General features: G+C 41.2%; 2 protein-coding genes across 8 annotated transcripts; one reads left to right on the top strand and one right to left on the bottom strand.

Annotated features, from left to right (window-relative positions):
* Positions 1 to 938: 938 nt before the first annotated feature.
* Positions 939 to 30,320, bottom strand: DCTN5 (dynactin subunit 5). Of its 3 annotated transcripts, none has more exons than XM_059897752.1 (6): positions 30,182 to 30,320; positions 29,336 to 29,404; positions 21,781 to 21,899; positions 18,446 to 18,557; positions 14,553 to 14,655; positions 939 to 2,374 (listed from the first exon to the last, which is right to left on the bottom strand). In XM_059897752.1, the coding sequence occupies exons 1-6, from the start codon at positions 30,227 to 30,229 to the stop codon at positions 2,352 to 2,354; spliced, it is 474 nt and encodes a 157-aa protein (XP_059753735.1). In that variant the 5' UTR covers positions 30,230 to 30,320; the 3' UTR covers positions 939 to 2,351. The 3 variants fall into 3 exon arrangements, with proteins under 3 accessions (XP_059753735.1, XP_059753734.1, XP_059753733.1); XM_059897751.1 differs by having other exon boundaries at positions 939 to 2,124; XM_059897750.1 differs by lacking the exon at positions 939 to 2,374 and adding an exon at positions 10,283 to 11,010.
* Positions 30,321 to 30,433: 113 nt separating this feature from the next.
* PALB2 (partner and localizer of BRCA2) lies at positions 30,434 to 54,158 on the top strand. 5 transcript variants are annotated; one of them, XM_059897745.1, is made up of 13 exons: positions 30,434 to 30,660; positions 32,458 to 32,517; positions 32,655 to 32,757; positions 35,252 to 35,452; positions 38,768 to 39,444; positions 39,805 to 39,876; positions 41,600 to 41,761; positions 42,893 to 42,978; positions 43,235 to 43,396; positions 44,823 to 44,939; positions 48,990 to 49,077; positions 51,293 to 51,441; positions 53,654 to 54,158. In XM_059897745.1, exons 1-13 carry the CDS (start codon positions 30,586 to 30,588, stop codon positions 53,862 to 53,864), a joined length of 2,163 nt encoding a protein of 720 aa, XP_059753728.1. In that variant the 5' UTR covers positions 30,434 to 30,585; the 3' UTR covers positions 53,865 to 54,158. The 5 variants fall into 5 exon arrangements, with proteins under 5 accessions (XP_059753728.1, XP_059753725.1, XP_059753724.1 ...); XM_059897742.1 differs by having other exon boundaries at positions 35,252 to 36,721; XM_059897741.1 differs by having other exon boundaries at positions 35,252 to 36,721; positions 38,621 to 39,444.
* Positions 54,159 to 55,029: the final 871 nt, after the last annotated feature.

The raw sequence follows: 55,029 nt of genomic DNA, 5'->3' as shown, positions 1-55,029 counted from the left end.
CGTGAAGTCTTAACCACTGGACCACCAGGAAAGTCCCTATACATATCTTAATGGGACAGCTCAGTGAATTTTCACAAACTGAACACACCCCATGTAAACAGCACCCAGATTGAGAAAGAGAACACGACCAACACCCCAGAAGTCCCCCTTGTGCCCTGTGTTGGGGTACCCCAAGACTACCCACCCCCAGTTCGATGATTCACTAGAAGACCCACAGGACTCAGCATATAGTCCTACTCACAGATGGCTATGATTTATTACAGTGAAAGGCTATGAAGCAAAATCAGCAAAGGGAAAATGTGTATAGGGCAAGATCCAGGGGAAACCAGGCACAAGCTTCCCAAAGTCTTTTCCCAGTGGAGTCACACAGGACACACTTAATTCCTCCAGCAATGACTGTGACAACATGTGTGAAACGTTATCTACCAGGGAAGCTCATTAGAGACTCAACGCCCAGGGCTTTTCTAGGGGCTGGTCACATAGGCACCCCCTGCCTAGCACACACCAAAATTCCATTCCTGGAAGGAAAGCAGGTATGCAGCATCAACCACATTGTTTGCACAGTTCAGGCCCTGTGAGCAACTCTTATCATTTAGGGAATGGTGAGAACCCTCCTGAAATCCAAGAACCCAGATGCCAGCCAGGGCCGACCTTGCAAGCAGGCCTTTCTAAGGAGGGCAGTCTCAGGCCTGCTTGATTAGCTCTCTTCTGCACAGTCCACCTCCTTGGCCCTTAAGGACCAAGTCCACTTTAGAGCAAAATTATTATCAGCAGGACCGCATACAAAAGGGTGAGACCAAGCTGCAGTATTGGAACTCAGTTATGCCTTTCGTTCATGGAAAGGCAGCACTGGGAGCTTTCCTTTTCCTTTGTTTCTGAGAAACAAAGATCATAAATGCCCCCCCCCGCCCCGCCCACACCTTCCCCAAAGCTCCCTAGCTGCCAGGTTTCTGTTTTTTCTCATTGTTACAAAATCAGCATGCCCCACAGATCAGCAATCCTAACTTTACATTTTTTCAATCATCTCTTATTCTCATCCAGGCCTTTCATCCAGAGGGCTGTAGGCAAGAGGTACAGAATATTTTTGCAGATAAATATTTTAATACAATTTAACCAGAAAGATATTCAGGAATTGATCAGGATATGTTATGGGCTGAATTGTGTTTTCCCCAAATTTATATATTGAAACCCTAACGTCCAGTATAGAATGTGACTGTATTTGGAGATATGGCCTTTAAAGAGGTGATTAAAGTAAAATGAGGTCATCTGGGTGGGCCCTAATCCAATATGACTGGTGTTCTTATAAGAGATTAAGACACAGACACTCACAGAGGGGCAGCCGTGTGAAGATACAGTGAAAAGGCTGCCAGCTGCAAGCCAAGGAGAGAGGCCTCAGGAGAAACGTGCCAACTCCTGCTCTTGGACGTCTAGCCTCTAGAACTCGGAGAAAATACATTTCTATTGTTTAAGCCAACCAGTCTGTGCTACTTTGTTATGGCAGCCCTAGCAAACTAATAGAGGATGAAATCCTGAAGTTAAAAAATTTCAAAGTGGGTTTCTGTAACCTCCCACCCCTTTTATCCAGAGACAGCCTAGAAAAGATCAATCCCTTTCTAGAGACAGCTACATCTGAATAATCAATCTACCTTACTAAGGTGTGTGTACAGAGGGAAACGTGAGGACGTGGAGTAAGGCTATCAGCCCATTGTAGTAAGTTGCAGCTAATCCAGAACGCCGAACACACAAATCAACAGCAGTGAGCAGCCCCCCAGAGAAGGCCCAGAGTCTGATCTGTCAAAAGCAGGCAGAGGGGTCGAAGTCCCTGTGACGTGCCCTCCTCCAACTTGCAGGTTTTGGTAGGGATCACAAGTTAGGATGCAATTAGCCTCTGCATGAGACGTAAAGAGCTGATCAGCAGCTTGATTTTAGATGGTCCCATCAGAGAACAGGCCCTTTCCTATGGGCATTTGTATGTGACCCAGTTGGTGCAGCCAGCATCCACGATGTATATTTTCATCGTTTACAGCTCCACAGAAGGGGTCCTAAATCTCCAGTGGTCCCAGGGTCTGAGTCCTGTTCACGGAGCCTGGGTCTGCTTTCAGTTCAGCACACCTCCTGCTGCGGCTGAAACAGTGCATGACAGCCAGGGTCAGGTTTCAGCTTAGAGTCAGGTCCAAGCAATTAGGATCAGTGAATTTGGGATTCCAATCAAGCCAGGTGCTTTTCTTCAGGAGCAGCAAAGGCGTGCTGCAGTGCCGAACAGCCACGGTCCAAGTCCAAGTGACAAGCAAGGCTTCCTTTTTATCTTGTCAGTCTCAGAGTCCAAACTGACCCACTCAAAAACATGCACATCAAACTGGACAGCCATCAGGCTCTAAGGGTCAGATATTTGATTTCAACAGGGCTTATTAGCAATTTAACTGCTTTTTCAAAATCCAAATGTGTATTTCCATCCAGAGACTGCCTCTCTTTTCATGTTGTCACCCTCTTTCCAGAGGCTCCAACAGACACAAATCATAGCAAAAATCATCAGTTACAGAGACTTGTTCTAGTTCTAATACCCAAAGAATTTAAATTCCAGCCCACCCCTTGATGGTAAAAGCAAGGAAGCTGTACCCCACCACTACCTTCTTCATTTTTGCATGTTTGAGATGGTTCCTCTAGCATTTATGAAATTACAAGCATGTAACATTTTAAATCAATTTTATCATATATCCAGATACAAGAACCACAAAATACAAAGCCATTTTTAAAAAACTTCCCTTTTTCTCTCATTGCAAATTTACACAAACCCCTAGTAGGAAATTCAGCATTTATAGGGTTATCATTACAGGCCTGCACTGTTAACTCTTTTCTGCACAGGCCCCCTTTCAATTACAACCCCTCAAGGGTATCCACTATCATAAGGTATGATTTTTAAGGAGTGGATTCAACCAATTAAAAAAAAGTTAGGGAATTCCCTGGTGGTCCAGTGGTTGGGAAAGCACTTTCACTGCTGAGGATGCGGGTTCGCTCCCTGGTCGGGGAACTAGGGTCCCGCAAGCCATGCAGCGCAGCCGAACAAAATTAAAAAAATTTTTAAAGTTAGAGTGTTTTTCATTCATACATTCAAAGGTCTGTTGAGTACCCACTGCATGCATGTTTTATTTATTCCATTTAGGAACATTTACTAAAAAAATGATGAAGCACTGAAGAAACTTTAATTCCCTTTCATCCTTTAACAGCTGTTTTCATATTCCCTTCTAGTCCTTGTCAACATGGACTTTCAATTTTATATAGTTGCAAGTGTGCCATGTTAATACAATCTATTTGCATGGTACCAGTAATAATAATACTAACAGTGAGCCCTATGGACTTACTATAGCCAGGCACGGGGGTAAGAGCTTTACAGAGATGATCTCATTTAAGCCATACAAAGACCCTAGAAGAAAAGGATTACTACTCCCATTTGAAGATGAGGAAATGAGCACTTCTACATTAGGTTACTTGCCCAAGGTCATGTAGCCAGGAGATAGCAGAGCTTGAATTACAACCCAACTCTGCTGACTCCAAAGCACACCTGTCTGCACACTGCCTCTCAGGGCCTTGTTGTTCTGGCAAGAACCAAATCCCAGACTCATTTGGTTCACTCGCTCACTTGCTCACTCACTCCTACCAAAAAGCAAATACAATGTGTTGGTTAAACTCATGAACTAAAGAAACCCTGGGTTCAAACGCTGTGTGACTTCAGGCAAGTGACTTAACCTCTCTGTGCCTCAATTTCCAGGTCTATAAAATGGGGATAATTACTGTGCCCATCTCCTAGGATTCCAACTAGGAGATGACATGCCTATCTCCTAGGGTTTTTGTGAAGAGATTCTATGAGGACAGTACTTCAAACAGTACCAAGCACATGGCTGTTGTTGTTGTTGTTGTTATTATTATTATTATTACTACTGAAATAAAAAGAACCTGTACCTATTCTCAGGGAGCTCAAGAGTGTTCAACAGGACTTTTCAGTTCCTGGGTCTCTCATATTTCCTTGTTCTCCCCTCTCCTCTGGCCATACTGCTACCTCAGACTTTTGCTACTTCCATCAAAAACCAGGAAGTGCACCCAGCAGACACCAAAGGCTGAGATGAATGCAGCTGAAGAGACAAGTTGGCAGGGCCAAGAAAACCCACGGGCTTCGACCTAAGGTTTGAAAGCCAGAGGTGTGGACTCCATTCCTGTGTATCTTTCTTGAATGATTTTCATATGCACGAACCATGTGCCTGATGCCCAATGGCCTTGGAGATACAGAACAAGCTATTTAGTCTCCTCGGGGAAGCAGGATGTCCTGTGCTACCTCTTCTCACTTCAGGGTCCAAGTCAGAATGCATAACGAAAGCAGGTGCGGCCAACCCGCCAGCAAAAACTTCAGGAAAGCAAAGGACTAACACCGACAGAGCAGAAAGTGCAGTCCTCAGGGCCAAGTGCTTTGCTGCATAAAACATGGACTTTGCAGTCAGATAAGACTTGGCTTTGATTCCAGCTCAGCCATTTATTAGCTGTGTGACACTGGGCAAATTTTCTTAACCTCTCTGAAGATCCGCTCCCTCGTCTGTATAATGGGTTGTAAAAGTCCCTACTTTTTTGACAGTTGGGAGGAGTAAATGTTTTCTAATAAGTGCCTGGCACCCCATAGATGCAAAGCAAGGAAGGGTCAATTCTTTTCCCCAACTCCTCTTTGTGGTGAACTGATTATAAAGGGAAAGATGGTCTAAATTTCACTTTTAATTTAAAAAAAAAAATATATATATATATAGGAATGCTGCACCTTATACAACAGTTTCACTTTCTAATAATATCAATAGTATAAGGTATACCTAATAGTATAGTACACCAGTATACTATAAGGTGTATCATTCTTAATAATAGTAGTTGTAACTACCATTTACTGAGTGATTACCCTGAGCCCGTACTCATGCGTCACATGTACGAATGTATTTAAGCATCATAATGACCCCTACACATCTTCCCCATTTTAAGGATGAGAAATCTGAGGTTCCACAAGGTGAGATAACTTGCCCAAAGTTACAGGGCTAGAAAACAGCAGGGTGGGATTTGATCTGCTGCCCCCAGCACCCACACTCTTCACCACTATGGTGACCCTCAAGAAGGGCCCCTCAGGCCTCCATCAGAGAACTGTTTCGTTTCCTGGGCTAAGCTGTAAGATCCCTATGGGCAGGGACTGGCTCTGTCTTATTTTCCAGTAGGGCAGTGCCTGGCACTCAGTAGTGGCTCAGTAAGTATTTGTTAAATGAATAAATGAGTGATGTAGCCTGTGGTCAGGGCGCCCCCCTCCTAGCCCCAAGGTGCAGCAAGTACACATTCTACAAAAACACAGCCCCATCACTGGGGCTCTAGAAGTGTTTCAGTGATCATGGACTTATGGGAACTGGTCCAAGCTGGCAGGACATTTTGCTGACACCTGTTCTGAAATAACCAGGCCTCTGAACACATTGTTCCAACATTGCCAATGCCATTTCAGGGGTCTTGCAGCTCCACAGCAGCTACCTCTAGGATATCAGCCAGCTAGATGTGACCACCCAGTTTTGTTAGATGCAATCTGTCCTGGCAAATGGCTGAGGGTGAGTAAGAACGTGGCTGGAGCTCCATGTTCTGGACACACTGTGGGCTTGCACCAGCCAGACCAAGACACCAAGGGAGGGTTCCCTAGCCACCAAGATCGCTGCTTTATAGCTGAGAAACTTCCAAGGATGTGTTAATAGGAGCAATGTTTGTCTGATTTATTTCAAGTCTGTCATCACCCAGATGGGCCAGAGTCACTAAGAAAGGCACTGTGGCCTTGGCTCTAAGTGAACTGGCTCATGCAGAAGTGACTAATTCAGAAGCCACCACAGATCCCAACCAACCACAAGGGCCCTGTGCAGCCACGTGAAACAGAATCGGTCAACAGGAGGCTCACAAGTCAATTGTTCAACCTGTCCCCTGCACCCAGGATCCTGCAATGTGAGACTTATCTGGGGTAGGGTGGGGACCAGGGGTAGGGGGACTCACATCCAGGTAATCAGCCCATGAAGTATGTGCCGGATACACACAGGCTCACGCCTGCCTCCTCAGGAGCTCACAGATAGCATGGGCTCAGACAAGAGCACAGGCACGTTAACTAGAATTCTACCGAGACCTTGACAAGGGCCCTTCCACAAGGTGCTGGGGGGCCCACGAGGAAGCAGTTCCAGGCAGAGGAGCATCCTCCAAACGGCTCTTGATAGAACACTCCACTTTGGCTAAGTAACATCCTCTCTGTGCCCCCAATCCAGGCCCAGGTACCCCTCAGGAGGTACTCCCCAAGACCAAGAGTAGTGACAGATTGGGCAGAGGATAAGGCTGGGCAAAGAAGACATCTGGAGAAGGGGAAAAGGTCTGAACTAGACACCTGATGATTTTTCCTGCCTGGCACCCATGCATCTCCTCTTCTGGTAAAATCACCCCCACCACAGCCACCAGGCACCAACTCTCAGTCCATGTGGGTATGTGCCCCAGGCCCAGTCAATCAGTGTATTCCATCTTCCTGGCCACAGTGGTTACTTGAGGCTGGATACCTCCAATCTGGACCAGTGAGAGCCAGGTCCAGGGGTTCTGTCAGAGAAGGGGAGCTCTTTCTACCAATAACTGGAGCTGCAGCATCACATTGTGAAGGCTTGAGAATGAAGCCAACTCAGAGGAAAGCAGAGTCAAGAGCTGAAGAGAGACAGGTCCCTGATGATGCTATTGTGAGTGCTGGGATCCAGGGCAAAGGCAGCTCTAGACTTGGCCTTATCAGCTACATGAGCCAATAATCCCCTCTCTGCCCTAAGCCAACTGGAAAGAGTCCCAACCAAGGCCTCTTCCATCCCCACTCTTCTGGGAGTACTCTGAGGACAAAGTGACTCTCTTCTCTGGGGTTATAATTGTCTGGTGACAGACTGTCCCTGGGGTGAGAGCCACCATGGAGACAGAGTCCAGCTGGCTTTTCCTAGGATACACACGACTGTCAACACACTTTCAAACAGTATCAGTCCATAATTATAGACTCCTTGGCTATTCGTAGTAGCCATTGTTTTTGTCTGCCCAGCACCTTGTTTTGGAAATGGGCTCTGCTGTTTTTCTACAATGCGGGGATGGAGGAAAGGTCATGACCCAGATCAGGTTAATCATAGGGCCACACACTCTTGGCCACAGTGGGCTCACGACAAATCAGTAAGAACCTTTCTCTGGAATTTTCCAAATTAGAACTGGAGGGAAGAAACCTTTCTTTCAGGGTCACCAAGCTGGGAGGATGCAAACCTGGAGCTGTCAGCTGCCACGTGCCCCGATGCATGGAGAAAGCCCACTTGCAGCAGCAGAAAAGGAAGCCAACACACAGGCCTGGGGGAGTCAGCTTGCTGTCTCCCCATGTCCACTCTCTCCCTCTCCTTCTACTACCAGAACCTCCTTCCGCAGAGTTTTGGCTGCTCAGCTAGACACTAAATTTACAGCCTCTCTTGCAGCTAAATGTGGCCACATGACAAGACAGTAGAAACTTGGGTGCCTGAGGACATTGCGGAGCCCAGCCTCCTACCTTCCCTGGACCACCTGCCTATTGCTGCACTGTTAGGTGAGTGACAAATAACCTTCTCTTTCGTATTCAAATACTCTTCTGTATTTTGATGGTTCGCAGCCCAGTCTATACCTCTACTAATGTGAAGCTGAAAAAGATATAAAAGCAAAGAGCCCTGATGGGGTTTAAATCTCTGGATATAGTTGTCCCTGCAATGATAAGTTATCACTTATGGGGTGCTTCTAAGTGCCAGGAACTGCCCACAATGTTTACATGTAGTACCTCATTTAATCCATTCCAACTCTATGGGGTGCTACTGTCATTCCTACTGTACAGCTTACAGTGGGAGGGCACAGACAGATTAAGTAACCTGCCCAGGGTTCACATTACATTGCTTCTCAAGCTAGTCTTTTCCGTGATTTGTTGTGTAAGCCAATAAAGCCCCTTTTTTTGCTTAAATTGGTTCAAGCTGGATTTCTGCCACTTGCAACAAGCGTTCTAATTGGATTTTTGTCTAATCTAGTTTCTGTGTTCCTTTATAGAGTGCCAACCATGTGGTACAGAACTGTATGATGCAATTTAATGGCTGCAAGCAGGATAATTCTCCCAAGAAACTGGCTCCCATTTAACTAGTCAGATCACAATTGTAGCTGCAAGACAACAGGGCCCATAGCAAGGAGACAGTCTTCTCAGAGGGAGCACTGGGTTTCCTGCCTGTGGCAGACATTGCCGGATGGGTCAGCAATACCCATTCCCAACCCCCTTTTCCTTGCCTGCCTGAAAATGCTTTCTGTACAGCAAGGGCTAGCCAAATGATCCAATCTGGGCAATGAAAGGTATTAGAACACGGAGGGATTCCTGCATAATGATTAAAAGTATGGGCTCTAGGGCCAGAATGCCTGGATTCACCATCACCTTAGCTGTAGAAGTGTGGGCAATTTACTTTACCTCTGTTCCTTGGGGAGGAAAACTGGACCTACCTCACGGTTATTGTGAGGATTAAAGGAACTAACAAAGGTAAAGAACTCAGAAGAGTACCTGGTACATGGTAAACACCATAAATGTTAACAATTGTTATTTTTATCACCTGTCTGTGTCAAAATGGAACAATCTCTAAGGTACTGTTAAGTAAAAGCAGCAAGGTGCAGGACAGCACATCTAGCATGTGCTCGCATCTGTATGAATACAGAGGTTGGTGTGTATGTGTGTATCTGCTCGTGCCAAGCGCAGACTAACCACTGGTAGGACAGATCGAAAACTGTTTTGAATAGTTGCCCCTGGGAAGTAGAACATGGGACTGGATTCTGGGTTGGGAAAATCTACTTCATTGTAGCTCCCTTCTTTACTAACTGGATTGGGTTTTTGGAATCATGTACTCAAATTACTTAAAGATTTTTAAAAGACTCAGAAAAAAAACACCCCACTTTCTCTTAATTTTGGTTGTTCACCAACAAAATGGACAGTCAAAAGCTTATATGTCAGTTATATCTCAATAAATAAATAAATTTAAAAAGAAAACAAACAGTTAGTCGTATAAAGTGGCAAGCTTCCTTTTGCAGGTATTCAAACACAGGCTGGAAGGGAATCTGTCAGACACGCCCTGGAAGATTTCTCTAGGAAGCAAAAGGCTAGCCTAGGGCACATCTAAGCTCTGCCAACTACACGATCCACCTTTTTGGTGGCACAAAAGAGGAAGGGAGCTCGGGGATATGGCTCCCCAAAAAGCTGCAACCATCACAGACTGCTGGTATCAGACAGGACACAGCAGACTGTCCCCTCGTACCAGGGCAGACCTGAAGAGCGTGGGCTGCAGAGCCAGGCAGACATGCACACGTGCATGTGACTGCTGGGTCAGCCACTTCTTCACCACGAAGATTGGAACAAGTTATCTCATATCTCTGAATTTTTTCCTCATCAGTAAAGTGGGGATAACGTCCAGCTTACAGGGCTGGTGTGAGCCCTAGGTAGGCAGCTGAACATAAAGCCCGCAGAAGGGCACCAGGCACACAGTGAAGTGCCCAAGAGAGGCTGCCATCGCTGGAGGTAGACAGGGATCACCTTCAAATGACTTGCTTCACGTGTCAATCTTTTAAGGTACAAACATAAAAAATGACAGACCAGAAAGCAGTTTTACATTGAACTCGCAGAGATGACTACATACAGCTCTTTTTGCAAACCCCATAACCAGATATTAAGTCAAGACAGCTGCTGCTAGATCTTAACCTTCAAGGCTAAACTGTCCTACCCCATTCACAGCAGCATCAGAGCTTCAAGCAAGGCCAGCCTTCTCAGGCCTTCACTCCTGTATCTTCCTACTAAACCAAGAGGCCAGAGCAGAACAGGAAGGGTTGTGCTATTACCCAGAAGATAAGAATGGCCCTGGCAACTTCGTTTACTCCTTGGGGCTCTGTGCCCCCAGAATGATTTTAAGTGGCCCCCATGTACATATGAGATTGGGCCCAAGTACAGATATTTTGGTCTGAACTGTGAGGTTTATGGCAAAGAAAGGGTGGGTTGAATGGTTTTAGGTCAGGGGGCAAGTGTCACAAATGCTACATCTCCAGTGAAATGAGGCATATACTGCTGTCCCCAAACACCATGAGGCAAGGAGTGGCTGCCAGACTAGTCCTCCCACGTGGGAGTCTCAAACCTGGGACCTGCAAAAATAAAATCTGGATGCTAAGGGCCCCCCTTTTAGTGAAAGCCAAGGCCCTAGAATAGATGCTAGAAAGTCTTTTATTAGTCACCCTGAATTAAAATGACAGTTCAGGTCACTCTGGAAAGAAGAGAAATACTAACCACCCTCCCTTCAAGTTTTAGTAGCCAACAGGAATCTGGGCTCTGAAAAGTCGCAAAACACTTTTTTTTCCAGATTATGAGCAGCTGTGGCAACTGGTCAAATGTGTGAGCAGCAGGGAAGCTGAGAGTGATCCCTGTGAGCAGAGCTCACTGTGGTAGCTCATGGCCATGGGCAGCACAAGAGCGTCACAACCTCCCCACTACGACAGAATGCCCTGCTCCATCCAGCCACCCACAGGACCAAGGGGTGGGAGTGCTGGAAACAGGTGAGTCCGTGTTCCACACATAATGGTATGGAGTGACTGTTAATAGATACGGTTTAAGCACAGCATTTGGAGACAACTCCTCCAGACGTTCTGTTATTAAAGTCTTAAGAGCTTAGAGCCTGGGAGGATGGAGAAACTCTAAAGAATTAAACCAAAAAAAAAAAGAAAGAAAGAGGGTGGGAGGTGTCAAAGACACAAGAGCTCTTTGTAGATGCTGACTGGCTCACTTTGTCCCCAAGTTCATCTTAGAGCTCAAGCGAATTCGGGACACAAGGCAGAGACATTAGACCTGTGTCAAGGGCAAAAACTTCTGGTAGTAGCTCTTGGTGACGTCAATCATCAGCTCCTGGGTACATTCTGGGAGCTCCCCTGAGAAGAGTCCTGAGGAAAGAAAGACCCGGTCAACCACGAGGAGCCAGAGGAGGCCCACATGCAGCTCTGACTTGTGTTGAAACCTCTAGAAGTCTCCTTTCTTCAGTCATGAATGTCTAAATACTAGGTTTTCCATCTTTGGTGCTAACAGACTATTTCCACTGACCATATCTTCAAGATGATGTGAATTTGTGTGTGTGAGAGAAACAAATAATACTTTCCCAAAATGCAGAAATATATCCCAGGGACTTCCCTGGTGGCACAGTGGTTAAGAATCCGCCTGCCAATGCAGGGACACGGGTTCAAGCTCTGGTCTGGGAAGATCCCACATGCCATGGAGCAACTAAGCCCGTGTGCCACAACTGCTGAGCCTGTGCTCTAGAGCCCGCGAGCCACAACTACTGAACCTACGAGCCACAACTGCTGAAACCCACATGCCTAGAGCCTGTGCTCCACAAGAGAAGCCACCGCAATGAGAAGCCTGTGCACCGCAATGAAGAGTGGCCACCACTCGCCGCAGCTAGAGAAAGCCCGCACACAGCCACGAAGACCCAATGCAGCCAAAAATAAAAGAGTAAAAAAAATAAATAAATTAAAAAAAAAGAGAAATATATTCCAGGTAAAAGAGGTTAGTACATCATGGCATAACCTGAAGAGTTAAGGCAAATCTGACTACATCAGACGTTGTTCCAGGCAAGGATTCGTCCATCTCCTGGATTCTGGGGTGACGCCTGCTGGGCAAGCCAAGGTGAGAGCTCTTGAGGGAAGAAACTGCCCTGCTATTCATACAATGAAACTGAATCCAAGGCCCGAACATGCTAGATATATTCAAATCACAGATGGAAGCAGAACAGACACACCCTATAGAAAGACAAAAGATGGGGGAATCCTATTTAAGAATTTCTAGGAAAGAGGCATTCTCACACCCTCTGGGCGGACGTGTAAACTCATACAGCCATTTGAAGAGCAATTTAGGAATATCTAGCAAAACTTTTAAAAGTTCATACCCTGTGACCTGATAATCCAACTTTTAAGAATTTATTCCACAGATAATCTCGCCCAATTGAACAATATATATACAAAAGCATCAATGCAGCAAAGTTTCTAATCATGAAAAACCAGGTGCAACTTCTTTTGATCCATTATGCCAGAGGATGATTAGTTATACTGTGGGACATTTATGCAATGAAAACCATGAAACCACTAAAAGGCATGAGGTGAATCTCACCATACTGACAAGAAAAGATGCCCAAGATATACTGCTAAGGAAGCAAGTTTCCTAACAGAACAGAGTATGATTCTGTTTATAAATATAAAAACAGTTTCATATTATATACACAAATATATGTATAAACACACATACCTATACACTCATACGCATATAAACACACACACATATGCTCTTGTATATATACAAAGAGAAACTAGGATAGAAAAAATGGTCTTAAAAGATACACAATTCTCACAGGCACCTTTTACAAACTAGCAGCCCATGTTAGATTTCCAAATATATGTTTAGTCTGTACAGTATTTAATCTCCTAAAAAAAAATTAGTACTCAACAATTAAAAATTCAGAAATACCATACAAAAATTCAGATTTTGAGCTCCTCATGAAACACCAGAAGTTCTCATGATATCATGCCTGTATTCTTAAACAGCTATGATAGGCTATTGCTTCAATCATTTACATGATCTGCCGGGCTCCTGTGGACATCTGAGTCTTTGGTCCCTAACCCAGATCCTTTCTGTACAGTTTGCCTTTCATTTTGACTCAGTTTCATGCTGTGGAGCCTTCCAAAAATATGCTAGTTTTCCTGCAACCCTATGCCTCTTCATTAAAGGGGGAGATTGCCAACAGCAGTATCTAGATGGTTAGCATTTGTTTGTGAAATCACATAAAATAAACATGGGAAGTACCCTATCAGTGCAAAAAGTACTGGACTCTAAATAAGGAGTTCTGGGAGTTCCCTGGTGGTCTAGTGGTTAGGATTCAGTGCTTTCACTGCCATGGCCCGGGTTCAATCCCTGGCTGGGGAACTGAGATCCCAAAAGCCGAGGGGCCAAAAAAAAAAATTTTTTTTTAATAAATAAATAAATAAAGAGTCTTTAGTGCTTGTCAAAGCTTTCCCCCCAACTAGCTCCAATACGTCATACAACTCAACCTCTCTAGGCCTCAGTTTCCTCACCTATACAATGATCTCTAAGGTCCCAGGCAGAACCTCCACACACAGTGTTTATCTGGATTTCAAATACCTAGCAGTGCTTCCCTGCCATCCGCCATCAGTGCTCAAAGACCATAAATTGGTTCTAAGGGCCTTGAATAAGTTAAAAGAGATTAAGATATTTCGTCAGCAATACACTTCTCATCTCAGCTCAGATGCTTGTCTCACAACTCCTAAAACAATCGCCAAGACCGTGTTGATCTAGCACTTGCTAAGAACTATTAAACTTTCTCACAGTGGGAACTCATTATGGGGAGAATTACTAAATAAAAGTCTCTTCCTCCTCTGCAAACAGAGGTGCATGAAAGAGCAGAATGGCCCATTTCCTCCCCAAAGAATCCTAGTGGATGATTTTGTACATCTTTGAAATTTGTATTCAGTGATCTGAGTAATGAGATTTTTAAAAATTGGAATAACAAATAAACCACCCAGTGGTTAGATGTCATATATTGTCAAATCTCTCTCTTCATATCTTCCATCTGTGAATCTATGATGTGTCTTTGCATGCGCTATGTGATTTCCACTGCGTAAAACAACATGTAGAAGAAAAGAGACTGTCTTGAGGTGGGGGTTGGGGAATGTGAGGTTTTCTTCTTCTTGCTTTTCGGTGTTTTCCAAACTCTCTAGGATGAGCATGGATTGCTTTTGTCTCCTCACATGCTTGTAATTTGGAACTCTGAGCTCATGAGGGCTTTGCCTATGGGCAAAGGTCAAGAGATAATGTATTTGCTTCTCTCAGGTGTCCTAGAGCTCTCACTGGTCTTAGAGCATGTTTTATGGTAACTTTTCAGTTAGGGCATTCCTGGGCAGGGCGGGAAGTACAAGTTCAAACCCCAACCAATGTGAAGGTAAGGCCACAGAATTCTTTGGACACACTTTTTCTTTTTCCACCCAGAGCCCAGGCCAAGAGAGACATGCTTCCTCATACTTTTCCTGTGCTGGTGACAGATTTGTCCTACATCAATTTTTTACTGAGGGATAACCCTTCGAGAGGATCTCTCTGCCATGTGTGGATCCCAGGCTTTATCTCTCATCCCCACAAGAGCATCAAATCCTAAACCACACTACTATGAAGACGGCATCAACTGAAGCAGGCTTAAAAGTGTGGATTTAGTTTCCTCTTTGCTTCTGATCCTTAATAATTTCCTTGTGAATCCAATTAAGCATGTAAAAGGACACTAGTTATATTTTAGATAGTATTTCTGAGTACTCTACCAGGAGAATGTTTAAGTTAGCTAGATCAACATACTGTTAGAGATAGAAATCGCATGCATTACTTTTGTGAAAGAAAATAAACTTGAGTTTTAATAATCAACACCCAAGGTTACCTGGGCAGCCTGAGAAGACGGTGAATGGTGGGACCACAGTTTCTGGGGGTAATACTGTGTTGTCGAGAATTTTGCAACAGTCTTTCAACACACACCGGCGCCCCTGAAATTAAAATCTTGTTAATAGGAAATAGACCAGGAAATGGGAGTAAAAGTTGTCTTGTCTGCTGTGTGGAATGTATTTATATTTTCTCCATTCATGATATCATACAATAGTCATGGACAGTGACGAGAGGCTTGGCTACGATTCCCTCCTGCAGGTGGTACATGACAAGCAGGAGGTAAAAATGTGAGTGTGGATGTGTGTGTGTAAATTTGAGGTGGGGGTCATACACTAGGGACAGTTCAAGTTATCTTAGGCATTTCATACTACATGAAATTCAATCTTCAAGAATTCTGTTTACTTTTCTTTCTTCCTTTTTTTTATAATTTAGTGGATATCTGTTGTTTTGCTTGTCCAACATCCATTTCCCTTTCTTCTGGTAACAGAACATATATTTTCCTTGGATACCGCCCCATCCCCATCTCAGTCCATGTGCTTCACCTCCCATCCCAAACTATGAACCCCAAGCCTGGCCACAGCCACTGATTTAGGGAATCGGCGTATGAGCCGATGATGAATCTCAACGTCAGGGTTTCTGCTGGGACTACTGGGAAAAGAAGCTCTTTCCAATGGGGATTCTAGAGGACAGGACAGAATCCTGGACCAGCCACTGGTTTCCACGAGGAAAGGACCTGCCTGAGAGCCTCCCAGAGGAAAACAAAAAAGGGAAGGGGATTAATTCTCATGACATCAACTGAACCCCTGGAGCCACTTATGTATGAAATTAGGATCTACTTCTGTACCCTTGGTTCATATTAGCCAGTACATTCGTTTTGCACCTACCAATTTAAGGTCTGTTTGTTCTTTTGCCAATTCCAACTGGACAAGTCTGGGCAAATTCTTCTGGATATGAAGTTATTAGTTCCTTTGTTCTCCCATGGGTAAGTGGTAGTTATTAGAATGTTTAGGCTGGACATTATGCTTGACTTTATCCACTGTCATCGCTTTTCAATTCTGCCATCACCCATGGCATTTTGGGGGCAAGAAATAAGGTCTGGGAGCTTCATCTCTTTCATGGCTTAAGGGAAAGGAGAGGCTTCTGTATACAGTTAAAGTTATGTCTCAGACAACTTGCTGAGTAAATGAAAGATTGCATTTACATCACCTGGGTCTGTAAGTTTACTTGTGTTCTGGTCAGATGATCTGATAAAACATCCCCAGGTGGCTGAGGATGCGGAACACCTAACAAATACCAGGATAATGCTAACCCATCTAGATCTTAGATTTTACCAAAGAATATGAAGGATACTTTGATTTGGTTGTGTTCAAATTTTCCCCCATTATTAAATACCTAACTCTTATGTACGTCCAGGAACTCCTGGGTAGATTGCCAAATGAATTTTTTAAAAAGCTTATACCTCTAAGGTCTGAATTTCTTCAGTGGCTAACTAAGTTGTCTCCAGTTGGGTGGATAACAGCCAAGTTGGGCAACATCTTTAGGTCAGAAGCAAGTTATGACTGCAGCTCTTCATTTCTCCTTGGAAAGTTTTCTTCCATGAATTACCTATTATTGGCAACATCAAAAATCGGGCAGATGGCCAGCTCCCCTGGTGACTCCCAAATTAACTCAAAGATGTCCTATGACACCTAAGCTCCTAATAACTCAGACTAAGCACATGGGGCACTGAGTAAAAGGAGACAATGTGCTGCGTATGGCAGGACACATTCACAGATAGGGACCTGCAGACACAGGGCCCTGGAAGAGAGGGACAGTGGAAATGAACCTTCTCACCGTATACTACCAGCCACCACACAGCCTGAGGGCACCTGCTTTCTAGAGTTGGCCATTCTGCCCACTCAGAGAAATGTGCTCAATTGGGTTTCAGAGAATTCTGGGTAAACTGATCAATTACATGGCAGCAGAATAAAAAATGCAGGTACTTCTTAGGTATGAATGGCTTGGCAATAGCTGAGGAGATAAAAAGCTGAAACTACTTCTTTATTCTCTCCTGGAGAACTTTCCAAGAAGGAGTTAAGAACTACATGTTGCTAGTATTACAGCTACCCATATCTCCTTATGCAAGTTATTTAGCAAGTTACTTAAATCCTGTGAAACAGGATATAAAACCAAGCCCGTAGGGATGCTGTCAAGACTAGAGACAAAAGTAAAACTCATGGCATGGTAACAGTGCCTATTAATATTGCCTGTTGGCTTTTCCTGCAGACATTTGGGCAATTCTGATTAACACCCACACCTTCACCTATCCAAGCATAAGTTAGACTACCACATGGGATGCTACAGGAAGGATCCATGTGTCATGAGGACAGTTGGACTCTAAATGAGTTCCTGCTAGCTCTGAGATTCTCAAAGGATCTTTCTCCTGAGATTACTTGCGAATTTTTAAAGGCTCAGCAAATAAGTACTGTCAATACCGAACAATGACAATACCATGAATTGATGTATTGAAAAGTGATACAAAAAGCAGAGCACCTAACAATAGGACTAGAATTCCCTAAGCTGTGGGAATAGCATTTGCATTTTAACCGTTCAGACATTTGGCTCTGGGGCTAAAGGACTAGGCTACTATGGTGATGTCTTCCCATCGCCAAGGAAAATATCAGAAAAACCCAGCTGTGGCTTGGAAAGCCAGCTTTGGTCAAACAGTCAGAGTGAGGGGAGAGGATGGATTTCTTCTCCCTTTTCTCAACGTCAGCCTGAACCACAGACATTCTGTCTCTAATATATACTAAGGAACTCCCCTGGAGAAGAGTATTTGGCAAAACAACTACTCCCCTTAATTCTGAGTAACAAGTCAGACTGGAAGGTTTTTCTCAGCAGCGGGGCTCTCCATTGCACTGTCCACCTTTGCTGTGCTCTCATGGCTCCTGGAATGTGACGGCATGGCTTCTGCAGGTTTTCTGATACTCTAGGGTCCTAGTCTTACCCAGAGCAGAGAACTGACCCTAAATTAAGGGGAGTGGCCATTTAAATGCATGAAAGGGGTCTTGGCTTTTCCCAGAATCTGAGGGACAACCATAAAATGTAGGAAACATTTTCCCTGAAAATTTAGGCAGTTTGGCTCTGATCATTAACATTCTTACTCAGGATGGTCTCAGAAATCCTAACTGAAATCAACCTCTTCATCTATAAAATACCAAGAAATTCAGCCTTGGAAAGCCTTGGTTGGGTTAAACAAACCGATATCGAGGCACCTGTGGACCAGGGTCCTACAGGTTCTGCTGAGGGAGGGGTCGCCTCGCACCTGGCACACCCAGCACCCTGAACTTCGTGCAGCTCCCTAAATGTCATGCCCGTTGGTGACTCTGACCCTTACACATGCCAATCTCTTCCCTGAAACACTCATTCTCCTCTTGTCTAGGAGCCAATTTTGATGCACCCTTCAAGATCCCCTCACTCCCACCAGACTGTAAGATTCTTGAGGTGAAGCAACAGGTAGGCCACATAGCGACATGGCTATTCATACCACTAGGGTTCAAATCCCAGCACCACCATTTACTAGCCTTGTCAAATCCCCTAATATCGAAGGTCTTCAGTCTCCTCACCTGAAAACAGGGATAATAACAGTACCTAGTACCCTTGGATGGTTGTGAGGATTAAATGAAATAATCAAAGGTAAGAGTTTAACATCATATGGAAGAGGTTCCATAAAGGTTAGCCATGATTATTAATGCCTAGGAAAAACTCCAAATTCAGTAATAATTCTGATAGACCAGTAGACCAGAAAGGACTTCTACCCTGCTTGATGACAGAAGCAGAAGCCCACTGATGTGGGGGACGCGAGCTAGAGAGGGAGTGAGGCTGCTCAGCCAGCCAAGTCACCATACTCACAATCACACAGTTCTTGCCAACGTGAACATAAGAGCCAATCTGAGCTGCGTTGACCACACAATCTTCCTCAATAAAGACATGGTCCCCAATATGTAAAGGAAAAAATGCAACGCTATAGAAGAAAAAGAAGATGAACAAAGAAAGGTCAAGGTGATGTACTTTAGGTCAAGGTTTATAGAACTAAAGATCGTAATCTCAACTCCATCGTCTTGTCTTAATAAGACTGTTCTTAGCAAGGAAAGAATCCTCAGGCTTAAGGAATTCTATAATGTTGAAGAAGATGCATGTGACTACTAAATCGAAATCAGAAATATTAGACCAAGGAAATGTGAAAGGAAATAGCAAAACATTAAGAGCAAAACCTTCAAAGCTAAAAAATCTGGCACCAAATAAAAACGAATGAATGTTTTGCTCATTACTGCCTCCTTTGAAAATGCCCACAGATCACATTTTCATTAATCTGCTCTATAATCCTTCAGGGGACTGATGTGAGGTTCATGGGATATAATTCCCAACACGCTAAAAATTTATATATTGACTGGCTTTATTGAGAGTCTACTATATGCCAGACTCTATGCTAGGAACTGGGGAATACAATGGTGAGCAAAAGGGATGCAATCATGCCCATGGAGCTTACAAACAAGAGAGGAAAAGAGAGATTAAATAAATGATTAAATAAGTAATTAGTTACAACTGTGATAAGTGCTACAGAGGAAAAATAACACATTATGAGAGCATATAACAAAGAGAATTTACTCAGACTGGAGGTTAAGTAAAAGCTTAATTGAAAGTGACATTTAAGCCAAGACTTAAGGAGTCAGTCGGCTTTCTCCAGACCTGTGACATCATTCCCATTCTCCAGGACTCCTCAAATGTCATTGACAGTGGTCTGTGATCATATTTACAAGAAATTTCGGTGCCTTGGGATGTAAAATGTTTGGACTAGAACTAATATAAAGCAGCTGGATGCTCACTGGCTCTTTCCAGTCCTGTGTTCTATTTTGTCAGGAATATTTTGTCAGAGATGATACCTGTCCTCCACAGACCTATACTTTATTTAAATCTTCCTTAATTCATTTGCATTTTTGGTCTGGACCCCTTGTGTGGCAATGGATTCCTTGATCTTATCATAGTCTACAACAGTGGTGTCAACTCCTTAATTTTAAATTAAAAACTCCAAACTTTATACTATTATCTGGTCCTGGTATTGAGATATACAGGGGAGGAAATCGACATTCACCTTCTATTCATGTGTTGCTATTTACACTTTCATATTTCTATATTTCTCATGTGGACTATTCTAATTTACACTTCCCTCCATTCACCAATAAGCTTCTTATTCATTCTCAGTCCTCTTCCTGGACCATACCCAGCCCAATAATGCTTTTATCAGGAGGTGGAGTCAACAACTCTAGCAGAGCATCAGTCACTGTATGAAACCATGAAAGGGCGTCACAGGGTTTTCTGATTTCCACTCAATAGTCCTTTTTTTTTCTAAATTTTAAAAAATATTTATTAATTTTTTGGCTGCACCGGGTCTTAGTTACAGCACATGGGATCTTTAGTTGTGGCATGTGGACTTCTTAGTTGCAGCATGCATGCAGGATCTAGTTCCCTGACCAGGGATCGAACCCGGGCCCCCTTCATTGGGAGCACAGAATCTTAACCCACTGGACCACCAGGGAAGTCCCCTCCCCTCAACAGTCTTCTGAGGGACTTCCCTGGTGGTCCAGTGGGTTAAGATTCTGTGCTCCCAATGAAGGGGGCCCAGGTTCGATCCCTGGTCAGGGAATTAAGATCCCATATGCCACGCAGCACGGCCAAAAAAAAAAAAAAATAGCCTTCTGAGCTAATGAGCAAATGCTTTCATTTAAATTTCATATGATTTACAATGACTCCCTGCTCCAATTCCTGAACGTAATGAAAGCCTGGAGCGCAACATCACTATGGGAAATGCAGGACGATTCCTGCATGATATACACCCAGGTATGACAGTCTGAGTTAGCTGCCCTCTTCTCTGTTCCTTCCTAACCATGTTCATGCCCCAGTGACAGGAGTATCCCATTCTATAGTGGCTATCATGTTATAGCATCACATTCTATAGTAGCTATCTGTTTATGTAATTATTTCTATCACTAGGTTGTTGTTGTTTTTTTAACTGAGGTATAGTTGATTTTCAATATATAAGTTTCAGGTGTACAACACAGTGATTCACAATTTTTAAAGGTTATACTCCACTTATAGTTATTATAAAATATTAGCTACTATTCCCTGTGCTGTAAAACATATCCTTGTAGTTTATTTATTTTATATGTAGTAGTTTGTACACCTCTTAATCCCCTACCCGTCTTGCCCCTCCTCCTTCCCACTGGTAACCACTAGTTCAGTATATCTGTGAGTCTCTTTCTTTTTTGTTACATTCACTAGTTTGTTTTACTTCCAACACTAGGTTTTGAGACTCTATTTGATCCATCTTTATATGCCCAGCTTATAACCTAGTGACTGGCATAAGGAAAGCACTCAATCAATGCTTGTTGAATCCTTGGATGAAAAGCAGATGGTGCCATAGGTAGGAACCAGGAGGGCAAAGGGAGAGAGAGGCAAAGAGAATACCATCACATCAAGCATAGCGGTCGGTTTTCCTGCCCTGTCCATGCCCTTTCTTAGACAATCCTTATTCCCACTGAGAGATCAGTGGGCCTGACTTGACCCTGCTCTCTGGGTCAAAGCTGTTTAGACTAGGGGTGGCACTTAACTCATACTGAGCTAATTAGATTCCCTCTCCCAACATTTTGTTGATAGGACCTAAAATCTCTGGTTGGTATCCATTGGAAGCCTAAATGGAGAAGTGATGTAAAAAAAGGGCTGAGGCAGCAAGGTTGGCTCCATGAGAAAAGCCGGAAGATACAGCTGAAAGAAAAAAGAGGGAAGCAGAAGGGCAGAGAGGAGGACAGTTAAGAAACAGTATAACCTTGGTAACAGAGCGGTAGCCAGACAGAAGAGTGGTCTTGATTCTGGCTAGCTGTCCAGTTCCAGGTTCTAGTCCCTTGTGAAGCCTGACCCCTTTTTCTACCCTTAAATTCCATCAAATATGCCTGTGGCTGTTTAATCAGAACCCCCTTTGCTTTTGCCAGCTTAAGTGGATTGTTTCTGGCAACTAACCACCAACTAGACTAAGACAACCAACACCAGAGTTGTGTTCATTATGGTGAATTCTTACTTAGTGTCCCAAACAATAGCGTAGACCTGCTCCTTCCCCCACAACTCAACACATGGATAGTACCACCAGTAGCAGCATCTTGCCCAAGACTGAAACACGTCATTAAATTACATACCCTTTGCTGAATTTCTTGAATGGTGGCCTTATGACACTCCGACTTTTCACGACACAATGACGTCCAACTCTTACATTTGCCAGATCCCCTCGAATAATACAGTCATTCATCACAATGGTCTATAAAACAAAGCATATTTAAAAAGCTACCAACATAGCCTAAAACATAATGAAAAAGAGTAGGAAACAAGACAGTTTGAGAGTTATGCTATACTCTACTAAATCACCTGTTCTGTCAAAAGGGATAACTTTTAAGGTAAAGAGAATTGCCCTCATAATACTGATTGCAGTTCAAGATGTTCCCAGTACATCACAAGCTTTGCCCTTATTATGAATAGGACCCTCTCCCATGAATAGGACTCAATGGATGGACAAACATTTATTGAGAATACCTGTGGCAGACCTGGTCTGTGCATCTCCTCAGATGCACTTGGTTCCACCTGACCCCAAGCCTTGGCTGCTTGCTCAGTGAGAGTCCTGGCTGTTCCCACCTTTGTCTAATCTCCTAACACTACTATCTCCAACTTCATGCTCCAGAGGTGGACCCACTGAGGTTCTGCTTCCTCTCCCAATTTCTGGACCCAGATTATGTGCTACACTGCAAGGTGTGATATCTGGCTTCCCCAGAGGTTGCCAGGAGGGGTTGAATAACACAACCCAGAAACTGGGCGGAACTAATGCCCCATACTTGGTAAAGAGTAGGCATTCTTGAAATGTCTGCTGAATAAATGAGGTTTAAAAAAAAAAAAAGTGCACGTGGCTGGGGTTGCGGCTGGGAAAGTAAGTAAGGGACCAGATCATGAGGAATTACCTGTGCTGAGTACAGAAGTTCAGATGTTTTTCCCTAGCGGGTATAAGGAATCAATGAAAGATTCTAAGCAGAGGATTAACACAAGCAAAGCTTCATTTTAGAAATATTACTCTGGAAGCAGTCTGGAGCCTGAATGGAGGCAGACAAGACTGGAGGGGAAGTGACCCTTCAGATAGATCAAGGTGAAACGAGATGGTGGGCCTTACCTAAGGCAAAAGCTGTGCATCAGGAAAAGAGAAATAAATCAGAGGCAGAGGAATCTGAGCAAGCCTTTAGATCCAGCTACCAGCTCAGAGGAAGGAGAGGGGAACAGAGATCACATTAAGCAACACTGTGTAAACAGAATCAGCCAAATTCAGAAATTTGAAAATACTGCAGGACAGTGAGCCAGTTTCCTCAACATATAAATGGCATGCGGAGAAAAACGAGGCAGGGAAAGAGAACTGTTACAGATTCAAAGAGACTTAAGAGACACATCAACCAAACAGTAATGTGTATCTGACCTTGTTTGGATCCCGATTTGAACAAGCCAACTGTAAAAAGACATCTTAAGATAACGGAGGGACTTCCCTTGTGACGCAGTGGTTAAGAATCCGGCTGCCAATGCAGAGGACATGGTTCAATCCCTGGTCCGGGAACATTCCACATGCCGCGGAGCAACTAAGCCCGGCCGTCACAACGACTGAGCCTGCGCTCTAGAGCCTGCGTGCCACAACTACTGAGCCCACGCACCGCAACTACTTAAGCCCGCGTGCCCTAGAGCCTGCGCGCCGCAACTATTGAAGCCCGCGCGCTCTACGGCTCGTGTGCTGCGACTACTGAGCCTGCGTGCTGCAACCACTGAAGCCCACACGCCTGGAGACTGTGCTCCACAACAAGAGAAGCCACCGCGATGAGAAGCCCGTGCAGCACAAAGAAGAGTGGCCCCCACTCGCCGCAACTTGAGAAAGCCCGCGCACAGCAATGAAGACCCAACGCAGCCAAAAAAACAAAAAGATAATGGAAAGACTGAACACGGAATGAGGATTAGATTAGATGATATTAGGGAATGACTGGTTTTTTAAAAAATATATTGTAATAACGGTTCTCTATACATTTTTTAAAGCCTTTAAATATTAGTGATATACATTGAAATATTTATGGGTGAAATAATATTATGCTTGCAATTTGCTTTAAAATATTCCACTCCAAAATTGGTTTGAACTTGGCAGGTGAGTATAGAGATGAAGCAAGAATGCCAGAATATTGTTAATTGTAGAAGCTGGTGAATGAGTATATAGGGACTCAATATATGTTCTCTCTACTCTTATATGTGTCCTAAAAGTTCCATAATAATACTGCTCATCTATAAAAAGTAATGAACTACTAATCCATGAATATATCCAACAACATGGATAAATCTCAAAAACATTATGCTGAGGGAAAGAAGCTGATCCAAAAAAAAAAAAAGTACATGATTCCAATTACAGGAAACTTGAGAAAATGCAAAACTAACCTCTATTAGTTTTACACAGGTTACCTGGGCAAAGCTAGAAGAAGGCTTGACTGAAGAGGGACACAGGGAAACTAGGGTGATGGAAATATTTTATATCTTGACTGTGGTACTAGTTGCATAGATGTCCACATCAGCCAAAACTTTTCAAACTGCATATTTAAAATGGGTACACTTTATTGTATGTAATATACCTAAATAAAAATGATTTTTTTAATGTTCCATTATAAAATATTTAAAAAGAAAAAAAAGAAGAGACTTTATACGACTCGGTCATTGTTTAGATGTTGGGTAAGAGAAAAAGAATCTAGGACAGGGTGAGCAATTCTGGGGATTAGATGATAAATTCAATTTTGAAATGCTGAGTTTGTGGAATCTGTGGGATGACCAACAGGCAGTTGTAAATAAAGGTCTGGGGCCCAAGACAGAAGGTCAGGCTAGAGAAGTAGATGGGAATACCTCAAATATAGGTGAATTTAGATAAATCACTAGCCAGAACATGAGGCTCTGAGAAGATACTAAAAAAGAAATGGGCTCACACCTGGAAGAGTTTACCAATCTGACCCACATATGTTCAGTCTATAAAACCTCTATCGGTAAAAAGAAATGTTCACATCTGCTACTGATTGTAAAGTATTACAGGTCCTCTTGGGTTTTTTTTGTTTTGTTTTGTTTTGTTTTTGGCTGTGCCATGCAGCTTGCGGGATCTTAGCTCCCTGACCAGGGACCGAACCCAGGCCCCGGCAGTGAAAGTGCCGAGTCCTAACTACTGGACTGCCAGGGAATTCCTCTCTTGGTTTTTAAAAGCTATCTTCTTCAAGCTTAGAGAGATGCCTATTTCTAGTACATAATTCTTTCATCTGAGATCCTTAATTTACTTCAATCATTGTTTTTCAGCTTGTGTTTCCATCTACAATCAGAGAAAATGACTTATTTTTCTTTTGGAAGAAAACAGAATACCAAGAGTTCTGAGTATTTGGTAATGGCTGTGATTGTTTTATTGTGTTTTAAGTAAAGATAACAATCTTAATCTAGAAATAAAGACAATCCATATAAGTCCCTCAGTCAGCCTAAATTACATTCCCAATGAGGAAGCAAACACACAAAAAACATAAGAAGGAAACGATATCACAGATGGTCAAAGAAATTTAGTAAGCGGTATTCAAACCCTGGTTTCCTATCTCATAAAGAATGGAGCTAAAGAAGAGAAGTCAGATTAAAAATAGAGGCAACAGGGTGTTAAAATGGAAGGAGGTGCCTAAAAAGAGCTTTCAGGGAGAAAAACATTATTAAAGCAGACTTCACTGAACTCAACAAGGACAAGGCAGAGGTGGCAAGTTGGGGGTCTGAGGGCTGCACCTAGAAATGGTTTTCTCTGGCCTCTGCAGCCACTTTTATCATTTAAATTAGATGCTATTATGTGAATAGTAGGACATTTTACATTTTAAAAAATCCAGATTTCCAGTTTCTTTTGAGAAAATCAGAAGCTCTGGAAGTATAGGTCTGCATCCCCACATGGCAACAATCAGCTCGAGCTTAGCTAGGTCCTGTATTCTCCAATTCACTAGGCTCCACCATTCCAGTTTACACCCAGTCCTCTTTGCTCATCTGATCCCTATCTCTTCCTGCAGGCACTGTGACACCCGATAGAAGGGCTCAGGAAAACAGAAATGTCAAAGTTCTGAAAGGGACAGGGGCTGGAAACAAAAATGGATTGTTCATAATAACAAAAAGCTGGAAACAAAATAACTATCCACCCATAAGAGAGGGGATAAACCGAATTGTACACAGCAGTGAAAATGCATAAACCACAATGAATCTTAGAAACTCAGCTGAGAACGATGTTACTTACTAAATGTAATATATGTTTTCTACTGTTATTATTACAATAACTGAGGGTAAAAATAGTAAGTCACAGAAAACCAAGTAAAGCTAAACAATATATATTATTTAGAAATACACACGTATGTGGTAAAAAATTTTTTTTGAAAAATAAAGAATTTATAAGACAAAAAGTTCAGAATAGTGGTATCCTCTTGGAAGGAGGTAGAAGAAAGAAATGGGAGAAGAACTTCAGGCTGTACTGTATTATTATGCACTGATTATGTTCCAGTTCTTCAGCTGGGTGGTGGGTTCATGGTGTTGATTTAATTTTTATGCTTCAAAACATATATATCGCGTATCAGTCTTCTGTGTGCACCAAATATTGCCAAATAAAACACCTTTCAAAAAAGAAACAGAGGGCCCCGAATAACCAAAACAATCTTGAAAAAGAACAAGTTGGAAGACTCATATTTCCTGATTATAAAATTTACTACAAGTCTACAGTAACCAAAATAGTGTAGAACTAGCATAAGGACAGATATATCAACTATGGAATAGAATTGAGAGTCCAGAAAGTAACCCATACATCTGTGGCCAGATGATTTTCTATAAGGATGACAAGACCATTCAACGGGGAAAGAACAATCTCTTCAACAAATGGCGCTGGGACAAGTAGATTTCCACACCCCCAAAAATTAATTAATTAGGACCCCAACCTCACATCATATGCAAAAATTAACTCAAAATGGATCAACGACCATTTAATAAATACAAGTGCTAAAACCATAAAACTCTTAGAAGAAAACATAGGAGTACATCTTCATGATCTTGGGTTTGGCAAGGATTCTTAGATATACGACACCAAAAACTTAAGCAACAAAAGAAAAAATAGATAAACTGGACTTCATCAAAATTAAAAACTCTTGTGCATCAAAGAACATTATCAAGAAAGTAAAAAGACAATCTACAGAATGGTAGAAAATATTTGCAGTCATAAATCTGATAAGGATTTAATACCCAGAATATATAGAACTCCTACAATTCAACAACAAAGAGACAACAAGATTTTAAAATGGTCAAAGGACTGAATAGATATTTCTCCAAAGATATGCAAATGGCCAATAAGATAAAAGATGTTCCTCATCATCAGACATTAGGGAAATGCAAATCACACTACTATATATAAAAGATAACTAATAAGAACCTACTGTATAGCACAGGGAACTCTATTCAGTGCTCTGTAATGACCTATATGGGAATGGAGTCTAGCAGAGAGTGGATATATGTATATGGATGGCTGATTCACTTTGCTGTACAGCAGAAACTAACACAACATTGTGAATCAACGATACTCCAATAAAACATTAATTAAAAAAAAGAAAACACAATGAGGGGCTTTCCTGGTGGCGCAGTGGTTAAGAATCCGCCTGCCGGGCTTCCCTGGTGGCGCAGTGGTTAAGAATCTGCCTGCCAATGCAGGGGACACGGGTTCGAGCCCTGGTCCAGGAAGATCCCACATGCCGCGGAGCAACTAAGCCCGTATGCCACAACTACTGAGCCTGTGCTCTAGAGCCTGCGAGCCGCAACTACTGAAGCCCGTACACCTAGAGCCTGTGCTCCGCAACAAGAGAAGCCACTGCAATGGGAAGCCCACGCACCGCAATGAAGAGTAGCCCCCACTCGCCGCAACTAGAGAAAGCCCGCGTGCAGCAACAAAGACCCAACACAGCCAAAAATAAAATAAAGTAACTAATTAAGAAAAAAACACACAATGAAATACTGAATACCTTTCATATACACATCCAAAAAAAAAAAAACCAGAAAATAACAAGTGTTCATGAGGATATGGAGAAATTGGTACTCTCTTGCATTGCGGTGGGAACGTAAAATGGTGCAATTTGGCAGTTCTTTGCAAAGCTAAAAAATAGAACTGCCATATGACCCAGACACCCCACCCCTAGGTATGTAATAAATAACTGAAAACAGAGCTCAAATATATCCTTGTATACCAATGTTCATTGCAGCAATGTTCATTGCAGCAATGTTCATTGCAACTCACAATAGTGGAAAGGTAGAAACAATCCAAGTGTCCACCAACAGATGAATAGATAAACAAAATGTACATATATACAACGGAATATTATTCAGTCATGAAAAGGAATAAAATTCTGATACGTGCTACAACATGGATGAGCCTTGAAAACATTATGCTAAGTGCAATAAGCCAGCCCAAAGGACAAATCTTGCATGATTCCGCTTAAATGACATATCTAGAATAGGCACATTCATAGAGACAGAAAGTCGATTGAGGTTACCAGGGTCTGGGAGGAAAAGGGGATGAGAGTTATTCCTTAATGGGTTCAGAGTTTCCGTATGAGTGATGAAAATGTTTTAGAAATAGATATAGTGGTGATGATTGCACAACACTGTGAATATAATTAATGTCAATGAACTGTATACTTAAACATGCTTAAAATGGCGAATTTTGTCATAAATACACACACACACACACACACACACACAAATCTTCCCTACAAAATCACAGAAAATGTTTTGGAATTAGCTGAAGGATTTCAAAAAAAACTCCACATCTTTGCTAACGAGTCAGATGGAGTTAACTGAATTTTCTAATCTTGTACTGAAGCAGTGTATGTATAATTACTAATTACATCTAACTACCAAACTATATTTCTTTTCCATTAAATCTCATGGTATGATGGGGTAACAGACACAGTAATTGTGTCTCTACTGAAAATATCTGTGATCTTTTGATTACGGTGAGATTATTTTACCTCTAGAAGTTAGATTTAATATTTCAAGGAAAATTGAGTGTTCCTAATGGCAGGAAGAAACTATGGACTTCAGTGTTTGTCAAGCTCAAATATATCTTGATATTTGCTCTGGTTCTGAAGTGTTCTAACATTACCCCAGGTTTATGCTCATCTCTGTGCTATTTCAGTTTATTCAGACGACAAGATTCTGAGCCTTTCACATTCCATTTTTCAAATGCATTTCAGATTTTAGTTATCTTTCCCAATTCTCAAATTAAGTTTCAGTTAATAATGGATCATTCATTAGTAAACAGATAATTATATCAGTATCCCTTTAGTTTCTACACTAAAATACTGTGTTGTCTATTTATGTTTTGTGTCCAGTAATACAGGACACACTACAATACTGTCTAATAATTTCAGTGCTGGGTGCCATTGTATTTTGTGCCTGGAATAACAGGGAAAAGGCTTTCTGTTGCCTCTTTTTACTGCATCTTTTTTGTATTCAATAAACCCAATTTGGAGAATTAAAAAAGAGAGAGAGAATTTTAGCATATATAGCAATAAATGGGAGACAACATTTCATCTGCCCTGCTGATGTGATAATCAGTGGAAAGAAAGCAGAAATATGCATCCCGGAGCTGGCTCCATCCCTTACCTTGCCGTTGAGAACGATGTTCTGACTTCCACACAGTACCGACTGGCGACTAACTTTGTTCCCAGATGCCTGCAAGGAAATAGCAGAAAACCGAGGTGAGCAGACTGAGTGGGTTCTGGGCTACAGGTTTCCACCAAGAAAGCTCATACTGGAGGGAAAAGGACTTGCAATGGGGTGTCGTCTGCAACGGAACGAGTCAGGATATCAAAAAAGCAAGGATGAATTAGGAACTTAGGGATTCAAGGAACAGACCCAGAAACTGGATGTGGTACGTCTATAGCCTAGCGGCAGCAGGGACACAAATTCTCATTTCTATACTTCGGTTTTACAGCCCTAAAACCAGGATAATGACTTTACCAATATCATAGAGTTGTGAGAATTTAATGAAAACATAAAGAGTAATGCTGACTGAGCACTAACCCGGTTTCGAGCAATTTACACACATCTACATATAGTTTGTATTGACTATAAAGAACCTAACAACAACAACAAAAAAAGAACCTAACAGTCTTTAGCATGTAGTAATAAATTATGACACGTTAGTTTTTAAAAACAATTTTTTTTTTAAAGGCCTGAAGCCCAGAGCTGTAATTATCAGGATGGATGAGACTTGTCCTGCTTTCTGGAAGGCGTTTTATCTCTACGAGGAAATCAGGAATACATTTTTAAAAGCCTAAACTGGCCATGCAAGGAATACATAACAAAGCCAGACCAGACATGAACTCTCACTGTGTAATCTCGGACTAAACGGCAAAGGGACCTGGGGTGGGGCAGGGACAGGATGGAGACGGCGGCCTCAGGGAACGGTGGCTTGGAGAGGGGAGGGCAGATGTCTGGTACGCGCACCGTCTCGATGTACTCGGACTTGTTGTAGAGAAGCTCGCCCAACTCCATGGCCACCAACTCCTCTGCGCAGCTCCGGCTCCTGTCAAAGCCCGTCAGCCTGTCTCTCCGCCTGAGACTCTAGCTACTTCCGGCTGCTCCTCCACTTCCGCTCTGGGAGGTCTGCGGTCTCATCCATAGCTCGGCTCTCCGCTAGGTGGCCTCGCTCCATTGCTCTGCGGTCTCTGGCTGCGCGTGCGCAGGCCGAGTGGCGGATGTAATTGGTAGGGGTGATTGGCGCGCCCAGCCCGCGTGGGCCGGCTGACCGTGGGCAGACTGGATCCCGGGCATCCCGTACCTTCCCCAGGAGCCTCGGGGTCTAGGGCCAGCCGGGCTCCTCGTATCCGCAGGCCCGGGGCCAGCGACGGATGCTCTTTTTGTTGGCCGCCGGCCAGATGGAAGAGCCTCCTGGGAAGCCCCTCAGCTGTGAGGAGAAGGAAAAGGTGCCGGGGATGCGGGAAGGGTTGACTCAGAACTTTGAACCCCTTTCCCAGGATTTGAGGCATGTCTTTGTTTCCTCCACCGTCCGAGGGCGGCAGTGACCTCTCACCCTCTTCTCTGGACTGAGGGGGCACAGGAAGTGAAAGTGTGGGAGATGGCGTTTGAAGAACAAAGTTTCTTTACAGCAGAAATGCAAAAGTACAAAATGTAAAACTGTAGATAAAGCTAAAGTCCGCTTTGACACCCTCCCCAGCCCACCTTGCACACTCTCAATCTTGGCTTCTCCCACCCCACCTCCTTAAGTAAATCTCTTAACAATCTGGACTTCAGACCTTTTTGTGCACCTGTGCGTGTGTGCGCGCGCGTGCGCGTGTTGAACGGGCGGTGGGGGTGTGGAGGGGTGCGGTTGTGTCCTTTAACCACCAAAAACTAATACATTTTTTTGGAAAGGTGAATGTTCGTAAATGGTATGATCCGGATGGTTCTGCAACTTCCGTTTTCCTTCTCTGTGTTTAACATCCACATTAGTCCATGTTTACCTACCTTATTTTTAAAAGTTCTTTATAGTATCCTGCAGCGTGGAAGTGCCGCCTTTTCTTTACATATTACTCTGTCGAGAGCCTTTTAGGTTGTTTGCAGCTTTTCTTTCTACAACAGTGCTGCCCTGAATATCCTTACACATGCCACCTTGTACGTGGGCCGGCGAATGTTGTTAACTTGAATGCATCTTGTGCTGGCTCTTCCAAGCATCGTGCTGAAACTCTTCATTCACAATAACTCATCAGTCCTCTTATCCCATCCTGCCTTGCAGTGGGGGTGACAGAGGTCATTTACAAGTCAACAAGCTAATTCCCAGACGTTGATAAGAATGGTGATAAGTAGGAAGCTTTGAGAAGCAGTCTAGCATAGAGGTTAAGAGCACAGACTGCGTAGGTGTGAATCATGCCATTTATGAATTGTGTGATCTTGGACAAATTGCTTTCCCTGTGATCTTCCCAAAGCTAGCTCTTTCCTCCTTCCGGTCTGGGCTCAAATGGTAGTCCTCAGAAATGCCTTCCTCACCACTGTCTCTAAAGTAGTCCATTCTCCTGTAGCCCAGACACTCTCACATCACCCTGTTTGTCTGGGTATTGATTACCATGTGAAATCATCTTACCTGTTTATTTGTTTCCTTGTTTATTATCTGTACCCCTCACTATGTGTAAGCTGCCTGGGAGCAGGGGTCTTGACCACTGTGTATACCTAGCAGCTGGAACTATAACTGACACACGGTGGGTATCAGTTATTGTTCTAGGTGCTGGAGATACCTGGACCAATGACTGATTCATTAGTTGAATGACTGTCTGAGGATGACAGCCCCTGCTACCTTCAAGGATCTCACAGTGAGATGGGAGGAAACAGCGAAGTAAACAGACAATATGTGTAATAAGTACTGTGATAAAGCAAGCACAGAGGAGAGGTGGAATGCCTAACTTGGATTTGGAGAAGGACCTAGAAGTTTACCCCAGGGAAATAAAAATCTAAGCTGAGGCTTGAGGAATCAGTAGGAATTAGCAAAGTGAGTTGGGGAGGAAATGCTCCAGGTGATAGGAACAACTTATGCAGAGATGCTGAGATATTAGAGAGCTTGATGTTCTGTGAGAACTGAAAGTAGAATGAGTCAGGGCCGCTTCCTCCACTGCCTCTAGCTGAGGGACCTGCTGGGCGCTGCACGCTTGTGTCTGATAGGCACTGCATCCCTTCTCTCTGATGCCTCCTTTCCACCTGCTCAGTTTTGTTTGGTGTTTTTCTTCTTCCAGTTGAAGGAAAAATTAGCATTCTTGAAAAGGGAATACAGCAAGACACTGGCCCGCCTTCAGGTAAGTGAATCTTATCCTCTCAAATTGGTGTTGTGGTGCAAAGAATATAAAAACAGCTCTTTGTTTAATAAAGCTTTTAACCAAAATTTATTTCTTTTTTGTAAAATTGCTTCGTGAGCTGCTTTTGTTTTCTCTAGCGTGCCCAGAGAGCTGAGAGGTTTAAGAATTCCATTAAGAGAACAGTAGAAGGACAAGATTCCTCGCTCCAGCAGGAAGTTTCAACACAGCTAACCGACACAGGTAAAGCTAGCCCATTCACTTATACTTGCTTTACTATTCATTTCCCAGGTAAATTTGGCTGTGGTTCTTTTTCTCACAGTCAGAAGATAAGGAGTAGCAGTAGACTCTTTTTTTTTTTTTTAATTAATTAATTAATTTATTTATTTATGGCTGTGTTGGGTCTTCGTTTCTGTGCGAGGGCTTTCTCTAGTTGCGGCAAGCGGGGGCCACTCTTCATTGCAGTGCGCGGGCCTCTCACTATCGCAGCCTCTCTTGTTGCGGAGCACAGGCTCCAGACGCGCAGGCTCGGTAATAGTGGCTCACGGGCCTAGTTGCTCCGTGGCATGTGGGATCTTCCCAGACCAGGGCTCGAACCCGTGTCCCCTGCATTGGCAGGCAGATTCTCAACCACTGCGCCACCAGGGAAGCCCCTAGACTCTTTAAAGTGTACAATTCAGTGGTTCTTTGTATATTCAAAAAGTTGTATAACCTAGTCACTATCTAATTACAGAACATTTTCACCACCCCTAAAAGAAACCCTGTGCCCATCCTACCCTTAACCCCTGGGCAACTATTAACCTACTTTTTGTCCCTGTGGATTTTCCTATTCTGGACATTGCATATAAATGGAACCATACAGTATGTGGCCTTTTGTGACTATCTTCTTTCACTTAGCATAAAGTTTTCAACTGTCATCCATCCATCTGTACATTCATCTAAGCATGCATCAGTACTTCATTCCTTTTTACAGCTGAATAATATTCCGTTGTATAGATGTACCATAATTTGTATATCCATTTGTCAGTTAATGGACATTTGGGTTGTTGCTACTTTTTGGCTATTATGAATTTTGGCCATTATGCTGCTATGAACATTCATGTACAAGTGTTTATGTGGACATATATTTTCAGTTCTTTCAGGTATGTACCTAGGCGTGGAATTTCTAGGTCATACAATAATTCTATGTTTAACTTTTTTGAGGAACTGCCAAACAGTTTTCTACGGTGGCTGTACTGTTTTACATTCCCACCGCAATGCACAAGGGTTCCCATCTCTCCACATCCTTGCTAATACTTGTAATTTTCTATTTTTAAAATTATAACCATTCTGGTAGATATGAAGTGGTATCTAATTGTGGTTTTGATTTGCATTTCCTAGTGACTAATGATGTTGAACATCTTTTTGTGTGCTTGTTGACCATTTGTATATCTTCTTCAGAGAAATATCTATTCAAGTCCTTGCTGATATTTTAATTAGGTATTTGTCTTTTTATTGGTGAGTTGTAAGGGTTCTTCATATATTCTAGCTATTAGACCCTTATCAGATAACATGATTTGTAAATATTTTCTCCCATTCTGTGAGCAATAAATTGTATTTCAGTTGGATTGCATATTTAGTTGCTCTTTTCCTCTCTTAACTTTTAGCAATTATATTTATTGCTTAAATATTGGAAAGATGATCTTTTAAAATTATTTATATATGCACAAAGAAAAAAGTCTGGCTGGGAATATTTTAATAAAAAACAATAATCATTTCTTATGTTAGAAGTCAGGTAATTTATAATCATAAAATTGGAGGCTAATGAAGTAGAAAAGTGGTATGAGGGACTTCTCTGGTGGTCCAGTGGTTAAGACTCCACGCTTCCAATGCAAGGGGCACGGGTTCAATCCCCGGTCAGCGAACTGAGATACCAGATGCCGCGCAGTGCGGCAAAAAAAAAAGAAAAGAAAAGTGATATGAAAATTACTTGAGCCAAAAAAGATACACAAAGTAAAAAATTAGGTGAGATACGGGGGAAATGGGGAGATGTAGGTCAAAGGGTACAGAGTTGCAGTTATGCATAATAAATAAGCTCTGGAGATCTAACATACAGCATGGTGACAATAGTTAATAATACTGTATTGTAGGGACTCCCCTGGCGGTCCAATGGTTAAGACACCATGCTTCCACTGCAGCGGGTACAGGTTCGATCACTGGTCGGGGAACTAGGATCCTGCGTGCTGCGCGGCCCCAAAAAAAAAAAAAAAGGAATAATACTGTATTGTATACTTGAAATTTGCTAAGAGAGCTGACCTTAAGTGTTCTCATGACACGCAAAAAATTGTAACTATGGGAAATGATGGATATGTTAGCTTGATTGTAGCAACATTTCACAATATATACATATACCAAAACATCACATTAAATATGTACAATTTTTATTTGTCGGTTGTACTTCAGTGAAGCTGGAAGACAAAACTAAGAGAAAAGATGATTGCAATAAAGAATAGATAATCTTTCAGTTTAAAAATCATTCTTCCAGCACAATTCCGTTTTTGTTATATTTACTTAGTATTATTATAGTTCATCAGATCATTAAAAACTTGAGCTTTGATCTGTCTGAACGAAATACCATTGACTCTCTTTTAAATAAATGTTTTGTAGTATTTATATGTAATATTTAAAAATAAATATGGGGTAGTTTTTATGTCATTTTAAAAGGAAAATATTAACTATATAATTTTTTTCTCCTCAGAACCTAAAAATAAAGTATCTCCTTGTGACACGTTACAAATCAACACCCACGTCGATAAAGAAACTGGAGAAAAGACACCTATCACACTTGACCTTGAGCCTGAGTCCTTTAGCCCTGGACGAGTCCCAGCAGAAGGATCACGCACACAAAGATCAGATGATATCCAAGAACATTCTCCCTGCAGGGTCAGTGGTCCTGACGGTAAGAAACGGGAGAGTAAGCTGCTAGGGAGAAGAAGGAAACAGGAGAGAACATTTATTTCACAGGAGAGAGAGTCTTTCTTTGACGTTGATTCGCTCATACTCTCTGGAAAAAGACTAAAGGAACAGGAAGAAATCAATAGAGAAAATCCTAAGACACCTGTAACTGAGATAAGAACTTACCCGTCAAGTCCTAAGTTTGACATTCCGGATTCTCCAACTCCAGTTACAGGAAATAATGTAGGGAGTGTATTAATTCTACCAAACGCCAAACCACAGAGAGATGTTGATGCACTCTTAAGAGGAAATAATTTCCCCAGGGTGACTACTCTTCCTTTGCATGCTCCGTCAGTCAGCAGTAGTGGTCAGCACCTTGAGCATAAGCCTCCTAAAAGTAACTGTGAACTTACTACTCACAGTTTAAAAAACATTAGCCCTGCTTCGCCTGTAAACTTAGAGACACAAAAAGAAAAAATGACTGTCTTTACAGATAACCCAGAGGTAAACAGAAGTATAACTGCAAGTGGCCAGCCGCTTAGAAGTCCTAAATTGGAGGCAGATAATTCATGTTCTATAAATGAACTCACCTACGATAACTTAGTGGCAAATGAAAACCAAAACTTAAAAGAACAAAATCACACAGAGATGTCTTTTAAATCTCCCAATAATGCTCTTGGTGGTAGAAATGAAAGTCCTCTGGAAAAAGAAGTTCTAAGTCAATCTAAGAGTCTTAGCCTAGAAGTACTTTCTCCTGCTTCTACAGAAAATCAAACACATTCTTGCACAGTGCTTGAAGGCCTTCTATTTCCTGCAGAATATTATGTTAGAACAACACGACGCATGTCAAATTGCCAGAGGAAAGTAGCACTGGAGGCTGTAATACAAAGTCATTTGGGTGTCAGAAAAAATGGGTTTAAAAGTAAAAATAAGGAATCTGCTAAAAAGTTAAACGTTTCCAATGAAGAAACTAACCAAAGTGAAATTAAGATGTCAGACACATATGCAGAACAACCAAGTTCAAAAAGTCCTCAGAAACTTCTCTTGTTAACTGAAGTCAACTCTCCCGCTGGCCCCACTAAAGATGACTTTTCTAGGAAGGCGGTTACCCAGCCATCTGGTAGAAAACGCAAAGGAAGAAGAAAGTCAGCCTGCACCCCTCTGTTAGATCACCATGAATTACTTTTGCCAACTTCTGGCACATCAGGTGTTAATAGGTCCAAGGAAGAAGTTACCTTGCACAAAGATCGGAATGAAAAAGCAATTATTCATGGTAAGAAGAGGGAGAAAGGTAAATTGAGTTGTGGTTGATGGTGGTGGTAGCTAACACTATGTGCCTGGCACTTTCTAAATGTTGTACAGATACTAACTCACTGAATCATGACACCAACTGTACGTGAGGTAGAATCTGTTTTTATCCTCACTTTACAGATGAGGAAACTAAGGCAAGGAGATCAAAGTATCTTTAAAATGACAGAGTCAGAATTCACCCCTAGCTGGATGGTGCCAGAGTTCACAAATATGGTTGAAAAAGTTGACACTTAGAAGGAAACTATATTGGATATTTACCTAAAATTAGTGTTTATTCAGGTACCATACAATCTTTTATCCATGGGGAGAAGTAACTAATATAGGAAATGTTTTTGAAATAAAATTAAATCTGTGTCAGAGTAAGAGTCCACTGACAAACTCTTAGGGATGATCGTCTAGCAAAATGCAATTGTCCTGAGCCACTTTTGGGGGTAAAATATCTAATACCTCAGTCTCTCTGAGGTCTGTAGGACACAGATTTTGAAGGATATCAAGTGACATGTTATAATTTAAACTTCTTTATTCATTTACTCAGGAGTTATATCTGATAAGCTGAGCACAAAATCTAGATCATTCACTCCAGTTCTGTTTGAGAGCTCAGCAACTTTCTGTAAAGGGCCAGATATGAAGTATGGTCTTTGTGCTGCATCACAGCTACATGAGTATAGTGTTAAAGTCACCATAGACAATATGTAAATGTGATCGTCTCAATAAAATTTTATTTACACAACAGGCAGCCAGCTGCTCTATACCACTGGACGCAGGCTTTGGTCTGTGAGCTACAATTCATTAATTAATTTAAAAATAATAATCATGACTTTTGTATCATCATTTTTTAGGCCAACAAGAAAACAAAGGAATGGGAATATAGGGCAATCTAATAATAAACTTGAAATGTTCTTTTGTATACTTTGAAATAATCTGTGATTTCAGTAACCTGCAGGTACATTAAAAATTTTTTTTTCTTGTGGTGACCTTCACATAACATAAAGTTAACCTTTTTAAGTGAACAATTCAGTGACATTTAGTACATTCGCAGTGTTGTGTCACCATGACCCCTGTCTAGTTCCAAAACACTTTCATCACCCCAAAGGGAAACCCCATACCCATTAAGCAGTGTCTTCCCATTTCCTCTCGTCAGTCCCCGGCAACCACCAATCTGTATGCTATCTCTGTGGACTTACTTATTTGGGTTATCTCATATTAATGAAATTATACAATATGTGACGTTTTGTGTCTGGCTGCTTTTACTTAGCTAGTTTTTGAGATATACCCACATTTTAGCTTGTATCAGTTTATGGCTGAATAATATTCAATTGTATACATGAACCACAGCTTTCTTATCTGTTTATTAGGTGTTGGATGCAGCTACACTTTGAGTGATACAGAATTCCTGTCGCTTTAAGTCTAGTAAATTACTCTTTGCTTGAAAAGGGGACTAAGTTTTCTTCAGTGAGAAGGGCCAGCATTTTGTAGACTGTACTCTGGTAGCCTGTTGGAATCATAGTTCTGGATCAGAAGGGACTTTAGAGATTCTTAGTCCAGTTCCCGTAGGAGGGACAAAGGAAAATGATGTGAATTGACTTGCCCAAGGTAACACAGCGAATCAGTGGCAGAGCTGGGACTCGACCCCCGTCTCCCTTCTAGCTAGTGCTGTCAGCACCACATTGATTTTGCTCCTGCAGGAGGAGCTGCTAGTTAACCACTAACCTATGGCTGATTTTTGAACTGTTCACTGAGATTTCAGAGTCATGGGTGGGAAAAGTAATGAACTCTGCACTATATTGGAGTTTAGAATCTCACTCTTCGTTGGGAATTAATGTCTCTTGTTGGGTATTTGTTCTGTTGCTTTCTGTTTTAGAGAAGGAAGGTCATTGTCAAAAAGAGGACTCCCTTTCTTACAGTAATTACGTGTATTTATCTTTGGATGATGATGCTTTCAGTTCTTCATTTCATAAGAATGAAATGCTAAATTTAAAGCATCTGTCGCCTTTTCTCAAAATCACAGACTTTCAGTTACCTGATGAAGACTTTGGGCCTCTTAAGCTTGAAAAACTGAAGTCTTGCTCAGAAAAGCTGATGGAGCCTTTTGGATCAAAAACGTATGGAGAGGGACATCTTAAAGGGGGAAATTGTGTTGCTGTGGAGGAACTGACCCCTAAACAAATCACTATAGAAAAGGAGGATGGGAAAGAGGAACTGATCATCCTGCCAGGAAAGGCACATCCTAAAATGCCAAGCAAAAAAAGCCAGCCTCAGGAGAAGGACCTTTCTTCATCCATTTTACTTTTCACTCCTGTAAATACTGTTGCATCTGATGATAATGACAGACCGACAGCAGACCTGTGTTCACCCGCTTTCCCCGTCTTAGGCTCTACTCCAGCTTTTGGCTCCCGAGCCCATGGAGAAAAGGTGTCTGCAGAGGTTGTTGGACAAGCTTGCTCTACACCCCAGCTTTCTCACTTAAAAGCCACAGTCAGCCTTGCTAGTGATCATAAACAATTTTGGAGCAGCCCACCAAAATTAGATAGCAGCCTGCATGTGGCAGGAAGGGAAGGACAGCCTTCCTGTGACTGTGACTCTGGTCCCCAAGCAACACCTCTACCCATCGAGTCATCAACCTACAAAGAAAATCAGCTCCGTGGAAACACGTGCCAGGAATCACGGAAACATTCCACTGAACAGGTACAGACTGCTTCCTTTGTGAAATTTTCTCTGAAGAAATGAAGTATCTTAGTGAATATGGACAGCGTGACCACCTTACACATCAGTTCCTCAGTGTTTAAAAATGTTTAAACATGTTTCTGTGATATGGCTTCACTATAAACATTAAGTTCATTCTGGGGAAATTAGGATTAATTAAAGAATATATATTTTTAAATATAAGGGATCCTATTCTCTTTGTTATCAATGAAGCTGTTGCATTTGGGACTTTGCCGCTGTTACCATAGAAAATAAAACATAGGAAATAGTTTGATGAGTGAGTGATGCAGGCAGATATCATACATAAAGTATAAATTAATTATGTGACTTTTGTTTCCACAGACTGAAATAGCAGACGTTCCTGCTTGTGATAGCTTAAACCCAGGCACCCTACAATTGGTTTCAAAGTTAAAGGTCAGAAGGCTGTTAACTTATAATATGTCTGGTGACTTACATGTGAAAAATGTGATGAATTGATAGGAAAATGCAGAAGAATTTGATCATTAGAAAAACTTGATAGAATAGATTCAGAAAAACAGATTTAAATTCTTTGTTTTCCGCAATATTTACCTGTGAATATATTTTGAGATCTTCTGAAGAAGTTTATATGTCAAGCTATTGCCAAGAACAACTTAACTCTCCGTATCTAAATTTTAAATCAGGTATTTTGACAGAGGGAGAGGGGGGTCATTCATGACTCTCCTACCCAAATGATGTAGTATTTCTAGAAGAACCACTTACGGTGATTTGTAAGAAAATGGGTAGCAGTTCTAGGTTATGACATAGTGAATGGTTAATTTTCATATGCTATGTGTTATATATGGTTCTGAGAAATATAAATTATAATATTCTGTTAATGATATTTTGGTAAATCCTGAGAAGTGGATTAGACCCCTGTCCTGGTTAACTTTTTATACTTGAAGTAAGATGGTGTAGAGCAGGGTTTTTCAATCTCAGTACTGTTGACATTTGGGGCTGGATAATTCTTTCTTGTAGGGGACTGGCCTGTGCATTGTATGGTATTTAGCAACAGCCCTGATCTCTACCAGTAACACCCCCTTCCCAGTACTGATGACCAACAGTGTCTCCAGATATTGCTAACTGTCCCCCAGGGGAGGGTTGCAAAATTGCCTCTAGTTGAGAACAACTGGTGTAGAAGAAAGAGCTTTAAATCCACATAAACTATTTCTGCGGATCACTGGCTGTGTGACGTGGGACAAATCATTTAGCCTCTGATCCCCAGATTCCTTTTCTATAAAAGACACAAAATAATACCTATGTTGTTTCAAAGCTATTCATAAATCAATTTTAATAACTTAGTTTCTTAAAGGAATCAACCATTTCATTCATATTTTCAAATTTGTAGGTAAAAAGTTATTTATTATTCTTATAGCTTTTTGGTCTGTGTATATGCAGTTAAGCCTCTCTCTTCTCACTCTCCATTTCTATATAAAAGTATTTTTTTCCTATATCAGACTTAGGAGGTTTGTCCATCCTATAGGTCTTCCAAAAAAACTGGTTTTTGGTTGTGTTTATTGTTAAATGAGTTTTTTGATTTCCTATTTCATTTTTTTTTTTCTATTTTTATCCTTAGTAATTCCTTCCTTCTGTTTATCATTGTGCTTATTTCATTGTTCTTTTACTAACTTCTTGAGCTGCTTGCTTACTTTATAAATACCTTTATAATTATAGGTTTTTGGTTTTTTTTTGTTTCGGGGGGTTGGGATATACTGCTTTGGCCACCACATTCTGCATGTTCGTTTAGAAATAATATGTTGTTTCAGTTTTATTCCCTCTTCAACCCATGGGTGCTTCATCAGAATGTTTCATTTCCAAAGGTTCTTATGGGACTAATGTTCCAGTTAGTTCTTATGGTCTATTTTTTTGTGGTTAAATCTGAATCTTTTCCAGTCTGGAGCTACATGTTTTTAAATCTATCATTGTAAGTGTGTATGGACAATTATTGTAGTTACCTAAGACCCACAAAGCTCTTTCTTTTGACCTGCATAAAATTTTAATTACATTTAGTTGGTATTTCATCTAATCCTTGTAATCCATTACTTTTCATATTTATTCTTTTTATTAAACATCCCCCAAGGATCCCTTTAACATAACTGTTGTTGCCATTCTGTGTCAGAATCCTTCAGGTTCCTGTTCTGTGGATGTGAGTGCCATGTGGTGGGAAATAGCTGGTTTCAAAGAGCGGTGTATCATAACTGCTTGTGAATATGTAGTTTCTCTTTGGAAACCTCTGGATACTTGGCAGTGGGAAAAAATTTATTCCTGGCACTTCGCAGAGGTAAGTCAGAATATTATAACTGAAAGAGATCTTTCCAATCATTTGCATGGTAATATAGATGTGCAGCTTACCAAAAATATGGGATCTATGACTATGCAAGACAGAGCAGAGAGATGCGGTTTATCCCCAACATTTTATTATGAAAATATTCGAGCATACAGAAAAGTGGTGCAGGGGGCACCCATATACCCAGCATCTAGTCTCTACAATTAACATTGTGCTTTATTTGCTTTATCATGTTTATCCAGAGATGGATTTTTACCTTAGACCTGCTGGGGGAGCTTGGAATTTCATATCTATTCTGACTTCTAAACTTGCTGATACCCCTGTTCCTTACCTCTCACCAAAATGTTATTTCTGCTTTTTTTCTGTATATACTTTCTTCTGTCCTTGTCTACCTTCGTACATATCTTACATGGTTGCAATCTTGGTGTGCCTAAAATTTTTAAGCCTGCCTTTTCTTACCGTATAAACATGTTTCCTGGTTGCTACATATTCTTCATACTTACTTATTTGTTTATTTTGAATTTTATTTTTCCAGCTTTATTGAGGTATAGTTGACAAATAAAATTGTAATATATTTAAAGTGTACATTTGTGATGTACACATGTGATGATTTGATATACATACATACTGTGAAACGTTTCCCATAATCAAGTTAATCGACTCATTCATCACCTCACAGTTTCCTTTTTTTCTTCTTGGTGAGAATGCTTAAGATCTACTACTGTCTTGGCAAATTTCATTCTTGTTCTCCAGTATACCCCCAGCTTCTAGCACTGTGCTTTGCAGAGTGTTGCTCAATAAATATTTGTTCAGTGAATAAACTTACTTCAAATGGCTACATATTGTTCCATTCATCCACATGCCAGAATTTATTTAATTATTCTCCCATTGCGAGAGCATAGATTGTGTTAAATAAATGCCACAATAAACACTATTATGCACATAGCTTATTTGGATTTAAGCTTATAAAAATAGGGTGTTTGCTGAACATTTTCACATTTGTTCAAATATTGGAAACTATCCTGGTATAATGACACTAGAAAGGAATGTGACAAATTTTGGAAAATTTGGATTAATTAAAGATGAAACAACCAAATATAATTTTGGCTGCTTTGTTTTATTTAGGTCCCAGTATTACAGATAGTTCTAGTGCCTGATGTTTGTAATCTTGTGTGTGTGGCTTTGGGAAATTTGGAAATCAGAGAAATCAGGTATGTAATTCTCAAGGAGTATTTTTTTCTTTCCCTTGATTTTTCTCAGCTTGTTTTGAGCACAAGTTATAACCTAGTCTTGAGTCTTGAAAGAATCTAAATTAAGTCTAAAGAGAGATTTGTTAAAAGACAAACAAACAAACAAAACTATCAATGACATCTCGGACTAAAGTTTCCTTATAAAGTTTGAACCTAGTTCTTTAATATTAAAGATTTATTCCTGACTTCTCCGCATTTTTCCTTATATTTGGTTTAGGGCACTACTTTGTTCTCCTGATGGTAAAAGTGAAAAGCAAGTGCTCCTGAGTTCTGGAAATATAAAAGCTGTGCTTGGCCTGACAAAGAGGAGGCTAGTCAGTAGCAGTGGGACCCTTTGTGATCAACAAGTAGAAATCATGACGTTTGCAGAAGATGGAGGGTAAGAAAAGCATTGGTTGATTTTAACTATTAGATCAAGAATGATTTTATCACAGGGTTTCAGAGAAAGTTGAATCAGTAGCATCTTGTTTTCTCTGCTGTATGTGTAGTATAGCAGGTTCTGCCTCCATACTGGGCTATAACATAGAAGCAGTTTAGGGAGGTGGAGCCAGACATGGCAGGGAAGAAGGCAGTGGGGCAGAGAGGCTCAGCAAGTGTAGTTTGTTCTTCAGTCTCCCTTGGCATCTCTGTGTGTCCTTCAAGTATTACAGATACCTCAAGATCCTGTACCCTTTTCTGGTTTCACAAACTCGGTTTCCATTGCTTCAGGTACCATCTGGATGCTGGCTACTTGCAAACATATATTTCTAACTCTGAGCTCTTTCTCAACCTCTAGACCTGCGTGCCTATTTATTAGACATCTCGTGGATACCTCAAATTCAACATGCTAAAAATGGAACTCATAGCATCCTCTATGTCTGTCATACACTCATTACACTTTATTGTGATTTTTTAAAAATTTATTTATTTTATTTATTTATTTTTGGCTGTGTTGGGTCTTCGTTGCTGTGCGTGGGCTTTCTCTAGTGGCGGCGAGCGGGGGCTACCCTTCGTTGCGGTGCGCGGGCTTCTCATTGCGGTGGCTTCTCTTGTTGCAGAGCACGGGCTCTAGGCGCACGGGCTTCAGTAGTTGTGGCTCACAGGCTCAGTAGTTGTGGCTTGCAGGCTCTAGAGCGCAGGCTCAGTAGTTGTGGCACACGGGTTTAGTTGCTCCATGGCATGTGGGATCTTCCCGGACCAGGGCTCGAACCCGTGTCCCCTTCATTGGCAGGCGGATTCTTAACCACTGCGCCACCAGGGAAGCCCTATTGTGATTATTTATCTGTCTTTCCTAATGACGGAGGGCATGGACCTTGTTTGTCTTATTTAATCCATGACCTGTTGCAGTAAAATAGGCAAGAGATAAATAATTGTTTGCTTAAATTAGGAAAGCATTAGTGGAGATGGGGAGAAACAGATGGATTTGAGAGAGATGAGATGATAAAGTCATTAGGACTTGGTGATTGAGTAAATAGAGAGGAAGGACACAAGGATAAAGTCCATGTTTCTGGGTTGCTCACCTGGGTGGGTGGTGGAACGGTTAGTTGAGATAGCAATGCAGAAAGAAACACAAGGTTTAAAGAGAGAGCTGGTGAGTTTAATTTTGGATATGATGAATTTGAGGTGCTTGCAATATATCCAAGTAGGTAATATGAAAGTAATAAATGTTCATTGTAGAAAGTTTAGAATACATGTGTTTTCTGGTTGAAATTTTTTTTCTGGCATTAGGTTAGTGTTTATTATGCATAGTTCAATAATATGTAGAAGAGCTGCTTAGAAACTGCTTTGGTGGAAAGTGCTGATTTTTAATACTGTTTTTAATGCAGAAGCAAAGAAAAACAGTTTTTGATGCACCCTGAAGAGACTATACTAACTTTTGCTGAGGTTCAAGGGATGCAGGAAGCTCTGCTTGGTACCACTGTAATGAACAACATTGTTATTTGGTAAGCTTTCCCTCGAGGGCCTCAGTTTCCTCATCTGTAATATAAGGTTTTACTTCTAATTTCACAGGGTTATTAAGATTAAATAAGAGACTCTGTAAATATGATTGTGTTTTTGTTTGTTTACTATCAAATGCTATATACTTGTCTTAACAAGATTAATTCAGACAGTCCAAGCAGACAATTTTAAAATAAATGAAATTTTTTTTTGTTGACAAAAATCTACTGCTGGGAGTTCGCTGGTGGCCTAGTGATCAGGATTTGGCGCTTTCACTGCAGAGACCCGGGTTTGATCCCTGGTCGGGGAACCATCCCACATGCCTCACCGCACGGCCAAAGTACAAAAAAAAAAAAAGTATTGCTTCCAGTTAATGGCTGAGTACCTTTCTCAGACTAATTCTCCTACTTAAAATACCTATGAACTCTGCACAAAATATAAAAATCAACTATCTGAAAGCACTAGAGAGCAAGAAAAAAAGAAATATGCTGGAGGAAGTTCAATACTTAGAAGAAGGAAATGTCACTGGGCGAGTTTCCTGTTCAGCGGGCAGGCCCCAGTCTGCACACTCAGTTATTAAAAGCCTGATAGAAAATGTTCTGTCCTGCTGGCTTAAAGGACCGAAGGATAGAAATCAAGGTAACTACAGCAGCTAGAAAACAAGGAAGAAAAATCCCAAAAAGTAGAGAGCCAGAGAAGGAGCCCTAAACTCTGGCTATATTCTCTACCTAAATATCTGGCTGACCTTTAAACTGCATGTATGCAGGACAGACTTGAAGCAGCCCAGGTAAAGCAAAAAGAACTGAACTGGGTTTTCGGCATTTGGAATTTGAGTTTAGCCAATTTCACTGTTTACTAGGGGGAAAAAATCAATATTCTTCAGAGGAACCTAACAGAATGCAGAGTTTATGTGATGTGTCATTCATAATGTCTAGAATACTATCCAAAATTACTAGATGTATAAAACATGATTACAGGATTCAAATTAACACACTTGTGATAGGGAAACTGAAGTCGAAGAGTCCCCAGCCACCTCTCTTTCCTGACTATGAGAGAGAACCACACCCGGCCACAGACACTTGTAAGGTTAATTTGTAGGAGGAGAATAGGTTGTTTTGTTTTTTTTTCCTCAGAAGCCTTCTCCATTAACTATTCCCTTGGGGCCAGAATGGGTCTTGGTGAGAGAAAGTTAAGATGTTAGTGTCACTGCTACCTGCCTGTTCGGCATTTTCCAGTCCTAACCCTCTAGGAATAAACTAGGAAAGCGTGACCCCTGAGAGAAACTTTGTCCCCTCTCCACCAGGGAGCCTCTGGAATTTGACCATGACCTAATCTGCCAGAAGACTTTGTTTTCAGATGTCCTGCTCTCTTCGAGGCGCAGGTTTCCACTTGAGGCACTTTCCTCAGAGTTTCCACACATACGTCTTGTTTGAGGACAACGTTCTTAATAAAACTTGTCTTTTCTATTCTTTCTGCTATTTCTGTAGCCTGGACTTTCATTGTTCGGCTCCTATACTATTCATATAATCTAGTACTATTGGTCTCCGTGCCATCAATCAATATTCAACCTCCAGATCATCTTTTATACTATTGCTTTATAAACACCCATCCTCCCAGTCCTGCTACCTCCCGCCGCCAAAAACAAAACCTTCAGTGGGGGCCCATTTTGCTTTCTGCAGCTTTCATTTCCCTTATGCTTCATTACAAAAATTCCTCGCCACCTGTTCCCTATTCCTTCACTCCCTTTTTTCATTCCATCCTTCAGTTCCCCCCTTCTAATAATAATAGCCTTTGGCATTTCATAGATAAGGGATCCCAATGGAATTTGAGGCTAGGAAGGGACCTCTATACTTAACATCTAAGTATCAGTTTAAATTCTAAGTTTAAGGTTGCCTTAAGTTGCCTTAAGTTCTGTTATAGCACCTCAACCCTCATTGATGTTTTCCTCTCTGAGTTCATATTGCCCTTATTTTTTTTTTTTTTAAATAAATTTATTTATTTATTTATTTATTTTTGGCTGTGTTGGGTCTTCGTTTCTGTGCAAGGGCTTTCTCCAGTTGCGGTGAGCGGGGGCCACTCTTCATCGCAGTGCGCGGGCCTCTCACTGTCACGGCCTCTCTTGTTGCAGAGCACAGGCTCCAGACGTGCAGGCTCAGTAGTTGTGGCTCACGGGCTTAGTTGCTCCATGGCATGTGGGATCTTCCCAGACCAGGGCTCGAACCCGTGTTCCCCTGCATTGGCAGGCAGATTCTCAACCACTGCGCCACCAGGGAAGCCCTATTGCCCTTATTTTTAACTTAGTATATACTACCTTGTATTATGAAAGTCCTTGAAGATAGGTACTGTATCTTATATCTATTCTCAGTGTCTGTCTTAGCTCCTTGCTTAGAGTAGTTACTCATAGATGTCTATCAAAAGCTATCATTTACCTTTTGGGCTCTGTATCACTTTACATTTACATATAGTAGTTGTTCACCTTCCCTATTGACCTCCTGATTTGTTAGATGTCTAAAGTGATTCATATTATAATCAAGGTTCAGTGGTCCTTTTTGAAACTATTGCTGAAGGTCTAAATATTTAATCTTAATCGAACTATATTAACCGAGCACCCATCTTTCAATTATTTACTAGGTATTTGAGTCTCTACTTATGTACCATTCTCTGTGGGAGATGCAGATATGAATCAGATATGAATTCTGGTCCCAAGGCACCTAAAATCTAGTAGGGAAATAAGATTGCTTTGCAATTCAAAGTATATAATTCCTTTACAATGTACATAAGGTCAGAGTGATACAGATTTAAACAAAGTGCTTTGGGATTTGGGGAAAGCGCAATTACTAAATACAGAACTTGTACTAACCTCTGTAAGGGATAAACCATTCTGGTGTTCTCTATATGAGGAAAACCTTGCATAAGTACATGAGAATTTAGTTTTCTTTCTTCAGTTTTTATACACAGTACCTGGTGCATAGAAACATCAGAAGTATTTGTTGAATGAATATATTATACCCTATTACAGTATATATTAAATAAAATATGAGGCCTATGGATAGTACTATAGGGAATTGGAGGAGAGGAGATTTCTGTGGACTGGTGCAGACCGGGAGAAGTGATGGAGTCTAAATGGAGCTCATACAGCTGGGAGAAGATGGGACATAATCTAGGCCTTAAGGAATAGATGGGCATTGTCAATACAGGGATGAGAATTAGTCAGTAATGGGGAGTGCGTTGGAAAGGATAGCTTGAACAAGGATATAGAGCCAGGAATATGCACAATATTTTGTCCAGACAATTAGAAGATTTCAAGTAAGGGAGCAGTGAGTAATATAGTGTTGCAGCACTGGATTCATGAGGGTTATAAGTACCATGAAAAAGAATCCGGACTTTATCTTGTGGCTAATGGGGAGCCAATTGAAAGTTTCTCACCAGTAGAGTCACATGGTAGAACAGTTAATCAATGTCACAAATCCTCAATAAAGCTCAGGAGTGGTTCCAGCAAACTTTATTTTTTCTTCTTTGTATTCACCCTCTCCTGTCTTCCTTTTTCCATTTTTTATCCTATCTCAGTCCATTTTCTCTCCATTATCTTGGTCCAGCTCTAGTATAAACACATATTATAGAGACATAATTATAAGTCTATTTTAGGTGTAGTCTCTCCCCTAACCAAATTTGGTTTCCTGACCATTGTGTTCCATGGAAAATATAGGCATAACAAGAAGAGTGATAAAATCATAATAATAGAGCTATGCCATGTGCCTAATTTCAATACAAGTAAAATGAGCTAATGGAAAACTTTTCTCATGGAATGTGAAAAGATTTATCCCTCGTGGCATAGCAGATTCGATCTAAAGCTAAACTATTAAATTACACTGTTGGCCAAGTTAAACTATAGCTTCATTTTTAGCTAAATTGGTGGCTAAACAAAACTAAGGTGCTGTGTCCCTTAGTTTTTCCCTTGGTCACCTCCTAAAGGATTCTGTGATAAATAAGAGAACATTATGTGAAAACCAGTTTGCTGGAAGAATATTATGACTTATTTATTTTTGGTGTCCAAGGAATTTAAAAACTGGTCAACTCCTGAAAAAGATGCACATTGGTGATTCCTACCAAGCTTCAGTCTGTCACAAAGCTTATTCTGAAATGGTAAGTAATGATCTGCTGGGACCACTTTGTGTGTTACTATTGGCCTCACTGAGTGAGAGCAATAACTTAGTAAGTAGTAATTACCTGACCCTTCCTGGTGCCTATTTTTTTTCAAAATTGGATAGCAGTGTTTGTTCTTTCTTAAAATTTATCAGTGAAAATAAGTGATGGCACAATATGACTGGGTAAAATTTCTGGCTGTATGACTTAAGGGCAAACCTTGATTTCCAGCTGTGAATTTGTACCTAGAAATAGTATGCCTGTTATCAGACTTGGCTCCCAACCACATTGCCATAAATGATTTATGATGTGAATGAATGCCCTTAGGAAGGATGATTCAATGGTCCCAGACATGTTTTTCTCTGAGGCTTCAGGATTCTCATATAGAACCCAACACAGCTTCTTAGCCATTGCGTTAATAGACTTTGCTTACAGTCCAGTGTTAACATCTGAACAGGGTGAAGGTATTTGTCCAGGAGTCAGGGGTAACCGCCTGCGTATCCACTGTTGAGCCACAAGCAGAGGCAAAAGCAGCCAGCTCAGCGCTGTGTGCAGACTGACCGGCCCAGCCGCAGTGGCAGCTCTGTGAGCGTCAGCACCCAGAAGCTCTGAACACAAAGGATATTGTGTCTTTCCCTAGCCTAGCAGCATCTGTGGAAATGAACTCAAAAGTTGTGTGATCTTAGGGACTTCCCTAGAGGCCCATTGGTTAAAACTCTACGCTTCCACTGCAGGGGGCGTGAGTTCAATCCCTGGTCAGGGAACTAAGATCCCGTATGCCACCAAGAAAATGTTGTGTGATCTTAGATAATCTATCACATTATCTTGGGGCTAACTTTTTTCATCTTAAAATAAGAGGGTTGAATTTATTTCTGGAATGATTAAATATACCTACTAGGCATTTAAATAATTTTACATTTTAGTTACTACAACATTAATACCTATTTGATATTAAAACATTTAACACAGAAATGTATAAGATAGGAAGTAAAATTTCTCCATGAAGCCAACCTCCAGAAATAATAGTTAATAGTTCAGTACAGGAATCAGCAAACGTTTTCTGTAAAGTGCCCAGATGGTAAATATTTTCAGCTTTGCAGGCCACGTGGTCTCTGTTGCAGCTACTCTACTCTGCCACTACAGCCCCAAGTCAGCAGAGGTAATACGTAAACAAATCGTGTGGCTACGTTCCAATAAAACTTTTTGGACAATAAAACTTTCTGAGACTTGGATTTCATATAATTTTCATGTGGCACAAAATGTTCTTCCTCTTTTTTCCAACCATTTCAAAATGCAGAAACCATTCTTAGCTCATGAGCCATGCAAAGATAGGCATTGAGCCAGATTTAACCTGTAGGCCACGGTTTGCCAACCCCTAGTTAAGTGTATAGCATGTAACATTTTTTGACTCTTGGTTGTTTTTTAATTATAAAGGTAATTCATCCTCATTATAAGAATTCAGTCATTCTGTTGATAGAAATGGATGAATTACAAATGAATGTTATTAATCCTAAGATGGCCCTATAATTAATTTTCCCTATTTTACCCCCCAAAATAACTACTTTCAACATACAACATACATATATATGTATATATACATGTATGTGTGACATATATTTTCACACATGATAATGTTATTATTAGGACATGTAATTTTAAAGCCAGGAGAGGTCTGTAACACATTTTCCCACAGAAACAACTATAGGTGATGGTGTCTGTTTTTGGTCATTTTTACTCTATAAATAAATAGGCTATTGCAAACTGGCCTGAAAATGCAGTCACCACTTAAAAGATTGTTTTTATGAGAAAATGTGTTACGAATTTTCAAAAACCAACTTACAGATGAACATTTCTAGTCTGAGGACTCCCTCCATGTGTTTATATGCCCTTTTTTCTTATGCCAGCATCTTCCCAAAGAGATGGCATGAGATGTTAGCAGGCTGTAAAGTGCAGGAAGCTGATAAGTCAGCTAGTCATGCCTGCAAAGACTGGCTGTAAAGTCACAGGGAGCCCTCTGCTGGAGAAGCCAGAAGTCCAGCTCAGTGATACCGTCAACAGTTCTGCCTGGAAAAGAGTGAGCCAGGGATTAAATCCTGGAAATTTAAGAGCCTGTTGACCGTTCCTGTAATTCTTTAGTTTTGTCTCTGCCAGTGCTTTCTTTTTCCCCACATACTCTGGATGATTTACTTGGTTATTCATTTTTCTCCTAAATCAGGGGCTCCTGTTTGTTGTTCTGAGTCACCCTTGTGCCAAAGAGAGCAAGTTGTTGGGAAGCCCTGTGTTTCAGCTGATTGTGATTAACCCAAAGACGACCCTGAGTGTGGGTGTGATGCTCTACTGCCTTCCTCAAGGGCAGGCTGGAAGGCAAGTGTGTTATTGCCATTTAATGAGTATGACATTTTAAGAAGCATTTGTGCAAATACAGAAACCATATATTTTTGTGTCACTGACATGAATGGAAACATGAAATACTGCAGATCATGGTAAAGAATGTTAAGAAGTGGGATGAAGTATGAAGTTTAGTAGATCTGAGTCAAACCTCAGATTCCCTACATCCTATGATCCCCACTAGTATGGCACTGGATAGGTATTTTATGTGTTTTCAAGCCCTGTTTTTTCCCATACCAAAAAACAGGGCTTCAAATACAAAGTAATTAATATTTTACAAATACAAAGTAATTAATATTCTCTATTTCAAATACAAAGTAATTAATATTCTCTATAAAAAACTTACTATAATTTATGTTCTTTTCATGAAACCTAAATTAAGGAAGTTTTAAATGTACAAAGATATCTTTACTTTGAAGTCTTGCCTGAACCTTCATCATGGAGGCAGTTGATATTTATCTTTTGATAAATATTTATCTGTTGACTGATGAGAAGATCTATTTACCAATGCCATAGTTATTGTCAACCCAACAGTTTTCTGAGCTATGTAAAGCTCTGAAGTAGTGCTGGTATTAGGCGAACCGAGCAACATCTGAAGGTATCATTTATAAAGACTGCCATTATTAATGTTTGAAAATAGACCTGGTAAATCAGGACCACAAAGGTTAGCTTTAGTAACTCACAAGGTTAAGGAACCTTGATAGTTACAATGTATATTTCTGTGTTTCTTTGGATCTTGTGCAAAGCTTGCAAGATGATGGCATGTTCTAAAAGTCTCTCTCCGTATGTACTTAGCCAGCTGTGGCATTTCTGCAAATGCTCTTAGCTCAACAAGATCCTCAGAACTCTCATCTGCAATATATGCTTGCATAACACTTGTTTTCTTGGATATAAAGAGAGTACAATGGTCATTGGCCTAGAAATTGAGGATACAGATAACTACCTGGTCAAGCATTTCCTTTGTCACTTTTCAAACCCATTTGTTTAGTAAATCTTGAAAGCCTATTTGGTGCCAATCCTGTAGGAAGCACTACTATTTCCAATCTCATGGAAGTTAGAAGAGAAACCTAGTGAGTTCGAGTTTTTGAGCACAAGCCACCTGTTCTCCTTGCTTAGCCTTTGCAGTAAACCTTTCTCTGTTCAAAAAAGAAACAACTAGTGACTGCTCTTCAGTGCACACAATGCCATGAGGCTTGCACTTTTGGGGAGCACAAAGGATGGAAAGGCACCTTAATTGGCAGTGGAGGGTTGGGGAGAGACTGTCAAGGAAAACTTGATGGATTTTCAAAAGAAGAGCTAGGAATCAGCTATACAAAGGTGGGTGCGAGCCAGAGATAAAATATATCATTCAGTTCACTCACAGTATTCACTGAGGGCTGACTGTACCAGGCTCTGTGCAAGGTGCTGGTGATATGGCAGTAAGGAATAACCATTAATTTTTATTAAGCACTTCCTGTGTGTTAGGTACTGTGCTAAGCTTTTTATATCAACTGTTTCATTAAACTTCACAACAATCCTATGAAGTAGGTACTCCTATCATCATATCCCTGTTTTACTGATGAAGTTAAATGACTTGCCAGGGTTGCACATCTCTTACTTTGTTAGAATTCAAACCCCAGTAGCTGACTGCAGAGCCCTGTCTTAAAAAGACAACCAGATTTGTTTTATGATGTTTACATTTTTGTGGGACCAAACATGGAAATAGGAGAATCTCCCATAGTGAGGAGTGCTGTGAAGATAAACAGAGGTGCTGCGATAGAGAGGGAGCAGAGTGTACGTGTGTGTGCGCTCTCAGATCTCTGAGTAGGTATGACCTTTCTACGGAGGCGACAGGCCTGAATGATGACCAGAACCCAGCCAGGCTAAGCTCTGGGGTTAGAGCTGCCAAGGAGAGGGAAGAGCAAGAGCGAAGACAGTAAGGTGAGACGGAGCTCAGCTGGTTTGAAGAGTGGGAGGCAGGCCCCTGTGAGCTGGTGTGCAGGGGATACAGAGGTGCATCAGAGAGACAGGCAGGGTCTCTAGTCATTATGGCCAGCAGTCCTGGATTGCAAACACAGGCATTCCTATTTCCAGGTAATTTCGTTCTTCCTGAGAGCATGGTTTGGGCCTATTTTTTTTCATGTTTTTTTTTCTGTTTGTCTGTTTTTTGATATGTGATCTGAATTGTCTTTTCTCTGCTTGCTGTTAGGTTCCTGGAAGGTGACGTGAAAGATCATTTTGCAGCAGCAGTATTAACTTCTGGAACCATTGCCATTTGGGACTTACTCCTAGGTCATTGCACTGCTCTCCTTCCACCTATCTCTGACCAGAACTGGTCTTTTGTTAAATGGTCAGGTGCAGATTCTCATTTGCTGGCTGGACAAAAAGATGGAAATATATTTGTATACCGCTACTACTAAGTTAGGGTAAGGTTGAAACACCGTGTTCTGGATATTTTTGGCCTCTTAGTACTTTTTGGAGTTGTTACTATAAAGGAGACTATTTGAAAGTCATTTAAAATAATTACCTGTATTCATTCAGGCAGACTTTTTACTCCGTTGGTAGGGGCCCTACTAATCTTGAATGTTCATTTATACTTACTTGGGAGAAACGGATTTTAGGTTGATTTTTGTAATTCCTCACATTTGCGCATTTGCTTTTAAAGGTGTATCTACATAAAGCTTCAAATGTTAATAAATATTTATTTTGATACATCCTGTTTGGCATATTTTTTCCTATCCTGTAAAGATCATTTTCAGAAACAAGAACTAATTATTTTACAACTAGAATATTTAGTCAATGATGCTTGCATAGTAAAAGTAAATTTCAGTTAACTCAGTATACTAATACGCAATTACTTTTTATGCTACTTACAATACTTTATTTTCACATATCTACCTATTTAAACGCTAATTTAGAAATGCTGTTGTGCTTTTTCATTCTCACGTGCACCCTTGATAGCAGTGCCTGCATTTTCACTAGAGTCACTTAGAGTCAACAACACAGCTGTACTGAGTACATCATCTTCACCTTTGCCTAAGTGGTTTGAGAGACGGCAATTTTTAAAGTCCTAATCTGGTGGTATCATTGGAAACTTCATCCCAATCTACAAGTATTTATTTGCCTAAGTTTCTTGAGTATATTAAGAGTATGTATTCATGATCTATATAAGGTAACTATTTGCACCATTACTTCTCTTTTAAAGATACCTTTTTATGCTATTACTGTAGTGGGTTTTGCTAACTTCATTACTACCCTTTAATACATTTGAATAAAAGATTTAATTTTCTCTCCTATACTAATTCTGTTCTCACTGTCTCTAACCTCAAATGAGTTAATACTTTGCAAGCACATCATAGATAATAGATGGATTTTCACAAAGATATAATTTACTCAGGAAACCTGGGAAACATGTTATCTTGATTTTAAGGGGTAAGAAAACTGAGTAGATCTAAGTTAGTAACAGTAGAACAAACACTGAGTACGTACTTGACATAGTAGGTGTGAAAATGATTGCCGTGAGGCCCCCACACCTCAGAAGTGCACAGGTTAGTGATTTAATTTAAATACTGTGTTTTAAATTGA

The sequence above is a fragment of the Balaenoptera ricei genome, chromosome 15 (assembly GCF_028023285.1).
Source record: "Balaenoptera ricei isolate mBalRic1 chromosome 15, mBalRic1.hap2, whole genome shotgun sequence".
In the NCBI taxonomy this organism is placed as follows: Eukaryota; Metazoa; Chordata; class Mammalia; order Artiodactyla; family Balaenopteridae; genus Balaenoptera; species Balaenoptera ricei.
Note: the sequence above shows the minus strand (reverse complement) of the source record. Positions and strands in the feature narration are given on the sequence as shown.

Bases quoted from the DNA above. Each gene is read 5' to 3' on its own strand.
- DCTN5 (XM_059897750.1), bottom strand. From the start codon at position 30,229: ATGGAGTTGGGCGAGCTTCTCTACAACAAGTCCGAGTACATCGAGACG. The intron at 21,900-29,335 runs GTAAGGGATGGA...TTTGTTTTATAG, and splicing joins ACATCGTTCTCAACGGCAAG to ACCATTGTGATGAATGACTG. The intron at 18,558-21,780 runs GTATGTAATTTA...TTTCTTCTATAG, and splicing joins TTCAAGAAATTCAGCAAAGG to CGTTGCATTTTTTCCTTTAC.
- PALB2 (XM_059897741.1), top strand. From the start codon at position 30,586: ATGCTCTTTTTGTTGGCCGCCGGCCAGATGGAAGAGCCTCCTGGGAAG. The intron at 39,877-41,599 runs GTCAGAAGGCTG...ATTCTGTGTCAG, and splicing joins AATTGGTTTCAAAGTTAAAG to AATCCTTCAGGTTCCTGTTC. The intron at 51,442-53,653 runs GCAAGTGTGTTA...GCTTGCTGTTAG, and splicing joins CCTCAAGGGCAGGCTGGAAG to GTTCCTGGAAGGTGACGTGA.